The sequence below is a fragment of the Canis aureus genome, chromosome 12 (genome assembly GCF_053574225.1).
Source record: "Canis aureus isolate CA01 chromosome 12, VMU_Caureus_v.1.0, whole genome shotgun sequence".
NCBI lineage: Eukaryota > Metazoa > Chordata > Mammalia > Carnivora > Canidae > Canis > Canis aureus.
In genome coordinates this window covers 36,693,098-36,765,186 of record NC_135622.1, presented here as the reverse complement: position 1 = coordinate 36,765,186, position 72,089 = coordinate 36,693,098, and the positions used below count along the sequence as shown (strand labels likewise).

General features: G+C 35.4%; 1 long non-coding RNA gene across 1 annotated transcript; it reads left to right on the top strand.

The window, feature by feature from the left end:
* Positions 1–26,665: 26,665 nt before the first annotated feature.
* Positions 26,666–58,918, top strand: LOC144324675 (uncharacterized). The gene is made up of 4 exons (XR_013390100.1): positions 26,666–26,725; positions 34,446–34,543; positions 48,714–48,793; positions 58,371–58,918. It is a non-coding gene; the product is annotated as an uncharacterized LOC144324675 (long non-coding RNA).
* The last annotated feature ends 13,171 nt before the right edge of the window (positions 58,919–72,089 follow it).

Genomic DNA, 72,089 nt, shown 5'->3' with positions numbered 1-72,089 from the left:
TAGAGTAAGGGGGAAACCAAAAAGAAATGACAGTCACTTAAACACTAACACAAACAAAGAGATGTTACCTACCACCCCGAGTGTGAAGGCAGGAGAGTAGTTACTGGAACCCAAAGACAGAGTGGTAGCTGTAAGACAGTGCTGCATAAAAGGAGAGAACAGAACAGCTCTCCCTGTTTGCAGTTCTCACCAGGTATTACCTATTTAATAGGTGACTTTATTTCTTCCCGTTGTCCATTCAGCCAAGGGCTGGGGATGGGAAAGGAACTGCTTCTCACTGCTGCTAAACATCTGGGTAACTCATCATCCTTCCTTTTGTTCCCTCCCTCTACTCAGACATCTGTAACTATTCATTTCATAAAAATCTACTCCTGTGAAATGCCTGGGGGTAAATTCTGCAAATAAAATGCATTATTGTGTATTTGAGGATATTTGCACTTATTTTATTTAAAATATTTTTTCATGGCATTTTCCCTCTCGGATATGTGATTGTATATTAGCTTTGTTTTTGCTTAATCTACTTGAGCAAATTTCTTTTCTCCCTCCCCAAAGTTGAGTGTACTCCAGTATGAAAAATGCTTTCAAATAGTCCATGAATATTCATAGCAGCAATTATTTTTTTGAAATCATGACTCCCAAATATTTACCTTCAGATCTTTCACTTGAGTGAGTCTTGAAATGGTTATGATATATGCTCAAAGAATGTCTGTTGGAACACATGAAATCCTAACTTACTACTGTAACTTTAAATATCCTACCCTAATCTTGAATTCAACTTGTGCAAACTTGTATACATATATTTATTATAAGGTGATCACATTTTATTATAATTTGTCTATAGTTATGTATTTGTTTCCTCAATTAAAAAGTAAAGACCTCAAAGCTATTCTAGCTAGTATTTCTATGAATTATAGCTTCTAGCACATAAGTGTTTAACAAATACCTGCTAGATGAACAATTCTTTCTTTCTTGATTTTTGTTTTTAATTTTTTTAGGTGAACAATTCTAAAACTAATCCATTAACTTCCACAGAAGTCATATTCCCCACCAGTTCTCATCTCTATCAAATTCTTCTATGCACTGGAATTTGAAATATTGGAATCATCCAAGATAGTTAACTTAGATCCAATTAGTCTCCAAATCATATTGATGCATTCTTAAATGAGATATATACTTCTTATTTTGTCTTTTCTTGTCATTTCCCTTGATATACTTTTTATCACAAAATATGTGCATTAAAGAAAATATAAGGGGGCCACTGGGTGGCTCAATGGTTGAGAATCTGCCTTTGGCCCAGGGCATGATCCTGGGGTCCTGGGATCAAGTCCCACATTGGGCTCCTATATGGAGCCTGTTTCTCCCTCTACCTGTGTCTCTGCCTTTCTCTCTCTATGTCTCTCAGGAATAAATAAATAAAATATTAAAAAAAGAAAATATACAATTACTGCTTTGATTATAGGCATTTCTTTTCCATTTCCTCCTGTAATCATTTTTGGAACAAACTTTTTTAAATATCATGCATATTAAATCATTCCCAGTCATTGGCTATTCTGTGACAGCTTTGAGTGTTGTGAAAGTTAATGAGAACTATTTTGAACTTCCATAGGTGTTACAAATTGCTTTCTCATTGAAAATTTGGCTAAAAAGTCAGATATGTCCATAACTAACAGGATTCTTCCTAAGCAAAATAATTTACATTATTTATTCCATATTCATCCTCTAACCACATAATGAGATAAGAAGCAAGATTATTCACATTATTTCCAATAATTTTTAAACTACTTGAGTATGCAGGTATTATGCCTCTTATCAGAAATTTTCCTCATTATATGTTATGTTTAAGCTAAATAGTTTGGTATCATTTAGTATGGGTATAAATTTGAATATGTATCACATTAGCAAAGTTATTTAATAAACCCACAAATAATTCAATATGAGACTTTTATTGACTACCTACTCTGTTCTCTGAAGTCACTTTTAGCTTTTAATAATGTAACATTACAGTGTCTGCTCAAGTATATATTATTTTATGATTGAACAGTGTCTCCCTACATACTATAAACCTATTTTAATACTAATGAAAAAGAATATCAAAATCTTTGGTTGTCTAAGATAGAACAAATTATTAATTTAAATATTTTATTATTATAAATTTAAATGTAAGTGGACAGGGCCTGATATATCTCCATACTATTTCTATACTATACTATACAAAATACTGAGTGAATGTGTTAGGAGTAGAAATATGTCTAGCACTTTATTTGCCAAACTGTACTTTGACATAGTTTATATATGCCCAGAGTAAGGTTCATTTTCTAAACTTCTAACTTGAAAGAATCTTTACCCAAACTGACAAAATAAAAAGAGAGAAAACACAAATTACTAATATAAACAAAAGAAAAAGGACGTTACCACAGATCCTACAGACATTGTGAAACTATTATAAAGATATTATGAGCAACTTTATGTCAATATTTTAAAATTAAGATAAGATAGGCAAATTACTTGAAAAACACTAAAAACATACAAAAGGATACAGAAAACTTGAAAAATCCTACACTTATTAAAGAATATTAACTTATATTTAAACAAATTAAATTCTTTCTACTGTGATAATTTCAGACAAAGTTTGCTTCACCAGCAAGTCCTTCAAATACTTTTCATAATATAGGTCCAAAACTTCTTAGTAAACTATTGGCAAAACAAATTCCATGATACACAAAAAATAAGTTTCCAAGATCTATAAAGAACTTATTAAACTCAACACCAAAGAAACAAACAATCCAATCATGAAATGGGCAAAAGACATGAAGAGAAATCTCACAGAGGAAGACATAGACATGGCCAACATGCACATGAGAAAATGCTCGGCATCACTTGCCATCAGGGAAATACAAATCAAAACCACAATGAGATACCACCTCACACCAGTGAGAATGGGGAAAATTAATAAGGCAGGAAAGCACAAATGTTGGAGAGGATGCAGAGAAAAGGCAACCCTCTTACACTGTTGGTGGGAATGTGAACTGGTGCAGCCACTCTGGAAAACTGTGTGGAGGTTCCTCAAACAGTTAAAAATATACCTGCCCTACGACCCAGCAATTGCACTGTTGGGGATTTACCCCAAAGATACAAATGCAATGAAACGCCGGGACACCTGCACCCCGATGTTTATAGCAGCAATGGCCACTATAGCCAAACTGTGGAAGGAGCCTCGGTGTCCATCGAAAGATGAATGGATAAAGAAGACGTGGTCTATGTATACAATGGAATATTACTCAGCTATTAGAAATGACAAATATCCACCATTTGCTTCAACGTGGATGGAACTGGAGGGTATTATGCTGAGTGAAGTAAGTCAGTCGGAGAAGGACAAACATTATATGTTCTCATTCATTTGGGGAATATAAATAATAGCAAAAGGGAATATAAGGGAAGGGGGAAGAAATGTGTGGGAAATATCAGAAAGGGAGACAGAACGTAAAGACTGCTAACTCTGGGAAACGAACTAGGGGTGGTAGAAGGGGAGGAGGGCGGGGGGTGGGAGTGAATGGGTGACGGGCCCTGGGGGTTATTCTGTATGTTAGTAAATTGAACACCAATAAAAAAAAATAAAAAAATAAAAAATAAATAAATAAAATAAATAAATAATGAAGATACATATCTTCCAGTTGAGAATATGGGTTTAACAATTAAAAGTTAAGTAATATAATTCACCAAATTAATATAAAAAAGAAGAAAAGTCATATGATCATTTTAATAGATGCAGAAAAACAATTGAAGAAAGAATAGCAATGTGTCTGATAAAAATTCTTAGTAACCTTTGAATGAAAAAGAATTTCCTGGGGCACCTGGGTGGCTCAGTCAGTAAGGCATCCAACTCTTGGTACCTGCTCAGGAAATGATCTTGTGGGTGAGCAAGGAGTGTACTTGAAGATTCTCTCCCTTTGCCACTCTCTCTACCCTCTGTCTCATGTAAATAAATAAATCTTTAAAAAGAAAATAGAATTTCCTTAATCAGATAAGGAATATCTACAAAAAGCAAGAAAAAAAAACAGAAAACACAGTAAACTTCATATTTATAGTAAATTATTGAAAAATCCCTGAGACTAAGATAATAACAAAAATCTTTGCATCACAGTTATTAAATTTTATTAAATATATACCAATTTTCTCAGTAAACTCAGGAAGAAAAATATAAGATCTAAGGCTTAAAGGGAAAAAATATTTTCAATGAATGCAAAAAAATCAGCATTTATAAATAATTTCAATAAAATTATTATTTGCAATTTTTAACTTAAATTGTAGCTAAAAATCAAAACAATCCATATAAACTACTAGAATCAAGCACATACAGCAAATTATAAGTATACAGGCTAAAAAAAAGCACTATTTCTCTATCTTAAAAACAAATATCTGGAAAATTAAATTAAAAATCAAATCCATATATTGCATCACCAAAAATTTTAATATTAATAATAATGCTAATAAAAGAAATGTATGACCTCTATACAAATAGCTAGAAAGCATTACTGAAAGAAATTAAAGAAGACCTAAATAAATTGGGGAATATATGTGTCTAAGGATTGAAAAATTGAATATAAAAATGACAATTATTTATTGTCAACAAATACAATTGAATTAACAAGATGATTTGAAAATTTATATGGATATGCAAAAGGCCAAGAAAAGTCAAAGGAATCTTGAAGTTAAAGAGCACAGTTAACTGATTTAAAATAACTGGTGTCAAATCTTTTTAAAAGCTACAATAATAAAAGCAGTATGGTATTAGCACAATGATGGGCAAACAAATGACATACACAGAAAATAGATTACATAAATAGACCTAAATATCATGTAATTTATGACAATGTTCATTAAAACATGGTAGAAAGAGAATACTCCTTTTTCAATAAATGATACTAAAACAATTGGTTATCTATGTGGAAAAGGAACTTGGACCTCTCTTCCAGAATATAGACAAAAAATCAATTTCACATTAATTCTAGATATAAACTTTAAAGATAAAAAAATTTAAAAATTAAAAGAACTCATAGGAGACTATCTTCATATCTCTCAGCCTAGGCAAAATGTTTTTTAAACAAGATGCAAAACACATCAAGTGTAAACAAAATTTTTAAAATTCACTTTATCAAAATCAATTCCTGTTTGTCAAAAGACACAATTAAAATGAAGAAAAATGCAACATACATGTAGATTCTGAGGGCATATTTGCAATAGAAATATTCAACAAAAGATTCAGAATATCCAGAATTCCTGTCCTATCTATCTAACCATCCAGAATATATGAAGAACTCTTACAAAACAAGAGAACAGTAGTAACCAATTCTCCTTCCTCAGAAACATATAGTTTTGCTTCTGAGAGAAGAATTAAGTAGGGGATGAGAGCTATGCCGGTTTTTAACCCCTCTTTAAATGCATAATTAAATTCTAACCTAAAAAGTTCAAGAGAAGGAAATTGTAAGGGTAAGCATGTTCATCTTTAATTTTTATATCTTCTGACAGCACTTGAGTTATCCAGGCCAATTTATAGCAGTTTTCTTCTCTATGTAGAACTCTTCAAAAGATGGAACACAATAATTTGGAGAAAAAACAAAAGAGGGAGGAGTAGAGAAGGGGGAAGAGGGGAAGACTGGGGAGGAGGATTCGAGAAGAGAAGAAATCGGCCTAAAGAATTAAGATGATTGATATTTTAAAAGCTCTGTGAAAATCTTAAATGTGAATTTTAGGGGAAAAGAAATGATTATGCTTATGTGAATATACTCTCTTAGCAAACTTGGTCTAGGCTTTATTTTATTTATTTACTTTTAAGATTTTTATTTATTTTATTCATGAGACACAGAGAGAGAGAGAGAGAGAGAGAGGCAGAGACACAGGCAGAGGGAGAAGCAGACTCCACGCAGGGAGCCTGACATCGGACTCTATTTCCCGGGCCTCCAGGATCACGCTCTGGGCCGAAGGCAGGTGCTAAACCACTGAGCCACCCAGGGATCCCTGGGTCTATCTAGGCTTTAAAATCTTGTAATACACTGCACAAAATGACTTCATTACTTTGTATTCTTTTCTGGCAACTCATTCTTACCTGGTTTCTTGTTGGCTACTATTACTAGTTTATGAAGCTGAACCATCAAACATTCTTGCCTAATGTATCTCTAGGGAGATCTCATTGTTTTTCAAATTTACTGTGACACTTTTAACCTCTTGCTCATTATATTCCTTTATTCTAACTTGGTCTTAAATTTAGTTTATCAGGCAACTGTGTCTAATCCTCACCTGTTTTGGATTTATAGTCCCTACGATGCACCTATTAACTACTTGTTATTTCACATTGTTTTTTTTTATACCAAAAATATACCACATCCAATGTCCTACAATTTCAGCGAATTCACAAGACTTTATTATACACTAAATATTTTACCTATGAACCTTAAAAGAATGTATTCATTACACATTAACACTACCATCAAATATTAGCTATCCTTAAATGAATATTCTTTATTCATTTAAATATTCTCTTTTCTGTTTTTCAAGGTTTTAAGTATTTATCATTTAAATTTACCCTCCCCTGACATGTATGGTCTTTCAATAAACTTTATTGTATGTGTATATTAAATATTTTGATTTAAGAGAGCTTAATGAAAACAATAAAATGATATAAAGTTTACTGAAGTTTCTCATGTCACAATAGCACATTTAAAAAATATTCTCAGGGACGCCTGGGTGGCTCAGGGGTTGAGCATCTGCCTTTGGCTTAGGGCGTGATCCTGGGGACCCAGGATACACTGCCACGTCAGGCTCCCTGCATGGAGCCTGCTTCTCCCTCTGCCTGTCTCTGCCTCTCTCTCTCTCTCTCTCTCTCTCTCTGTCTCTCATAAAAAAAATTAATAAAATCTTTTAAAAAAATCAAAACAACTAAAAAAATTCTCAGATAGCAGCATTATTTTACTTGTTTTATTCCACAGCTCAACCCAGAATCATTTTACTTCCTCCACATACATTAATTTGCCTATTCTTAGCTATCATGTCCTCAGGGACCTAAACCTTCATTTTCTCTACTCTCTCCTCACATAATTTTCTCTTTTTAAAGATGAGATATATTTCTATGAACATGTTTCCTCTTGCCTTATTAGTGGATGCAAAATGTCCTTCACATTCTGAACCATTTTTAAGAAGTGCTAACTCTACAAGTTACTATGTTCACCAAGCACCCAATATCAACTATGAAATGAAAAATTCTCATACTCATCCAGTATTTGGTAATTACAAGATAACATATACCCACTTAATTGAATCTGTTAGTTTTCTTCTACATGTATAGCTGACATATTATAAACTTAGATGGCATGGCCATACTATAATTGAAAATGACATCGTATGGATATGTAACACTTTTAGGAAGTTGCCTTTTCAGAGTTTCTAAATAGGAGTATGTTAGGGCAATTACTTAGTCACCAATCCTAAAATGTCTCTTTCCATGTTAAGGGAGCTCATTAAGACATATTTGCCTTTTTTCCATTGCTCTGTGTTTTTTGATCTTGGAGAGATGGAGCTACTTATCTCAATTGTCAATTTGGGGGAAAATTATCTGGGCATGTTCAGCTCAGGTTTGTCTTCTTTCTCAGGAGGTGTGTGTTTTATGAAACATTTCCATGTAGAGAAAGCCTGCTGTGATCCACAGCTACCCCTTGGAGATGCATAGTCTGTACAATTCTGAGGTTTAGTCTATCTAGCTCTCGTATTTTACTACATGCTCAAAATTAGACTTAATCAGTCATAAAAGTAATACTTTACCTCTGTCTATACTCTTTTTTGTTCAGTTTAGAAGACTTGTGGTTTCATTAGTGTTAATAACAAACCACAGTTTTAACTTAGATTGTATGCTTATCTGTGGTCATGTAAATATGTAACTGTTGGGAGAAGAGCTGTATCTATACGTCTGGGAACAGTGGCTGAAGTCTCCAGTTCTAGTACAAAAAATTTGCCCCCCAATTCTATCACTGAAAACAGTCAAAGTGCTCTAATCGCTAATGCCTTTCATGAAAAATCCTAATAGGAGCTTATTGTGAGTTTCTCCATTTTATGTGAGTTTCTCCATTCTATGGAAACAACTGCTACAACTTTTATTAATGACTCATTTAAGCCACAGACAGAGCCAACACTTGTCTTTGGTTGCTGTAGACACATAGATTCCTCAAAATGATGTTTGATGAACTATCCTTCAAATCTTTAGCAGTACTTTCCTATTCTTAAATAGGAAGCCTTCCCTGCTATCCTATTTAAAAGCCAACTCTCCACCCTGCTCTAACAATGAGATCATCCTTCTCACTTTTATTTCCATGGGACTTAACACCTTCTAAAATAGTTAAATTATTTTGTTTGTTTTCTCTTTCTCTTCACTGGAAGATAAGTTAGCACAATGTCTACTAATTAATGTCTTTAATAAGTGTTTGTTTAATAAATTATCCTCAAGTTTACTCATTTTGGATAAAATCCTCTGGGCAAGAAGTTAAAACTTCTGACTTGATGGCTGCATATTGATTCACAGATAAGGTGCATTAGTAATTAAGTCTGGTTGTCATGCCTTGCAAATGATTTGAATAATTTTTCAGAAGGCTTTGAGGTTTTATTAGGTCTCAGAATGCTACAGATCATATAAGAGTAGATAGAAACTCCAGATTACCTCCATGTAATTCAATGTTCATAGTCATCTGATCAGAGATGACTTAGCTATAGTTGAGATCTTAATTAGCTCTTCATGTAGAGTTGAACAAACATGTGGTAGAAAGCAACTTCTTATAATTGCTCTTTCTTTCATACATGGATTTTGAAATAGGGAACAAATTCTATGAATGTTTAGAAACAGGCCCTCCTCAACCTCCAACTTTCACTTTCTTTAGGGTAAGAGAAAACAGTCTGTGGTGAGAACTTAAAAGTCAGCCATGTTAGCAAAATGAAGATTAGCAACTCCTTGAAGATTGCAGAGGGGTGGATTCTTGGCTTTCTGAAAATAAGAATCTTGTTCCCCCACTGAGAACATGCATATCAAACACTGCCACGGTGGCCCAGATAAATCTCCTCACCTAATGATTTTATCATCCATACTTTTGCTTTAAGAGCTAGTAATTTTCACTTTATAAATTTATCCTTGATTTTGGGGTCATTACTTTTATTTTATTGCTTTGTTTAATTCATTCAGCAATATTAGATATGAGAATCAATAGCTTGAAAAATTTCTATAAAGAAAAGTGATTCTCAATAGGAAAATATGGTTTCTAGTTAGAAGTTCACTAAACTCTCATGAGTCATTATTACATAAAATCCCGTTAGCAAATGTGAAGACAATAAAAATGTATTATTTTACTCCTGATTTTGGTCATCAGTTCTATTAAGGGTCTCAATTAATGGCCTTCAGCTTTTAACTATTATGAACTTTTGTGGGATCAGTGACCCAACAGTCTGTCTTCCTTATTCATTCCCACTTTAAGTTGAAATAGAGCTCAAATTCTAGAGGAACAGAAGAAAAAATGTTGTAGGAAACCTGTGGCTAGCAACATATATAAATTATTGAATTATTCAAAATAGCACAAGAAAAAAAAACATATATAACAGATTTAGTGGTCTATAGCAGGAAATGAAAAACTTTTTCTTAAAAACCTAGAGTAAATATTTTAGGGTTTGTCAGCAATATAGCCTTTGTGGCGATTATAACTCTATTGTTATAGCACCGAAATAGTCATAGACAATATTTAAACAAATATGACTCCATTCAAAAAAAGAAAACCCACTTTATTTTAAAAAGCAGGTGGCAGTCTGGTTTTGATCTATTAACCATAGTTTGCTAATACCTTGATTAAAAAATAATTACCCAGAAAGAAAAATTATAGTATAGTGTTAATTCGCCTACCTAAAGTTTATAGCTTTAATTATATGACAATCATATATTATATGTGAATTCCAAGTGCTTTGTAAATATTAGCTCAAAATTGCTCAGTCCCATTTAACACATGTAGAATTGGTTAGATATTCTTCTAGTCCCATTTAACACATGTAGAATTGGTTAGATAGAGAAGTTAGGTAACCTGTCTGTATTAGTTTCTTAGAGTTGCCATGACAGATTATTATAAACTGAGTGGATTAAAATTACAGCAATTTATTCTTTCATAAATTCTGAGGCTAGAATACTGGAATAAAGGAGTTGGCAGTTGCCTTCTCTGAAAGCTTGAGAAGATGATCCCTCCTTGCCTTTTTCTAATTCCTGATAGTTGCCTACAATCCTGATAATTGCCTACATTCACTCCAACTTCTGCTTTTATCACAACATGCAATTATCTCAATGTGTATCCCTTTTTTCCTGTTCTTATAAGGACACCAGCCATACTAGATTAGAGCCCACACTAATCCTATATGGCCTCATCTTAACTTGATTACATCTACAAAGACCCTACTTCCAAAGGTGAAAGTATTGGAGATCAGGATTTCAACATGTCTTTTTTTTTTGGGGGGGGGGCACAATTCAACCCACAGTACTGCCTTGTAATATTTCATATTATCTTAATAGTGTACAGTTACAGGTATACAACATCGATGACAGTTTCAGTAGGAGCACGATTGGAAGAATATTTAATATCTTGTTGTTTTATAAAATATAATTTTTATAATATATCTTTTGGTAACAAATATATTTTATTGAGAAGTAAAGGGCCCATGTGCAGATTTTGAAGTAAATAAATCAATAAATTATTAATGCTAATAGGTAAACTATTTTTTTCAACCAGAGGCAATAGTACCCATTTAGACAACATTTGAGAATATTTGGGAATGATCATCAGGCTGTCTGGGATGCATTGCTGGCATGTAAAGCGCAGGAAGGGCAGGGATGCCCAAAGTTTTGCTATGAAGGAAACAACTATGTCCAACCAAGAATTGTCTTCCTCAAAATTCCAGTAGAAACGATGATAAACTAACTATACTTTCCATTCTAAGGTAAAATTAGTGCCTTATGGAAATAACACATAGCTAAGAGCCTATTGAAATCAAGGAATACTGGTAATTCTCAGAAAATCAGAAGAATTTCAATTATAGGCATAAATGTATATAATAGGAGCATATTAATTGCATAATATGATACTAGACCTCCATCTCATCAAACTCTACTCATAGATGAACTAATATTAATTTGTGCGTACGAACTTGCAGGATCCAAAGCAGGTAGCCCTTGAGCTTAACTTCAAATACACTGAATGGAATCGTACATTATTTATGTATAATAATTCAAGAAAACACTTGAATTCTAAATAAGTAATTCTAAATAACTTCCTGACCTATTAGGAAGGTCCTTCTGGCTCACCATTGAACTCTGAGCTATCACTTGAAAAATTTTAGTCGACTGTTTTAGATTGTTGAAAGTCAAGATCCTATTTTTTAAAAGATTTTATTTATTTGTTCATGAGAGACACAGGCAGAGGGAGAAGCAGGCTCCATGCAAGGAGCCCAACATGGGACTCAATCCCAGGTCTCCAGAATCATGACCTGGAGTGCAGGCAGCACTAAACCCCTAAGCCACCAGGGCTGCCCAAGATCCTGGTTTCTAAGAGCAGGCTTCATTCCTTAACCAAACAGGTTTGAGACATTAAAGAGGTCATGAAGAATTATCAGGCAAGCATGAAACCAAAAGGTGTTTACCTGGGCAGCCCGGGTGGCTCAACAGTTTAGCGCCGCCTTCAGTCCAGGGCGTGATCCTGGAGAACCCGGGATCCAGTCCCGTGTGGGGTTCCCTGCATGGAGCCTGCTTCTCCCTCTGCCTGTGTCTCTGCCTCTCTCTCTGTGTCTCTCATGAATAAATAAATAAAAATCTTAAAAAAAAAAAGTGTTTACCATCACCTCCTACCTCAACCTCACCGATAATATCTAGCAGAGGGGGAAGGAGCAGATAGTCCCTATTCTATATGAGAAAAAAACTTATCAATTCTTTTCTCATCAGACAGCACATAGGAGTTTGTGGGGTAGTAAAAGGGGGAAATCAGTCACTGGTCTCCTATGGGTTCCTGAGGCACTTTTGTTTGTTTGTTTGTTTGTTTGTTTGTTTTCCTGAGGCACCTTGAGTTTAAGTTTTCTGGTCATGGAAGAACTTCACAGTGTTTGAGGGTTTATAGCAAGTTAATAGCAGTGATATATCATAGCATACCATGCCAAAGCACATGTTCTAGTTTGTAAGGCTTCCCTGAAAAGAAAATGAATTTGAACCTTTCCTTATGGGTATAACTGGGAATATTCAAGACTGTCATTTAGAGTGCTCAGATACAGTGCCAGCCACAAATACAACAGAAACCCACTAATCTGCTCAAATTGTATCACTGAAAACCAATCACACTCATAATTCAAACAGGGCATTGTATGTGAATTTATATCACTGTGCTAAAATAAAACTGCATATACTTTGTTGTAACTTTGAGCAAGCTGACTTCTTCAAATAATTTATGGGCATAGTCTGTTCACTGGATGAAAATCCCATTAGTAAAAGTAGCATTTGCTAGGAGTGCCAAGGATCCTCAAGAATTATTACAAGGCCCATCATCAAATATCCGAACAATGACTAAAGAGGGTGTTTGATTATCCATCATTTGAGAGATCCTTAAAAAATCAGGTCAAAACCAACTTCTGATCCAATAATACTGTAATCAATATTCCTCTCCCATATACTCACACACACATGTGCTTGTGTGCATGCACACACAGACTCTAAATCAGGGGGAAAAAAACTTAGCTAACAATGAATCAAGCTGTATCTCACATTTATATAGTCTACTCTCTCCAAATCCTCACATCTAGCAAATACAAGGGCTTTAGGGCTTAACTAAAATACCTGGGAGGGGGGGAAATCCTGTCGCACATAGAGCTATCCCATTCATTCTCTAGCACAAGAGAGGACTGTCAGAATGTTTATCAGGCAGAGCAAACATTGTTGAGGATGTGCCACCATCAGTTACTATTGATTAAGAATGATATTCAGTCCCTTACAGACCCTGTGTCCTAGAATAACCTGTTTATCAACCTTAGCGACACTTTCTTCTCTTTTTTCTCATATTCTGTAGCACATATTTTTCAGTTTTTGTTTTTATTTTTATGTTACAGAAGAGCAGAGGGCAAAGAATTTTGCCTATTAATTCAGCGTTAATAAGGAGTGTTATGTGCTTTAACATATCCTCCATGCACACTGATGTTCCTGTTTTCTTTGCTTTCTTCTCCTTAGTGGAAAGCTGTCTTCCTCACTAATTAAAATTCATTACCTGCTCCTAAAATGAAGAAGCTGAGAAGTTACTGGCTGCCTGCCTCCATCATGCTTAATAAACCCCTGGAGAACAAATAATGTCCTTTTGTTTGGGGGAGGGTGTCTTCTTTAGCTTCCAATCTCTTTGGCAACACAGTGGCCTCAGCTATTTTATCTGTTTTGCCATTTGTGGCATCCAGCTATCAACATGAAGTGGTTAGACATTCAGTATTTATAGCAATCACTCATATCCTTAGTAAGCACATGTTTTCAAACATACTTTGTCTGGACGCAACCCCCACATTCTGACATTATCAGTCTCTCAGTGAGTGAAAACTGTTACTGAACTACAGTCTTATTCTCCAAAATTAATAATCCTAAACACAGGTTTTTATACACAAGGTGGAACAACCCACCTGACCTTGCCTCTTTTTTCAGCTGATATAAATTCATTGTTGTGCTTGTTTTTAGTCTTTTTCTTGCTACCTATAGATCTCCAGTGAGCTTTCTTGATCTGTTTGATCTGAATTAACCAGGTTTAAGTGTTAAGTGTGGGCTTGAGGTTTGGAGGAGAGAAATTCCTAATACTCCAAGGTCATTAAACTTTCAGGACAGGAGTTCTATTACTTTTTGCCTGTCTTAATCCACATCATTCTATCTTTCTGGGTTAAATTGTCCACTATTTTAACTTTATCACATTGTTAGTGTTAACTAAGTAAGAATTTGCATGAGATAATAAAGTAGTAAAGTTTAATACCATGGCTTTGAAGTCAGATGAAGTCATTACTTTGCTTCTTACGATGTGTAAAACCTTCGGCAATTTACTTAATTGTCTGGTTCTCAGTTACCTCATCTGCCATGTGGGAAATCATATCTTTTAGTTCAAAGGATTGGTTTAAATTAATTTGAATGATTCATGTAAAGTACTTATTTAGTGGCTAGAATAGTTATAAAATAATCATACTCTCTTTTTGGAAGATTTTATTTATGGGCCACCTGGGTGGCTCAGTTGGTTGGGAATCTGCCTTTGGTGCAGGTCATGATCTCAGGGTCCTAGGATTGAGCCCTGGATTGGACTCCCTGATCAGCAGGGAATCTGTTTCTCCCTCTCCCTCTGCCTCTGCCCCTTCTGACACCCTTGCTCATGCTTGTGCATGAGTACTCTCTCTCTCTCTCTCTCAAATAAAATCTTTAAAAATCTTTTTATCTTTAAAAATCTATCTATCTATCTATCTATCTTTCTTTCTATCTCTCTATCTATCACACAAGTCAGGGGGAGAAGAGAAGAAGAAGGAGAAAGAGAATCTCAAGCAGACTCCACACTGAGCGTGGAGCCTTACTGGGAACTCAATTTCATGACCCTGAGATCATGACCTGCGCTGAAACCAAGAGTCAAACATTTAACCAACTAAACCACCCAGGCACCTGATCATACTCTTCTTAACAATAATTCGTTTTGAGTGACTATCATATTTCTAGGATTCAGTGACTTTTATGTCTTCCATATGCATGAGGAGAAGCAGGTTGTCTGTGGGAAGTTAAAATATATCAGACTTTTCTGAATGTCCCAGGATATGCACAAAAAAAAAAAGGATGTGGCCTGGGCAAATAATAAATGGAGAGGTTTGTGGACCCCATATGGAAAGAGAAAGTCCACAAGTGGGAGCTTATTGCCTTCTTTCTACTTCTCAGAGATATCACTATTAAACTGGCAGTTTTATTTTCCACTATTCTCCCTCATTTCTGTCTCCCAATAAAGCACTTGAAAATTTACTTATTCCCTAAAGTGGATGAGATGTGCCTGCTGAAGAGATACTTCCATAACAACTTGCCCCTGAGTATATTTGGCTATCCTGGTTCAGTGCCTCCAGTAATCTGGCTTTAGTCAAACAATGTGTTAAGGGATTTTGTTAACATAAAACTTAAGAGTAATTTAACAAGACTTCATAACCTATTCCCTTGCATCAACTCTAAACTCAACCCATTTTTGTCATTGTCACTGCTATTTCTTGCTGGTTTTTTCTCAGTCTGTCCTATATGATTATGATTTATATTCCCATAAGATCTATCTTCGTCACACTTGTACAATGTAACAGTGAGTGCCAACTCAGTACCTGACAGCAAACTTAATACTGTCCCTGTGCATGTCCTGGGCTTTGATCAACCCACAGACACACACACACACACACACACACACACACACCTTTGAATCAGGCAAACAGGGTCTCCTGTGCCAGCTGTGGTGGACCTATTTTTGAAAGAACAGGATATTCTGATAGCCACTTTTCCCTACTCCAAATTAAATGGTACTAATAGTACTCTTACAATAATTTTGGCCCTTCTCTCTGCCTGGGACTTTGAGTGTGTGTTGGGATAATGGGGTATCAGGTGCTGCAAAAATAATAGCCCATTTTTGGCGGACACGCCATTATTGTTGGGGTTTTTCTGTTTGCTTTTAGTCAATATCTGGATGGAAATGGATGTGATGCCACAAGAGTAGTTCTCATTCTCTGCTCTCATACTTCTTTGGCCCCAATCTCCTCACTTTTGCAGGTTCTGCCTACTTCCTAAAGGCAAATGCTCTCAACTTCTGCCTCTTCTTATTTCCCAAAGTTTTCCTTGAGCCATTTTATTTACATAACTTCTTCCATCTCATATTTACACTAATGACTTCCACATCCATGCCTCCTCGGGGATTTGAAATGTTAAATCACAACTTTTCCTTTTGAGTTGTGGAAGAAAAATATGAAATATCTCAAGGAATTAGTTAAGGAGCAAACTCTCAGTGGTGTTACTGATACATTTGGAGTATTCAAGCAACTTGGCTGTGAGTTTAAATTGGACTCCCTATGTTTTCTCACCTTGAATTGAATTTACTCACCCATTGCCAGGTGGAACAGTCAAAGATCCCAGGCATCCGCATGAGGCAGGAGACCTCCCCTTATGAATTACCTAATGAAAAAAATAGTAGTGCTAAGTTTAGTGCATGGGGACCAACGTCAAAAGAACAAAAAGAGAGAGAGAGAGAGAGAGAGAGAGAATAAAGACGAAGAGGAAAGGAAGAGCCTGAGGTCTGAACTATACTACTGGGCCCCCATTTCTCCATTCCATCTAGTTGGAGAAATGAGTAGACAGCTGGATGTGCCCTTCTAATATTGTTCCCTCATAAAAAAATAGAAGTCCATTAAAGAATAGAGGACTAGAAGCCAATGGAGAATAAAGGAATACATGTTCTTCGAGAATGTGATCTCAGATCAGTTTTATACATTCCACACACTCCTATATGCAGGTTCTATGGAACATCTGCATCTGATTGTCCCACAGGTAATTCAAACTAAGCATGTCCAGAATTGAAACCATACCTCTCCAAACCTAATTTTCTTTTTTTTTTCCAAACCTAATTTTCTATAAGTGAAGGTTAGGCAACTTGGCAACTTCTTCCTTGCTCTTCTTTATCTATTCAAGTACAAGACAATACTTTCTAGACTACCACTTAAGTACTAATTATTGAAAATGCATTGCTTCCTAGTTATTATGTTACATGTACTATCTTGGTCAATTTTTTTTTACAACTCTGTAGGGTAAGTAACATAATCTATAAGAATGAGAAATCAGAAAACTAGAAAGTTTAAGCATGTTACTGAAGTATAAACTCCTCAAGTACATGATCTTAGAGTGGACAGGCACTCCTCACACCTGGGCCCTTCCCTTTATACATTCTGCCATCCTTTGTTATCTTTTGCCTGGAGACTATTTGCACTAGTCTAGAAAATGGACCCTCTAACTTCAGATTTGACTCCTTACAATCAGCCCCTACATGAGTTGCCTACAGAGTGCAATTTGTAAAATGCAAATCTGATCAAGGAAATTTTCTGGTATAAAAGTTTCATAGACTCCCCGTTATGATGCAGCTGTTGTCTGCCTATCAAATTTAATCTTCTACCCTTGTCCCACACAGATCCTAGACTCTGCTGATGCTGAACTAATTGTCATTCCCAGGAAATGCCAGCCTCATTCTTGGCTCCTAACTTTTATATATGTCATTTCTTTCTTCTCACTAAAATACAATTATCTCACCTACCCTATCCCAGCCTTCGAAAGGCAAACTCTAACTCAACCATGAACTTAAATTTTACCCTTTGGGTGAACCCTTCATTAAGCATACTTCAACACAAACATGTCACACTGAAGGCATTTCATTACATTGCATTGTAACTGCTACCCAGCAGGTCTGTCTGATTATGAAAGCTACCTTGGAGAGTACAGAGAATCTTTATGTTCCTGTCCCTCGTATCTAGCACAGAGACCAACACATAATAGGTACTCCATATACAATGTTTTATTCAGTTGAATAAGGCACTCTATATCTCCAGAACTGTATTTAATATATTTATCTTGGGAAAGGAGTAAGGGAGCACAATATGATGGCATCCTACTTACCAACATTCTACAGACAACACTGTGGTCTTTAAATAATTATTCATTTGAGAATGATGAGTAGAAATTAACAACAAGAAAAAAAAAAGAATTTGACTCTCTTGCTTGAGGCAGGAACCCTCCAAGAGTCACCTTCTGGTGGGGCAAATCTTCCTTGTTCCCACAAAAAGAAGCAAATTGTAAGAAAGCACAAGTATATACAATTATCGAATTTTGCCTATCCAATGAAAAATATAAAAGAAGTGACAAATTGCCAAATTAGAGCTCGAGGAATTGTGGATAGATATTTAGGGGTCCATGAAGAATAAAGTCATTAGGGAGCAAAATCTTTCAAAAAGCTTAGGTGCAGACTGTATGGTATAAGATACTAGGACAGAGAGAGAGAGGAGGTAAAGGAAGCACCAGATTTATGGCACCATAAGAGCTATGTATACCTGGCCACCTTAACCTTCGCAGCATGTTGTGAAGTCAATAGGACATTGGGTTTCAGAGTATTTAAATACCTAAAATCACACAGCTGGAAAGTGTCTTCCAGCCTAACTTGAAATTCTATATTTCTGCCAATTCACTACCTGCTCTTAAACTAGTCCTCTTTGTCTGCAATCAAACCAAAAGCTTTTGTATTTTGTGTTTGAAAGAGGAAGATATGCACTAAAAGCAATCTAAACAAAATGTCAAACTATAACTTCCCTAAATACACATACCACAAATAGTTAACAAATGACCCTCATCACTCACTGATTCATGCCTTAGGGCATTCAAGTCAGATCAATAAATGCCAAAATCACTCTAGCTGAATAAACTGGAATTCAGAAACAGGCACAGATGAGACTGACCTGGGATTTGCAGTTCCTCACTATTTCAGTCTAATGTTCTTGGTTCACCTTTGTTTCTTCATTAAAATCAGAAAATGTTTTCAGTTAAAGATCTTAAGGAATAAATTCAATTTCATTATTTAATGGTCATGATAAATCAAAAATCAACTAACAAAAGCTGTTAGACTTGCTAGACTATGTGAAAATATATTTGTGTTAATTGTGGAGCAATTTATAACATAACTCACTAAAAAATATACCATACCATACAAGTGTTTTATGAGGTCATTCGATCCCTGACTTTTTTAGTCAGATGTTAATAATTAGAAAATGAATCAGAATCCCTAACATTAAAATGTAATTCAAAATGTTGTAGTGGGACCTTGGTAATAACAAAAAAAATGAGCAGAAATTACTACTATTACTACTTTTTATCATCCCCCAAATTCTCCTTACATATACAAAATACCTATACAGACAAATCTTCATTCAAATATCTCACTCCAATTTCAATATAGCTTTATTTACAAACATATACCCAGACAGATAAAAATGATGTTTGTAATCTGGAGAAAATAACTAAAAGTTATTTGATTATCCTCTATCACTTTAGTAGCAGGGATGAATAAAAATGAAAGCTTTCCATTTATTTCTCTGTTCATTTCCCAGTTTTGTTGATCTTGAACCCAATTTGTGATGATGCTTTGTCATTGTTTCTATTCATGATCTTCCTTTCTATCCATTGGATAGATATTATTACTAGGTGTCTTAGCATTCATCAGTAAAGGCTGTGGTCTAGGCCAAGCCCACCCATCCTCACTATTTAGAACCAGTTCATAAAACATATAACTCTAACACCTTAGGTCAAAGTAGTGTTTTTGTTTTTGTTTTTGTTTTTTCCTGGTCATGTCTCTGATAGGCAAGCGAATAGGTAGGCGCAAAGCCACAAAAGAGGCCATAATTTATAGAACAACAACTTCCCTGAAATCATTTGTAACACATCAGCAAAACTTCCAAGAAAAGAGCAGTTCTCAAGGGAAAATCCCTTCTTCTAGGGATTGCCTACATAATATCATAAGAGGGATAAAGGGGAAAAAAGGGAAAAAATTTACTCAGTTATACTAATAAGGCAGTATTAAAAGATTCAGTATAACATTTTTTTCTTTTGCCAACTAAGTGTTTTTGTGGACTATCCTAACATATTAACCATGATTAGTAGCATTATAGAAAATATATTCTAAGTTCTAAGAAGTTAATATATAGAACAACTTTCAGAAGTCAATTTTGATGTTAAAATGTCTTTATTTGGCTTGTTAGAGTTTCTAAACAACTCTCTGACTTCCAAATTTATTACATGTAAACTGGTGCTTTTATAAAGGTTAGTTTTTCTAAGGTACAATGGGAATTTTTTTCTTTCTAATAATTTAGAATTTTGATTTTGTGCATGATTGGCAGGATTTATTGTGAAAAAATTAATGTGGTCTCATAAATATTTTAAAATTTTACCTTATAAACAATAGCTGTGACTTGTAGGATTTTTTGGGAGGTGAAGAGGAGTCATTTCCATTTTAATATCAGTTGTTTTGGTGTCAAATATCCACTTGAATCCTAAAAATGAAGTTTCTGTTCATCAATAATTTTGTAAACAGATTCCTCAAAAATCTGTATTTTATTAACTCAAGGATATTTTTTGTCTTCTCCCAGGGTTGAGGCCTTTATTTATTTATTTTAAAGATTTATTTATTTATTTATGATAGACATAGAGAGAGAGAGAGAGGCAGAGACACAGGAAGAGGGAAAAGCAGTCTCCACACTGGGAACCTGATGTGGGACTCGATCCCGGGACTCCAGGATAGTGCCCTGGGCCAAAGGCAGACGCCAAACCACTAGGCCACCCAGGGATCCCCGGATTGAGGTCTTTAAATGTCATTATCTTGACTGATTATTTCACTCTGAAAATTTCTTTATTTTCTCTACTCTCAACTTTCTTCATCTTTATCATTTTCCTTGTTTTTACTTCCAACATTATTAAATTCTCTTTACAAGCTGTTGGGCAGTGATTAGAGTAAGGGCAGTCATGATAGAAAATTATTCAGGGATCCTTGGATGGCCCTGCTGTGCCTGGATGGCTCCGCGGTTAAGCTCTGCTTTTGGCTGGGGGCATGATCCTGGAATTCAGGGATCCATTCCCACATTAGGCTCCCTGAGGGTGAAGCCTGCTTCTCCCTCTGCCTATGTCTCTGCCTCTCTCTCACTCTGTGTCTCTCATGAATAAATAAATAAAATCTTGTTTAAAAAAGAAGAAAAGCATTCAAAATTTTAAGTGCCTTAAGAAATGGCCAGTGAAACTGCACTAATATATTCATGGAGCAATCATGCACTTATTGGATGTATGAGTTACACTTCTTGCTGGTCCAAGATGGTAAAATGGAAAAACAAGTTGAAGTAGAAAAAAAAAAAGGAAAAAGAAGGATGGATATAGCAAACACCACAATTAATGGGGAATGATCATGAAACAGAAAAGTCTGAAAAAAAAAGTGATATTAGAAGTTCTAATGTATATGGAATTTAGTCATGCATTCATTCATTCTACTATCATTGATCAACTATCCACTGAACGTGTACTCAGAACACTGTGGTAGAAACACTACAAATGTTAGAGTGAGCAAAATAGATGCAACCTCTGCCTTCATGAAACTTAACATCAAATCTTAGAACACTGACAGAAAGCAGTCAATTACCAAGTTAGTAAGCTGTAGAGGCAGAGATCATGTTCATAACACTCTTGTCAATATACCCATGACCATCCCCTCTCTCTTATCCCTCAAAAAGCTATCTAACCTTAATTCTTATCCAAAGATTGGAATCAAATATACCGTCTAGGGGCAACCCGGGTGGCTCAGTGGTTTAGCGCCGCCTTCAGCCAGGGCGTGATCCTGGAGACCCGGGATGAGTCCCACATCAGGCTCCCTGCATGGAGCCTGCTTCTCCCTCTGCCTGTGTCTCTGCCTCTCTGTCTCTGTCTCTGTCTCTTTCTGTCTGTCTGTCTCTCTCTCTGTGTGTGTCTCATGAATAAACTGAGTGAAGTAAGTCAGTCGGAGAAGGACAAACATTATATGTTCTCATTCATTTGGGGAATATAAATAATAGTGAAAGGGAAAATAAGGGAAGGGAGAAGAAATGTGTGGGAAATATCAGAAAGGGAGACAGAACATAAAGACTGCAAACTCTGGGAAACGAACTAGGGGTGGTAGAAGGGGAGGAGGGCGGGGGGTGGGAGTGAATGGGTGACGGGCACTGGGTGTTATTCTGTATGTTAGTAAATTGAACACCAATAAAAAAATTAAAAAAAAAAAATTTTAAAAAATCTAAACAAAACAAAACAAAACAAAAAACATACCGTCTCTATGACATTTTTCCTAATTATTCTCCCACGTAGAATTGATTGCTCTACCTTCTAAGACCCGACTGTACTCTAAAGTGATTAATACATATTAATGTATTAACTCTAAAGTGCATGGTCTACATTCTACTGCATTCTACTGCATTTACTTTTTTTCCATATCTACCTCTTATTAAGCTATAAGCTTTATCCTCCAATACTAACAAGGTCAAGTTCAGTATTCACCTTTGACTCTTCAGTGTATAATATAAAGCCTAACCAAAGGAAACAATTAATAAGTCATCATTGAATGAATTAAGGAACAAAACATTTTTCAGAGCCCACGCTAGAGTTTGCACAGTGTTCATCTGAGTCCGGAATATAGGCAAATAGGAATCAGAATTTAGATAATAGTCTTTGTTGTAGCTGAGTCACAGACTACAGTACCCATATGCACTATTGTGAAATGTGAAATGTGTTTAAGATTCAGTGGAAAAATGAAGATGTTTTTAATATTCTCCAGTAGTGCTTTGTCCAAAGCAGAGACAGTTCAGCCATTAGTAGAGCTTATTATTGGCCATGGGGATAGAAAAATAAGTAACTTGTGGATAATTCAGCTCAGTTGCTGAGCAATAATTGCAAGATACAAATAAGTAAACAGTTACACATCTTAATAACAGGCAAGTAGAAATTAGTACCTGGACTAGAATAATAATTTAGAAAGTTCCTTACATTAAACAGCATTTGTTTTACCATTTCCAAGGATTTGTAAGTTTTCTAATTTTTATTTTTCATTTAAAAAGTTTCTATCAATATTTTATTTCACAGGAAAATGTTAACTTGTTTTCTTATTGGAATAAGGCTCTTTATAAGTAGCATGGGACAGACCTGATCAGGGAAACTATAGTAAGTAAACTACTTCAGGAAACCAGAAAGTACTATTACTTATTAAAGATTATACCTTATAAAATGAAAATATGTAGGCTGTAACTCCTGTCTGAGTATTGGGAAGTCTGTCAATCACTTATTGTGGCTGTGAGAGATTCTTCCAGATGGCAGAATAAATTCTCCAGGGACAAAACAAAGACCAAAATGCCTTAATTATTTAATGTTTTTGGTGATAAATGCCTGTTTTTTTTTTAATGATCTGCTTTCCACTCAGTCAAGGAAGAAAAATGGAGTCACCTCTTGACCATCTCTCTCACTTCCCGTATTCATTCAATCTAAAATAAAAACCACAAGACTCTCCAACCTCTTGCTTCCTTAAGATGATTTCTCCTTTATTCTCAGGTAAGGGCAGAAATCTCATTAACATTACCAGGCCAACATTTCAATACCTTCACAACCTCCTCTCTACGGGAAAAAGAGGTGGCTTACTCAATTGGTGAGGTGAGCAGAATCCTAGGCTATAGTATTCTATTGGATGGGTTAATATGTTGAAAAACACTGCTTACACATGGTCCTACCTCATAATGCTTGCTCTTTCTTTCACTTTTCTTGACCTCTTGGGTCTAACTGCACCCAGCTGTGATACTCATTCTCTTCAAGCTTTTCTCTTCAAGAAAAGCCTAGTTCTAGAAGATCTGGTTAAGATTTTTATCTCTTAGTTCTAGCTTCCCTAAATCTGGTTAAATAAGCCATGACAATTCTTATCTATGTCACTGAATGCTTTTATTTAGAGTGAAAAAAAATCAATAATTATCATTTCAACCTCTGATCCTTGTCTAGTCCTCTTATTTTACTTCTTATTGAGTCTTATATTTCATGTAGTAAATCAGATATCTCATTTTGAGCTTCCTATGTTTCTTCATGATTGCCCTTTCTTAGTTAAGAATCAAGGAGGAGGAGGAAGTGGGGGTTATTAGACTATATCAAGCCTCCAAAAATATTAGTCCTACTAACTCTGTGTTTTTAAACATTATCTATCCTTTATTTATTGCCTCCCTTTGAATAATCAGCGTCCCTAGTTTGAAAAAGTATAATAATATTCTCATCAGTCTCCAGCCTTTTCTATCATCCTTCCCTATAGGCATCATATTCTTTATAATATATACCTTCATAGGTCAGCTTCATTAGTCAACATGCCCTGCACTTAAAAAGGCCCTTCACTTGGTTTAAAAATGTTACTGGTCTCTTGAAATTCTTAATTTTATCTCTAAATTTGTATTTTGTAAATGAAGCTTAGGTACAGAAAAAAAATGCATGCTTACTGCAAATATGCAGAACTATAGAGTCCAACCAAATATTATAAAATATACTACATAAGACTAATATGGTTTAATTTATTGTATTTGAATATAATTTTTATAGGAAATTCTTGGTATCTTTTTCATGTGTTTCTGCATCTAATAGTTATTAAGCTCATTATAAGTGGTTGGCTAACACAAGGAAGAAAATGCTACTGAAAAAAGATATGATAAAACTCCTTGGTCATTTGTGTTTCGTAGAACTCCATTAATGACCTTCAGTATGTACTCTAAGCTAAGTATGTATTCAATTCTAACTTGTGGTTCAAAAGAAAGCCTGTTCTCTTGGGGCCTTCACTTACTCACTTACTCAGTTATAGAATTAATATACTTACTTTAAACTCACTTTGAATCTCACGGAATTCCTATGCATCATGGATCTGCTGGTAATTTGTATTCATGGGCATCAGTGACAAGGAATATAAATAAAGCAGCAAGGGACAGAGGGCACATATATTGCATGTGTCTTTTCTGCTTCCATGGATGATCTAAGGATTTAGCTTAAGTTAAGAAACTTATATAAGTTGAGGCACTTGGGTGGCTCAGTTGGTTAAGTGTCAGACACATTTTGGCTCGGGTCATGATCTCATGGGTTGTGAGATCAAGTTCTTCACTCAGCTCCCTGCTCAGCTGAGTATCCACTTGAGATTCTCTCCATCTTCCTCTGCCCCTCCCCCTACTTGCAGTCTTTCTCCCCAAAGTAAATAAATACATCTTTAAAAGAAAAAAGAAACTCATATAAGTCATGTTTAAACTAAAGACATGAACCAATAGGAGACATGTATTTTATATATAAGAGATTTATTGCAAGAGATTGGTGTACACACTCATGGTGGTAGGATAGATAAGCCTGAAATCCATAGGGCAGAACAGCAGGAACCATGTTATGTAGGTACTCTTGGGCATAAATTGAAGATCCTACTCCTATCTTGAAAGAAGTCTCAGTCCTTCTCTTAATGGTTTTGAACTAATTGAATCATGCGCCCACCTGGATTGTCTAGAATAAACTTCCTCACAGAAAGAAAACTAATTATACACTTCAATCATGTTTACAAAATATATTCATAAGATCAGTGTTTGATTAACTGGGGACTGTAGACTAGGTAAACTTACACATAAAACTTTCTTCATTTTTTTTTTCACTGTTTTACTTTTTGCTCCTCTGACTAGATAATTTCCAAAGATCTCTCTTGGAGTGTGCTCATTCTTTCTCCAGCCTGATCAAGTCTGTTTTTGAAATCCTCTAATGAATTTTTCGATCATGTTATTGTATTGTTCAGCTCCAAAACTTCTGTTTGGTTCTTTTATGTTTTTTCTTTATTTTTGTTGATATTGTCATTTTTTTCTTTTTATGTACCATTTTCCTGAGCTATTGAGCATGTTTGTGATGATTATTTTGAATTCTTTGTCAGATGATTCATATAATTCCATTTCTATGGGGTTGGTTTCTGGAGATTAAATTTGTTCCTTTGATTAGGTCATCTTTTCTTCTCTGTTCATGTGCTTTGTCACTTTTGTGTTGGGGTCAGCAAATCTATCAGTTTTTATGAATTGGCTTCACATAGGGAAAGGCTTTCACTAATCAGTACAATTAGAAGTCCTTCAGGCCTCTTGAATTTTTCCTGTTAATGCATTTTCTCTGGACTAGTGCCTATAAATTCCCAGTTAGTAGGCTTTGCTGGGTTCTTTCCTCAGGAGCTCATAATCTCTTGCTCCCTCTTGTGTCTGTATGCAGTTCTGCAGGTTCTCTCAAGCTGCCAGAGACCACCCAGCTGTCTATTGTTCTCAATAGTATTCAGACCTCAAGATATCCTGGGTCCAATCAGTGCATCCAGTCAAGAGAGACAAAAATTCATCCCTCAAGCAGCATCCCTTGTAAATCTAGATTGTTGGTCAGATGCTCCACTTTTCTCTTTCTACCCGGAGGGGGATGCCACTTGGCTGTACCACAAGTCCTCTGGAGCACTAGCAAGCTACCCAGATTTTTTTGTTCTCAATTGCACCCTGGGCATCTAGAGTATGCAGGACCTTTCAGTGCTCCCATAAAGGTGAGAAAAAAACCAATTTTTTGGGTAGAAAATGTAGGATGCAGTCAAGAGTTTGGGATTTTCTCCCACTCATTTCTACTGCCCTGGGGAGAGGAACTACGGCAAGTAACGGTGTATTATAACCAGTCACCACCTTTGTTCTCAGTTACCTCCAACTCAGCATTTTTTTAGGGGGGGGGTGCAGTTCTTGGACTCATGGTCCATGTAGTATGGTTGGACTGGTGTCTTCATGGGAAGAAGTGGTCTGGGGCTTATTACTCTGCCATCTTGCTGTGTCACCCTCCTATCACTAATTTTTAAAGAGATTTTATTTATTTATTTGAGAGAGAGAGAGAGAGAGAGAGAGCACAAGCAGGGAGGGCATCAGAGGGACAGGGAGAAACAGAATGCCTGCCAAACAGGAAGCCCGACATGGAGCTCGATCTTAGAACCCTGAGATCGTGACATGATCTGAAGGCAGATACAACCAACTGAACCACCCAGGCGCCTCTCCTATTAGTAATTTTAAGGTAAATTTTTAGAACATCCTCTCTAAATCTGGAATAAGGAAGATAAGGATAAGATTTTCATGGCTTTTCATCAACATTTTATTTGATTAGAAAGAATAAGAATAATTTATTATTTGGAGATGAAAGAATTGTCTATGTAGAACCCCCCCCCCCCATATATAAACACAAAATATTGGAAGTTTGGAAAAGTGGGCATATATACAATTAATACATGAGAATTATTTTTATTTCAATATATGATCAACCACTGTTAGAACACATAAACAAATTAGATATTTAGGCTGCCTAACAATCCTAAAATTTAGTGGCACAAAACAACAACAATCATTTTTTTGTTGTTGTTTATAAATCTAGTTTGGGCAGAATTTTCTGGAGAGAGCTTGTATTTTCTCCAAGTGGCATCTGTTGGGACAACTTCATTGGGAGATGGAGGCTTCACTTTAAAGGTGACCAATTGGTGCTGACTGTTCAAGCTACATTATATAATGTGAATCTAATTTCCTCTAATACATGGCCCACTCTGGAAGGCCTGCTTGGAGTTCTTCATGACATGATGGCTGGCCTCTGAAGAGGGAGCATCCAAAGAACACAAGGAAGAGAAGAATTGCATTTTGTGAAAACTTCATATGTTATTTAGCATCATTTTGTCAAACTTTATGGTTTAAGGCAGCCATCTCTGTTTCAAAGACAAGGGATGTGGCATTTCTATACACTAACAATGAGACCGAAAAAAGAGAAATTAAGGAGTCAATCCCATTTACAATCTCATCCAAAAGCATAAGATACTGTAGAAACTACAGAACACTTCTGAAAGAAATTGAGGAAGATGGAAAAAATATTCAAAGAGAATAGAAAAGAGATGGAAAGATGTTCCATGCTCATGGGTTGGAAAAATTAATATTGTGAAAATATCTATGCTACCCAAGGCAATTTATACATTTAATGCAATCCCTATCGAAATACCATGGACTTTCTTCAGAGAGTTGGAACAAATCATCTTAAGATTTGTGTGGAATCAGAAAAGACCCCGAATACCCAGGGGAATATTGAAAAAGAAAGCCAGAGCCGGGGGCAGCACAATGCCAGATTTCAGGTTGTACTACAAAACTGTGATCGTCAAGACAGTGTGGTACTGGCACAAAAACAGACACATAAATCAACGGAACATAACAGAGAATCCAGAAATGGGCCCTCAACTCTATGGTCAACTTATATTAGACAAAGCGAGAGAGACTATCCACTGGAAAAAGGACAGTCTCTTCAATGAATGGTGCTGGGAAAATTGGACATCTGCATGCAGAAGAATGAAACTGGAGCATTCTCTTATACCATACACAAAGATAAACTCAAAATGGATGAGAGATCTAAATGTAGGACAAGAATCCATCAAAATCCTAGAGGAGAACACAAGCAACACCCTTTTTGAACTTGGCCACAGCAACTTCTTGCAAGATACATCTATGAAGGCAAGAGAAACAAAAGCAAAAATGAACTATTGGGACTTCATCAAGATAAAAAGCTTCTGCACAGCAAAAGAAACAGTCAACAAAACTAAAAGACAACCTACAGAATGGGAGAAGATATTTGCAAATGACCTATCAGATAAAGGGCTAGTATCCAAGATCTATAAAGAACTTATTAAAGTCAACAGCAAAGAAACAAGCAATCCAATCATGAAACGGGCAAAAGACATGAACAGAAACTTCACAGAGGAAGACATAGACATGGCCAACACACACATGAGAAAATGTTCCTCATCACTTGCCACCAGGGAAATACAAATCAAACCCACAATGAGATACCACCTCCTACAAGTGAGAATGGGGAAATTAACAAGACAGGAAACAACAAATGTTGGAGAGGATGTGGAGAGAGGGGAACCCTCTTGCACTGTTGGAGGGAATGTGAACTGGTGCAGCCACTCTGGAAGACTGTGTAGAGGTTCCTCAAAGAGTTAAAAATAGAGCAACCCTCTGACCCAGCAATTGCACTGCTGGGGATTTACCCCAAAGATACAGATGCAGTGAAACGGCAAGACACCTGCACCTCAATGTTTATAGCAGCAATGTCCATGGTGGCCAAACTGCAGAAGAAGAAGAAGAAGAAGATGTGATATATATAGACTCCTAATTCTGGGAATCGAACAAAGGGTAGTGGAACGGGATTTGGGCAGGGGGTAGGGTGACTGGGTATGGGCACTGATGGGATGAGCACTGGGTCTTCTACTATATGTGGGCAAATTGAATTCCAATAAAAAATATACAAAAAAAAACCCAATATGCATACCAAATTATGTATGTTTAAACAAACCAATTGAAGAAATTTTAAGAAAAGGAAAGTAGTTTTTAGTGCAGGGAAAATGGATACTTTTATGATGTTTAATCTCCTTATTTATAAGCATGGTGTATACCTTTTCATTTTTGTTCCTATTTACAATGATATCTTTTATTAGGCAGACTTTCCTTTCCAAAAATGACCACTTCATTTTCTTACAATGTTATACTACTCCTTTGACACTCTCTCCAGCATGATATGGATTTACACCTCTTGTCTTTTTGGTTTTGTTTTTTTTTTTTTTTTTTTGTATTTTTTTAATTAAAAAAAAACCTTGTTCGTTTCCCAGAATTAGGGGTTTCTCATGTTCTGTCACCCTCTCTGATAATTCCCACTCATTTTCTCTCCTTTCCCCTATAATCCCTTTCACTATTTTTTATATTCCCCATATGAATGAAACCATATAATGTTTGTCTTTCTCTGATTGACTTACTTCACTCACATAATACCCTCCAGTTCTATCCATGTCAAAGCAAACGGTGGGTATTCATCGTTTCTAATGGCTGAGTAGCATTCCATTGTGTGAGTGTATGTATGTGTATACATATATAAGTATGTGTGTGTATATATATATATATATATATACACAAATGCACATCTTCTTTATCCATTCATCTTTCGATGGACCCCAAGGCTCCTTCCACAGTTTGGCCCCAATAGACATTGCTGCTATAAACATTGAGGTGCAGGTGTCTTGCCGTTTCACTGCATCTGTATCTTTGGGGTAAATCCCCAGCAGTGCAATTGCTGGGTCAGAGGGTTGCTCTATTTTTAACTCTTTGAGGAACCTCTACACAGTCTTCCAGAGTGGCTGCACCAGTTCACATTCCCTCCAACAGTGCAAGAGGGTTCCCCTCTCTCCACATCCTCTCCAACATTTGTTGTTTCCTGTCTTGTTAATTTCCCCATTCTCACTTGTAGGAGGTGGTATCTCATTGTGGGTTTGATTTGTATTTCCCTGGTGGCAAGTGATGAGGAACATTTTCTCATGTGTGTGTTGGCCATGTCTATGTCTTCCTCTGTGAAGTTTCTGTTCATGTCTTTTGCCCGTTTCATGATTGGATTGCTTGTTTCTTTGCTGTTGACTTTAATAAGTTCTTTATAGATCTTGGATACTAGCCCTTTATCTGATAGGTCATTTGCAAATATCTTCTCCCATTCTGTAGGTTGTCTTTTAGTTTTGTTGACTGTTTCTTTTGCTGTGCAGAAGCTTTTTATCTTGATGAAGTCCCAATAGTTCATTTTTGCTTTTGTTTCTCTTGCCTTCATAGATGTATCTTGCAAGAAGTTGCTGTGGCCAAGTTCAAAAAGGGTGTTGCTTGTGTTCTCCTCTAGGATTTTGATGGATTCTTGTCCTACATTTAGATCTCTCATCCATTTTGAGTTTATCTTTGTGTATGGTATAAGAGAATGCTCCAGTTTCATTCTTCTGCATGCAGATGTCCAATTTTCCCAGCACCATTCATTGAAGAGACTGTCCTTTTTCCAGTGGATAGTCTCTCTCGCTTTGTCTAATATAAGTTGACCATAGAGTTGAGGGCCCATTTCTGGATTCTCTGTTATGTTCCGTTGATTTATGTGTCTGTTTTTGTGCCAGTACCACACTGTCTTGACGATCACAGTTTTGTAGTACAACCTGAAATCTGGCATTGTGCTGCCCCCGGCTCTGGCTTTCTTTTTCAATATTCCCCTGGGTATTCGGGGTCTTTTCTGATTCCACACAAATCTTAAGATGATTTGTTCCAACTCTCTGAAGAAAGTCCATGGTATTTCGATAGGGATTGCATTAAATGTATAAATTGCCTTGGGTAGCATAGATATTTTCACAATATTAATTTTTCCAACCCATGAGCATGGAACATCTTTCCATCTCTTTTCTATTCTCTTTGAATATTTTTTCCATCTTCCTCAATTTCTTTCAGAAGTGTTCTGTAGTTTCTACAGTATCTTATGCTTTTGGATGAGATTGTAAATGGGATTGACTCCTTAATTTCTCTTTTTTCGGTCTCATTGTTAGTGTATAGAAATGCCACTGATTTCTGGGCAGGATACAGTGATTTTTGTATCCTGCCACACTGCCAAATTGCTGTATGAGTCCTAGCAATCTTGGGGTGGAGTCTTTTGGGTTTTCTAGGTAGAGTATCATGTCATCTGCAAAGAGGGAGAGTTTGACTTCTTCTTTCCAATTTGAATGCCTTTTGTTTCTTTGTGTTGTCTGATTGCTGAGGCTAGGCCTTCCAGTACTATGTTGAATAGCAGTGGTGAGAGTGGACATCCCTGTCTTGTTCCTGATCTTAGGGGAAAGGCTCCCAGTGCTTCCCCATTGAGAATGATATTTCCTGTGGGCTTTTCGTAGATGGCTTTTAAGATGCTGAGGAATGTTCCCTCTATTCCTATGCTTTGAAGAGTTTTGATCAGGAACGGATGCTGTATTTTGTCAAATGCTTTCTCTGCATCTATTGAGAGGATCATATGGTTCTTGTTTTTTCTCTTGTTGATATAATCTATAACGTTGTTTTATGAGTGTTGAACCAGCATGCCGGGGAAAAATCCCACTTGGTCATGGTGAATAATCTTCTTATGTACTGTTGGATCCTATTGGCTAGTATTTTGTTGAGAATTTTTGCATTTGTGTTCATCAGGGATGTTGGTCTATAATTCTCCTTTTTGGTTGGGTGTTTGGTTTTGGTATTAAGGTGATGCTGGCCTCATAAAACGAGTTTGGAAGTATTCTGTCCCTTTCTATTTTTCAGGACAGCTTTAGTAGAGTAGGTACTGTTTCTCCTTTAAACATTTGATAGAATTCCCCTGGGAAGCAATCTGGCCCTGGACCTTTGTGTCTTGGGAGGTTTTGGATGACTGCTTCAATTTCCTCTTGGTTATTGGCCTTGTTCAAGTTTTCTATTTCTTCCTGTTCCAGTTTTGGTAGTTTGTGGTTTTCCAGAAATGCATCCATTTCTTCTAAATTGCCTAATTTATTGGCATATAGCTGCTCATAATATGTTTTTAAAATAATTTGCATTTCCTTGGTATTGGTTGATCTCTCCTTTTTCATTCATGATTTTATTAATTTTAGTCTTTTCTCTTTTCTGTAATGTTATATATCTTATTAATTCTTTCAAAGAACTAACTCCTGGTTTTGTTGATCTTTTCTACAGTTTCTCTGGTCTCTATCCCATTGAATTCTGCTCAAATCTTTATTAACTCTCTTCTTCTGCTGGTTGCAGGTTTTATTTGCTGTTCTTTCTCCAGTTCTTTTGGTGTGAGGTTAGCTTGTGTATTTGAATTTTTTCCAGTTTTTAAAGGGATGCCTTTTTTTGGGTGTATTTTCCTCTTAGGTCTGATTTTATTGTATCCCAAAGATTTTGAATGGTTGTATCTTCATTTTCATTTGTTTCCATAAATCTTTTTAATTCTTCTCTAATTTCCTGATTGACCTATTCACATTTTGTAGGATGCTCTTTAATCTCCACGTGTTTGAGTTTCTTCCAAGTTTCTTCTAGTGATTCAGTTGTAGTTTTAAGCATTGTTATCTGAAAATATGCAATGGACAATCCCAATCTTTTGGTATTGGTTGATATATGATTTGTGACCCAGTATGTCATCTACTCTGGAGAAAGTTCCATGTGCACTTGAGCAGAATGTGTATTCAGTTGCATTCAAGTGAAAAGTTCTGTATATATCTGTGAAATCCATCTGATCCAGTGTATCATTTAAAGCCCTTGTTTCTTTTTTTTCTTAGAATATCTGTCATTTGCAGATAGTACCATGTTTAATTCTCCTACTATTAGTGTATTACTATCTAAGAATGTCTTTACTTTGGTTTTTAATTGATTGATATACTTGGCCACTTCCACATTAGGGACATAAATTTTCATGATTCTTAGGTCTTCTTGTTGGATAGACACTTTATGCATGATGTAATGTCCTCATCTCTTACTACAGTCTTTGGGGTAATCTTTAATTTACTTGATATGAGGATTGCTACTTCAGCTTTTTTTAGAGGCCCATTTGAATGGTAAATGATTCTCCAACATTTCATTTTCAGGCTGTAGGTGTTCTTAGGCCTAAAATGAGTCTCTTGTTGGCAACACATAGATGGGTCTTGCTTTTTGATCCAGTCTGAAACCCTGCGTCTTTTGATGGGATCATTTAGCCCATTCTAATTCAGAGTCAGTATTGAAAGATATGAATTTAGTGTCATCGCAATATTTATTGAGTCCCTGTTTTTGTGGATTATTTTTTGGGCTTCCTCTTTCTTTTACAGGGCACCCCTTAATATTTCTTGCAGAGCTGTTTTGGTGGTCACATATTCTTTTAGTTTCTGCATATCTTGGAAGCTCTTTATCTCTCCTTTATTCTGAGTGAAAGCCTTGCTGAATAAAATATTCTTGGCTGCAGTTTCTTTTCATTCAGGACCCTGAATGTATCCTGCCAGCCCTTTCTGGCCTGCCAGGTCTCTGTGGAGAGGTCTGCTGTTAATCTAATATGTCTCCCCATAAAAGTTAAGAATCTTTTGTCTTTCACTGCTTTAAGGATTTTCTCTTTATCTTTGGAATTTCCAAGTTTCTCTATTAAATGTTGAGGTGCTGAATGGTTTTTATTGATTTAGGGGAGACACTTCTCTATCTCCTGGATCTGAATCCTTTCTCCCTCCACAAATTAGGGAAGTTATCAGCTGTGATTTGTTCAAATATGCTTTCTATCCCTCTATCCCTCTTGGCACTTTCTGGAACCCCTATGATACATAGATTCTTCCTTCTGGGGCTATCATTATTTCTCTTAACCTTTCCCTGTTGTCTTTTAATTGTTTTCTCTTTTTTCCTCAGCTTCTTTCCTTGCCATCAACTTGTCTTCTATGTTGCTCACTTTTTCTTCTACCTCATTAACCCCCGTTGTTCATGAATAGAACTGGAGGGTATTATGCTGAGTGAAGTAAATCAATCAGAGAAGGACAAACATTATATGGTTTCATTCATGTATCTACATTCAATGAATGTAGAAATATGAAAGTCAAAATGGAATATAAAAAATAGTGAAAGGGGAAAGGAGAGAAATGAGTGGGAAATATCAGAGAAGGTGACAGAACAAGAGAGACTCCTAACTCTGTGAAATGAACAAGGGGTAGTGGAAGGGGTGGTGGGCGGGGGGACGGGGTGCCTGGGTCACAGGCACTGAGTGGGGCACTTGACCGGATGAGACCTGGGTGTTATACTATATGTTGGCAAATTGAACTCCAATTAAAAAAAAAAAAAAAAAAACCCGCCCTCGTTGTTAGGACCTCCAGTTTGTATTGTAGCTCATTTAATCTATTTTTAATTTCAGCCTGATTAGATCTAAATTCTGCAGTCATAAAGTCTTTTGAATCCTTTATGCTTTTTTCCAGAGTCACCAGTAGCTTCTGAATTGCCTTTTTGACATCGAATTATAATCCAAATTCTGTAACTCTGTGGCAGAGTACTGTTTCTGATTCTGTCTTTTGTGGTGAGTTCTTATTTCTAGTCATTTTGCTCAGTGCAGAGTAGCTGTATGAGTGGGCTGAGTCAAGAATATCAACCACGACCTAAGTAAATTTCACCCTAGATGATTCTGCCGAGATCAGAGACCAGAAATTGAAAACAAAGATCAGAACGAAATAAAACAGGACCACTAAAGTGAAAAATAAATTTTAAAACAAAGTAGTAAAAAATAAAAGGCCAAGAATCCCAAAGAAGAAGAGAACAAAGAAAAAAGAAAAAAAAAAGGAGAATAAAAAAAAGGTGGGGTACTGGGAGATGGTGGTGGTGAGGAAGTTGTAGCAGAGGGAGAATGTCGTCTACCTGAGGGGTTCTAGAGGATGATCTTCTTGGTTCTCAGTGTATTAAGTTCTATATACTGGAAGATGCTCAGTCCCAAATTTATATAAACCAGCAATACTTGTAGAAAGCCCCACCAATGACCACCAAAACATAAATGAGATAAGAGGGGGGCAGAATGGGAATGAAGAGAGAACATAATCTCAGAATGAACCAGCACGGTATACTACTTGGTTCTGGGTGCACTCTGGTCATGTTTTATAAGGTATTAACTTCCACCATTGTAGCACAAGATGAGGGAGAGAAAACACAAAACACAAAACAAAAAATATATCTCGTATATGTCCCAAAATTGAATTGTATGATGAAGGGAATCTAGAAGTGGAAAATACATCTAAGACATGTAATTGTAGAAATATGAAAGTCAAAAAGGAAAAAAACTTAAAAATGAAGAGCTGTCAGAATATTGTAGTTAAGGTGGGAAAAGAGAAAAAATATTGGAAAGTTTTAGTCTGCTATAAAAATGAGTTGTACTGAAAAACGGGGGAAAAAAGGGAGAGGTACCCTTTTTTGGTCAAGAGTAAATCCCTTGACTTCCCATGGAGCTTTCTAGTGCTGCTTGGTCAAGAACTTGCCCTTCCCCTGTTCTTCCAGCTGGTCTTCTGAGGGAGGGGGCTGCTGCGCTGATTCTCAGGTGTCTATGCCTGCGAGGAGATGCCCTGCCCCATGCCAGGTGCCGGGCTCAGTGGGAGCCATTTATCCTGTGAAGCCTTTGTTCCCTGGCAGGAGAACAAAGATTCTTGAATTTAATAGATAGACAAATACATAATTAAATGCAGAAATAAGAGAAATCCTAGAAGACTACCTTCAGTGTGACATCATATATATATATATATATATATATATATATATATATATCACAAAACAATGAAAGCTCAACTGTGTGTTCTTTAGAGATAAATTGACAAACTTAGGTAAGCTCAATTTTTAAAAGTATGTGAATGATACATAAAAATGCAAAACAATAATTACTTCTGTAATGAGGTGGTATGTTGATATTGGGAAGAAGTATGCAAGTGGCTTCCCCAAATTGACAATATTTTTTAAATGATCTGTATAATTGGTTTACAAACATATTACATAGAGTATATGTATGTGTGTGTGTGTTTCTGTAACAAAAATTCTAGATTTTTGGAATTCTTCCAAACATTTGAATAGATAAATAAAACTTCCTAGTTCTCCTATACTGTATGCATGACTTCATATCTGACAAGACTTATGGAAGCATGTAGCTAAGTAGAAGTGAATTACTTGGTTTACTGTGAACTTTTATGCATTTGATCATATTCACAGAGGTATAGGAGTCAAGAGACCACACAGGGCCTAATGGCCCAGAAACTGAATTTCTTAATAGCCTAGCTTTATAATAACAATCTTATCCTGTTTTATAGACAAAATGCACAGTTCCCATACATTGAACAGAGTATTTTATTCATTATTGAAAAACTTCTAATGAAATAAAAGAGCATTTGTCCGGGGCGTGATCCTGGAGTACCAGGATGGAGTCCCACGTCAGGCTCCCTGCATGGAGCCTGCTTCTCTCTCTCCCTCTCCCTCTCCCTCTCCCTCTGCCTGTGCAGTGTGTCTGTCTCTGTCTCTGTCTCTGTCTCTCTCTCTCTCTCTTATTCTGTCTCTCGTGAATAGATAAATAAAATCTTAAAAAAAAAAAGCTTTTGTCCTCAGATAACTTACAGTTAGTTCAAATGAAGATACATACTCTCCCAGGTATCTACCCTATTACTGGAGCTAAGTGCAGAATCAGCAGGGGACATCTTTTTACTTCAGGATTTTCTGCAATTTTCAAAGCCAATCAACCCTTTCAGAAAAACATAGTGTGTGCCCAAGGGCAAGATTCTAGAACAATATGAAAGTTGTTAATTATTGGAGTGCTTTTTGTTGTTTTTGTGCTTCTTAGGTTTCTGCATGAATATGCTGCTGGAAATTGAGTAGAGTTCACAATACAGTTCTTCACAGTAATAAAATTCTACGTTGGGATCCATAATTCTTTAAGTCTCATAAATCAGACAAGATCAAATTTACACAAATATTTGAAAATTACTCCAAAGCAATATAGTAACAGCTTAGGTAAGATACTAGTAAAAAATAAGAGTAATATTTTATCCAAAATGTAAGTAGGATCCCAGAAAAGGTTGTGACTAGTGTGGAGTAGAATTAATTTTCATATTTTTCTGCAGTGTAGTGTATACCTAATGAGAATAACTACTATTTGCAAGTTACTTAAGAAGATTCAAGGCAAATTAAACACGAATGCTGACTTCCAGAATCTTATGCCTTGGTAAATGTGATGAGGCACCAACATTATCATACAAGAAGTGCTATAGAAGACAATGCCCCACTATGACTATTTCTGTGCCCTAATACTCCAGCCCAACTCATGGGTTTTTAATAGCCAGTCCCCATGATCTTTATTGCAGGACTTCTCTCCAGCCACTAGAGTGACTTGATCCAGAATGATGGAACTCCATGTTCTGTGGGACCAATGCCTGGGATCTCATTGTCACTTGGCATTCATTTCTCGCTACCTACTCTTCCCACCCTTGGTTCCCACTGGAAGCACTCCTTAATAAATTACTTACACAAGAATCTTCAATTCAGGATATGATCCCAGTAACTCAATCTAAATTGAATATAGGATAAATCTGTAGATCCTGAGAGGGGATCTCACTGAGAAAAAACCCTGCTGTCTAGTTTGTGTGTGTGTGTGTTTTTTTAAGATTTATTTATTATTTATTTATTTATTAGAGACAGAGAGAGAGAAAGAGAGAGCAGCAGAGACACAGGCAGAGGGAGAAGCAGGCTCCATGCAGGGAGCCTGACGTGGGACTCCATCCTGGGCCTCCAGGATCACACCCTGGGCTGAAGGCGGCGCTAAACTGCTGAGCCACCCAGGCTGCCCCCTGCTGTCTAGTTTTTGTGTGTCATGTGGAGCAACATCATCTAGAATTTCTTGTAATGATTTCACTGTGAGATCTCAGTATTGGTTATTAGTTTACATTACAGAGAGCATATGGTCAATATACCTAATTTTAATTTTTCTAAGATTTTATTTATTTATTTGAGAGGGAGAGAGAGAGAGAGAGAGAAAGGGAGGGCAGAGGGAGAGGGACAAAAAAAAAAAAAAAACACTCTACTCTGATCCCGGAGCCCAACACGGGGCTCAATCCAACAACCAGATCATGTCCTGAACTGAAATCAAGAGTCAGACGCTCAACTGACTGAGCCACCCAGGCACCCCTCAATGTACCTAATTTTAAACATTTTTTTCCTTTCCTTAAATGCAGTACAATCTCAAATCTATTATAGTTATTATATTCAATTACTAGAGGAATGAATCAAATGGACCAAATGTTTCACATTCACAAAAAAATTGCCATTTTTTTCTACAATGATTATTTAGCTTCTCCATGTAAAATGCAATTCAGGAGTCTTCCAACATTTTGTTACTTTAATTATGGTTTACAAAGTCAAGCTTGATTCACTAATACTAAATTCATGTAAACAACAATGTTAGGTTTGCTACGCTGACAATAAATTTCCACTTATCGAAAAAGGAAATTCATTCTGTCCATTGGAAGGAAGAGGTTTTTTTTTTTCTTTTTCCTTTTTCCTCTCTCAAAAAGTATCAATTGACTTAACTCTTAAACACAGTTCAAGAAATTATATCACATGTTTAAATATTTTAAAGACTACAAGAAAAAACTAGTTACCTTCACTTAGGAAATATAAAATTGTTATATTTAAAATCGATGATAGAGTGTTTTTTCTTTTTGTTTTGCTTTTTATGTTTTTGTTGTTATTGTTATTGTTTTAAATGATAAAGGAGAATTTAAGTGAGAACTGGATGAATGTACTCTGTTAGCACAAATTAGCTAGGGGATCTGAAATACGGTTAAAGAGGATAGAGTACACATATTGGGACCAGAAGATCAGTAATAAATCCTTTGAAAAGAACTGTATATCCACTATTCACAAGAATAGCCGATGGCTCCATGAGAAGCTGATTGATCTTCAACTCTGTACTGAAGCTACAACTAAAAACTAGTAATTAAATCTGGGGTGTATATGTTGATAAAGTTTCTGAGAGAGTTAGGCACGTCATTTTTGGCTGCCTACAGCCAAGCTAAATCAGATTAATCAGACGGAAATTTAAAGAATGAAATATGGTTAATCGACCTGATCCACACAAATCAGAATGAAGTCAAGTGGATTAAGTGAATTGCAGCAGATCAGGCCAACGGGGATGTTTCTAGATTACATTCCCAGAACTGAAGTGTTTTATGAGGGGAAAGCTGATCCTTTTTAACTTAATAAAACCCTATTGGTAAGCCAAAGTATTGATACATTTCAAAAGGTTTTATATTTAATATCCCACACAGTAAGAAGTTTCTAGTTGCTTTGGATTTGCATTTTATTGTATAACAGAAAGCCTTCCAGTTGTCTCACCAGGGCAAAAGAAGCATGAGGAGAGACATCAGGGTACAATGGGATGATGTGACTTAATGCTGGGTGGGGGTGGGGAAAAATAAGGCTTGTCTCTTTCTTTCTTTCTTTCTTTCTTTCTTTCTTTCTTTCTTTCTTTCTTTTTTCTTTCTTTCTTTCTCTCTCTCTCTCTCTCTTTCTCTCTCTCTCCTTTATTTTCATCTTTAAAAAATAGGAAAGTGTACTGAGAAGGAACCAACCCATAAATGGCAGAAGAGGATGATATAAAGCAGTAGAAGTGAAGTGGATAGTATAGAGGAAATATAAAACTAGTAGCCAAGTGTTGGCCAAGACACTAATGGTTTCCTAACTGTGTTTAGGAAATCTCAAACTTTTAATAAATTCAGCATCAAACTTGGTCTTTGCCAGATTCCCACAAATATCACAGAAACCTTTTTAATTCAACCACTTATTTATTTATTCACTCAAAAGGCATCTATCTTCTATGTGCAAAGTTAGCTGTCAGGTGTGTGAGATGTGGGCAAGCAAGACAAAATACATATCTATATGTATTAGATATGATCCTAGTTTTCCAGATACCTATAACCATAGCACAATGCATAGAGGCAATAATTATTTCAAAAAATCAGAATGACAGACATCTATGGATTTGAGTTATCAGTAAAATCTCTACAGTAAGAACTGGCAATCAACTGGATTTCTGAAAGACAGAAATAACTTCTTAAATTAGAAAAACTGTGAATAATTCCTGAGCTCTGAAGACAATAATATTGAGCAACCCTGGTAGAAAAGTTGAGGAGGGAGAAACCAACTTGCCAGGCAATACCAGCACAATAATTCTTTTAAAAAAAATGATAGTAGAAGAATCCATTATTCATATCTGAAAGCCATCTAATTTATAGTAAGTAACCAATAGTTGCATTAGTCACCTCTAACCATTTCCCTAAGAGTGTCTCTTAATTATGTGTTAAATTGAATGCATACTTCTGATGACAGAATAGCATTATTTGGAGCTACTGGATTCATATGTCTTTACTATTGCAAAAGCTTTTGGTTATACTTTTTAATCCTGTGTTTCTGAAGCCCACTTTGTTTGAGAAGAATCCTTCTGTGGGTGGGTCTTTGGAAAGATATTTTGATAAGGTCTCCAGGTGGTTTGATGTCTTTTTCCAATTGAGAGCCATTGTTATAGAGGGAGCCTTCCAGTTCTTGCTTTAGAGTGTAAACACATTTTATCCACCCCATAAGTTTGTTCTTTTTATTTCTCCATTCAGTCTACTTGATTTTTCATCCACAAAATAGCAACAATAACCCTTAAAGTTAACGTGGCATAGCATCTTACCATCATAGGTTTCCATGAAGATGGATTTTCTCTAAGAATAACATTGGTTTCTTTTCACTTCATCATTCATTCTGCTTATATAGAGTAGAGTGTCTTGGAGAGCCGATTTGGACATGTATGGCAACACTTTGTTCTTCCTTCACTGGGGAAGATGTCTCCCAAAGAGACTACTTCATAGACTACGTTTTACCAGGACAGGCTCATTATATGATATATAATAAAATCTGACATATGATACTAATAGCTCATAATATTATCACTTATATGTATTCGTTAGTACATTGTTGTTTGAATTGGCCATGTATAAACTGACCAAAGTAAGTTGCCATTTCTCTCTCATACCTCTATAAGGAGCCTACTATCCTATCCACAGGATGTGTGCATTTTCAATTTCTCATTGAGGTATCTAAGTTTTTTTCTCCTTAACAGTCATTATAAGAAAGGAAGAGAACTGGTCATGGGAATGATAAACAAATAAATGATTTGTCCACACTAGAGCAAGTTCACATAATTTGAATCAGTCACAAACTGTATTTAGGAAAATAAAAATTATCTATGCTGCTTTTAATAAAGAGCTTTTGGGGAGGAAAGTCATTTCTCACAGCAGAGGGGTTTTTTGTTTGTTTGTTTGTTTTTGTTTTTTCTTAATACCACATAATAAAGCAATGTTAGCAATATACATGACCAGAGCCCTCTAAAATTTATGCTGGGGCTCCAAATTAAAAATTGCTCCAGTGAAGGTACATGGTATTACCCAGTGTCCTGTTCTTCTGGGAAAAAGCAAGTTTGATAGACATATGGTGTAAAGGCTATTAGATACTGATAAATCCATTTAACAAGAGGAAGAGACATAAGAAAGCCTGATGCAGGAGGGATGCTACGGGGAAACAAATTAGATGGAACCAGTTGCTAGGAAACAGGGCAAGTAAATGCACTGGAGTGGTTAGATAGGGTAACTGAAGGACTAACAGTACTACATATCCAGGCAAAGGCTAAAGCAGGCCAGGTTTGCAGCCTTTGTCAGAGAATAACACAAGCTGTGAAGTTGGGCCTTGTAGGTATAGAGAAAATCTCAGTATAGAGAAAATCTCATTATACACACCTAAACCCAAAAAAATTAAAAAATAAAAAACCTTATTATCCCACATCTATAGTATACTACCAAAGTAGATTTGAATGTGGTCCAACTTTATTTCAAAGTAATATATTTTCTCACAAGCTCCTTATAAACAGATTAATGTGTAGGAATACCTTATACCGAGAGCATGAATAGAAGGAAACCTGAATCATGGTTTAAGGGATAGGAAGTATTTTGGGGTCATGAACTAATATACTGAATTTTCAGTTTTTATAGGAGATTGTCTAGAAAAAAAAATCTATGCCTCCTCCTTGGATTTCATCTTTAGTGTCTCTTCCTCATTAGTGCTGAGCATTCTCATGTTCTGTTAAATGCATTTTGGGCATGTAATTAAAATACGACCTTGTGGAGAGAGGCAAACCAAGAAATAGACTCTTAAACTATAGACAACAAACTGATGGTTACTAGAGGGGAAGTCGGCAAAGGGATGAGTTAAATAAGTGATGGAGATTAAGGAGTGAACACCAGTTTTAGTATGGAACTGTTGAACCACTAAATGGTACAACCTAAAACTAATATTACACTATATATTAACTAACTGAATTCTGAACAAAAACTTTAAAAAATATAAAACAAAATAAAATATGAGCTCCTAAAGGTCAGTTTCCTCTTCATTTACTTATGTGCATGACATCCAGATTGGACCGTGGGTGACAGTAACTGCCCAATAAATATTTGTTCAATATTTGAAAGAATAACTGAATATCTATTTTATCATTCGTGCTTTCTTTCATTTCTTTATATATATGTTCTGACTTCCTGAAAATATTTGAGCCCTTTAAGTATACATAATATTATTTATCTCCTCCAATCAAAGAAATAGGTCAATATGAAAAAAATAGATATTCAAAGGGTATTTATTATATTAAGCTAAGTATCTATAGTCAGGTGATTCATTTGGAGGAAAGGTAGAGCTATGCTAGCAGGACATGAAATAGATTTTGAGAACAGTTTAAATTTGTTATAGATTATTATGATTCAAAATAGTGACAGCTACAATAACAAAAACAAGCATAGTAATAATAAATATTCATTAACTACCTGGGCAACATTCTAAGGATGACCAGGAATATAGAAATAAACAAAACATACAAGAACCTCTGCCTTCATTGAGTTTACAAGCTAGTCAGGGGAGGTAGACAATAAATAATCAAATATATGGTGTTGGGTGATGATAATTGCTCTAGAGAAAAATAAAGCAGAAAGAGGGAATAGAGAGCATTGGGATGTTGCAATCATCAATAGCATAATCAGGTGAGATGGTAACATTTCAGTAGAGACCTACACTAGATAAGGAAGGGAAGAATTAGGCAGAGGAACCAATGATGTCCTGAAATAGATTGTAGCTTCTGTTTGAGAAGCAGCAAGGAGGACAATATGGCTCTTACTGAGTGAACCAAAGGAGAACTAATATGAGAATTAACAAGAGACAGTTGTCCTATGGAGCGTTGATTATCAAAGTAATGCTTTTGGCTTTTTCTTTCAGTGAGGTGGTGAGTAATAGAAAGGTATTGAGAACAATCATGTAATGCAGTGACTTCATTTTAATAGAATAACTCTGGCTCTTACAAAAAAAAAACAAAAACAAAAAAACAACAACAACAACAAAAAAACAAGCCCTAAAGGACGACAAGGACAGTAGCAGCTAGACCAATAAAGGGGCTGCAGCAAGAACCTGGATCTCACTTGGATCAGAGTGTCATCATGGAACAGATGGGAAGTGGTTAGATCCTGGATATATTCTATAGGTAGAAAAACTTGATTTTTTGATGGTGTGACTGTAGGAATGATGGCATCATCTTTGACTGAGAAAGGGCCTTGTTGTACATGTTTAGTGGTGGAGCTGTTGGAGCTCCTTGAGGGAAGAATTGGGATGTTGGCTGTGGATACTTAAAGACTGCAAGTTTATTAGACAAGTTAATGGACATGCTCAGTAGGCAGTTGTATATGCAGGTCTGAAGTTTTAGGAAGAGGTCTTGGCTCTAGATATAAATTTGAGAAAAAGAAAAGAATCGATGGAATTATGTCCTTGTTTATGTAAGAGGTGATGAGATCTATTAAGTAAGTGAAATTGTTTGCCTTTATTAACTGCACAGGGAATTTATGTTATTAAGTGAAGAAAAGTCAGGGTATATGGGAACAGACTTATTTAAGTGGACAGATATGGTAAACTGATTTTGTGGAAGTTCTCTTTTATCTACTTTTATTTTCTCAATGAAATAGGAATAAAGTTAATAACTAAGAGTGATGATGAAGGATGGAGCTAGGGTTGTTAGATGTCTTCTATATACCGAACACGTCCCTAATCCATGAGACATAGAGTTGTTAGATGTCCTGTATTGACTTCGTTAGGGTATCCTAAATGTCCTACAGCCAGGTTTTTTTCAATAAATAACAAAAGTTTGGCTGTTAGAGCTATTTTTCTACCATCCTAATTGGCAGTTTACAACACTTACATGACAATGCTAGCTGAAAGTCAAACCTACACAAAGAAAAATCTGGATAATGCCTATGGTCCTCCATGCAGGTTTGGCTGAGAGAAGGCCAAAAGAGACAACTGAGAATTAAAAGTACTTATTTTTCATATTCAGGAAAGGACAAGATTGTTCTTTGGACAAAGTTCCAACTTGTGAATAAGTAAACACCATTAGAGATAACTTCAGATTTTTGAAAGTCAGCGGATCAACAGCATCCCTACTCAAGTAATTATGACTTCTGAAAGTCAGCCAATCAATAATAAAACTCCAGTCTTGAAAGGCAGCCAATCAGTAACAATTCTACACTTCTAAACATTAGCTAATCAGAAAGTGCCTCAGTCACTTTCTGAGTTTCTGAAAGGCAACAGGTCAATATCAGCCTTATTACAGTGATCACACGAACACTATTGAAAGTCCTATTATCCTCTAAACATAGAGACTTAAGACCTGTTTATGGTTACTTCTAAGTTGAGACTTGTGGATGGTGAAAGCAATAAGACTGCTGTGAGATTATCAAATTCAATTTTTTCCATTTTTTGTGGTGATTTCTAGTATGTACTTTTCAAATGTAGCCTCAAAATGTCAAATCACAGATCTAATAATAGTGAAAAATTTTCTTAATAGTGAGTATTCACTAAATAAGTAAATAGTCCTTTTAGAGGTCTTTGTGTACAATGCAATTATTCATTAAATATTTGAAGTGGTGGAAAGTCAGGTATGAACAAGCATATTGACATAAGAGATGTATGATTTTCTCAACTAGTACCAAAATAATGATAAAATAACAAAATTTTTGTTTTAAGTGAAATTCATATGAAGAAAAAATAATTGTAGTAGTTATTATAATGGCCTTCCACATCAAATATCATCAGCCAGCTCAAATGTCTTTTGAATGTACAGCTACCAAAAGTATTTTATGATTTTAAAATTGTGACCAAATTTTCAAGTTCCAGAACTAAATCTACCACAAGTTTTAAAATGGCTATATCCACTATTACAAAGATTATCAAAGACCTAATTGCTTCATCATATTACATAATAACCATGGTGTAAATAATCACAATGCAGAAAAAAATTCTTTTTTAATATTTTATTTATTTATTCATGGTAGAGACAGAGAGAGAGGCAGAGACACAAGAAGAGAGAGAAGCAGACTCCATGCAAGGAGCCTGATGTGGGACTCGATCCCAGGACTTCAGGATCATGCCCCGGGCTAAAGGCAGGCGCTCAACCACTGAGCCACCCAGGCAACCCCACAGAAAATAATTTCTTTTGCTTATGTAATACTTTTCTTATAAAGATGTCTTCCTTATATGAGGCTCTGGAGAACAAAATTCATTTGAGACTTCAAAAACTATAAATTTTTGCAGAGACTCTCTTTTTGAGTTACAGCGTAATGAGAAAAAATGTACTTCTCTTGATAGAATAAAAATACAAATTTTGGTAAATGTCTTTGTAAAGTGCAAATGATATTTATTCAAAGTTGAAGCCAAGCACAAATAATTCTTTGGAAAGTGTGAACTCTTCTGCCCATGTACTACACGGTGTTGCTCAAAGAGCATGCCATATCCTTTATGATAACAATAAAGTGGTTCCATAAAATTATTCTCTAATTTCAGTATTCCCTGTAAAACTGAGTGAGTAAAGGATTTTTAAAATTTTGTTGCAATTCAGTATCCTTCAGTTCTCCTACATTCAAAAGCCCATTGACTTTCTTTAACAAATACAGTTGAGATCTCCAATTTATTTGAAGCACTGAAATTAAACTTTAATTCTATAGAAGAGGCCCCCAAAATTCTTGTTGACTTTTTAAATAACCCATTGAGTGGTTTCTACTTATTTCTTGTTCATCATTTTCAATATATCTTTAGCAATAGGATTATACAAATTGAAAGAAGAGCAAATAGGGTTATTGGACTACTTCATTACTTAAAGAAAACTGTGGAATGTGTTAAAGAGAGAACTAATGAAAAATTTATCCCTGTGTGTCAATCTGTTTTTTAAAAGGAGAATATTACCATGAATGGAACAGGAACTCCATCTTTAAATGTATACTTATGATGGCATGTTCCATTATTACCTTTTGAAATGTACTTCATACCTTGAAGAATTTGATTCTTTTACATGAATATTACATGGGAAAAAGTGAAAACATATGCAGTGTTGAAAAATAAGAGGATGAAAATTGAAGAAATACTCTTTCTATTTAGGGTCCAGGATTTGAAAAGTCATTCATCAAGAGATACTACTTAATCCTAAAGAATGGTTAAGCAAGTCATGCCAGGAAAGATGGTACTATGTATTCCAATAAATCAAATTTGAAGGGCAATTCTGAGACTTGGTAACTTTATGCCAGTACATGATTGTATACTGGCTTATATTGCTAATGATGAATGTATTTTTTCATGAATATGTTTTCAGTGAACAAAAAGACAAAATAAGTTGGATGGGATCACTGTAGAAGCTATTTTACAATGTAAATGGAATATGGACTGCAAGGGATTTTATAAACAAATTCTGTGAGCAAAGAACTGTTTAGAAGAGCCAAATCATCAGGAAAAATATTCTTTAAAAGCAGAGTTATATTTCAGATAAGCAACAAGTAATTCTCTAGTAAAACTATGACCAAGGCAGCCCGGGTGGCTCAGTGGTTTAGCACTGCCTTCCACCCAGAGTGTGATCCTGGAGACCCGGGATGGAGTCCCACGTCGGGCTCCCTGCATGGAGCCTGCTTCTCCCTCTGCCTGTGTTTCTGCCTCTCTCTCTCTCTCTTTTTCTCTCTCTCTCTCTCTCTCATGAATAAATAAATAAAATATTAAAAAAAAAAAAACTGTGACCAGTGCTTCTATTATCTCAAAGTACATTTGGATAGTGCTGAGAAATTATTCAAATTTACCTGGGCATCTTGTTCCATTTGTTAAATCAGGCAAGCTTAATAGAGATGGAGATTTTGAGGAGAGATGGAAAGACATGAATCACCTTGGGCAGTGCCTGAATGAATGAGCCAGGAAAATGTAGTGTGACAATCATGCAGCATTTTAGGATGCAAAGAAGTTTAGTCACAATTTCTAAGTAAGTAGTCAGAATGGGTATGTGTTTATTTCCAATCACCTTCAGCTGTGTAAGCATAGACAGCGAATGGATGGAGAGATGTATTTAATTAGAGTTATAATTTTATGTATAACATTATTCTAATAAAAGTATTTCCATTAAAAATCATTGCTATGTGATTCTAGTCTTTACTCTTGACCATTAGGCTAAACTTCCTCTCAGGGAGAAGTGATTACTTAAGATTAAAATCTTGTTTCCCTATAAAATCTGAAATAAAAAACAAAGAAAAGGGCAGCCTGGGTGGCTCAGCGGTTTAGCACTGCCTTCAGCCAACAGTGTGATCTTGGAGACCCGGGTTCGAGTCCCATGTCGGGCTCCCTGCATGGAGTGTGTCTCTGCCTCTCTCTCTCTCTCTCTCTCTCTCTGTCTGTCTCTCATGAATAAATAAATAAAATTTAAAAAAAGAAAAGTTAAATTGTATTTAAATAAAACAATTAGTAAACCAAGTATATGTAAATTATAATCTCCAACATTGAAAGATGGCTCTCACCTCTTAGTCTGCTTCTAGCTTTGCTCTTGCTATCTTCTAAAGAATGTAAGGAAGGTCACACTTGTTAGGATATAGCAAAGAACAAGAAAACTGAATGATCTTCACAAAAGTCAGAAATGCCATATAGCTTGAAGTAAATATTTAGAAAATATAGGCGTTAATTTTGATCCATTCACCAAATCAATACCACAGACATATTTCTGTGACCTCAACTGCAACTGTGGTATCATTCTCCGAATAATATACCAATGCCAAAGAGATACATTCAATCTTACCTAACACACTTTGAACTTTTCTGAAGATGAAACAAAGCACCTACAAGTAGAAAGAATCATTGGGCCAAAAGTGTTCCCCCAGCACACTATCTAGGATTGTCCCTTTTTTAATTCTTACATTAATAAGGTTGGAAGCTTTTGCTATTCTTTATTTTTTTTCTTATATATTTGAGTTTGTATTTCCCAAAGGATTTTGACTATAAGCAATATATATTTCCCATCTAAAATGCCTCTGTTGTATTGCAGAGACAGAAAATATTCTCTATTTTTCTACTCGTCCCGTAACACAAATGCTTTTAGACATTCAATGATCTATTTCTTTAGTAAGTCTCTTTCTATTTCAGAGTTTATGCATGAGATTGATCTAATGCCCAGAAGAGAAATATCATCGTCAGCTTTTACAACATTTTCAGAAAGGCACATATGCATTTTGCTTCTGTTTTATGAAGCTCTTTTTACTGCTTTCTCTTAAGAACATATTATGAAAAATCCAATTTCCCTGCAGATATGTCGGACCGTGCTGTTTCTTGAAAGCTGGAACAAAATCTGCTTTCCAGATGACTTATGCAATTTGGAACCAAATAGGTGGGTGTTCAGCTTGAGAAATTTTCATAGAATTATCATTTGCAATATTTCCACAGTCTGGAACAGGAACTCATTGATTGTTTTTAATCTGATGTACATCCAGTAATGAGGAGCCAGGCACCACTCTGAGCATAGATTTGAATAATCTCATGAATTGTTTTGTACTAACTGGCTCAGTGAGCCAAAGAGAAATCTGAAGTAAATATGGCTCTAGAATGCAGATGTGGAAGAGGAAGGAAGAAGAGGATAGTCAAGGAGTAAAGGGAAGTTTCCAAAGAAAAAACAACTGCCATCTTTCTCCTCAACTACCATTTGTTTGTATGGTTGTATATTTACTTGTTTTTAATGTAATAGTATTTGATATGTGGAAAAGAATTAATGTAACATAACTGTGAAAACTAAAACACAATCATAAAGTGAAACTCCATGAACCCACTATCCAACTTAAGAAGTAAAGTCTTACAACACCATGCTACCTGTGTGCTCCTCCTTACCCACTCCTGCACAAAAGTGACTACAATATAAGTGTTACTTATACCCTTCTTAGTGTATCTTTACATTTTTCACTACTTATGTATTGATTCAGAAACACTATCAGCTTCCTTTCTTTCAGACCTTTGTAAACATAACATCATACTGTAAGTAGATTTCTTAGATTGCTTATTTATGCATATTGTGACATATAGGTTTATTTCATCCATTTCCATTTGCAAAATATCTGAGTAGGTGAATAAATCATTCTATTTATCTATTTTTCTGTATATTTGAAGTCTTTCTTTCTTCCTCTTTCCCTTCATCTGTCTTTTCTTTCTTTTCTACCTCTCTCCCCCATCCTTCCATTCTTACAATCCCCTTCTCTTTACTTTCTCCTACCCTTACTTTCTTCCCCATCTCCTCCTTCCTTCCTTCCTTCTTTCCTTCTTCCTTTCATTTTCTTATTTTCTATTACATTAGTTTTGCCAGAGATGTTTTAAGAATTTATTTTTTAAAGCAGTTTTGGTTTTACAGCAGAATTGAGAGGAAAGTACAGAGATTTCCCTATATACTCCCTTCCCCTACACATGCATACCTTCCCCTAGTATCAACATCTCCCACCTCAGGGTACATTTGTTACCATCAGAGAACCTACACTGACATATCATATTACCCAAAGTCCACAGTTTACATTAGGGTTCATTCTTGGTGTTATACATTCTATGAATTTGGACACATGTATAATGATACGTAACTTTCATTATGGTATTCTGCAGAGTGTTTTTACTGACTGAAAAATCCTCCATGTTCTGCCAATTCATCTCACCCCACACCCCCTCAATCACATTTCCATAGCTATCTCTTGGCACTTGACCAAAGAAAGCATCTAACATGTTTACATGGAAGTGAAATTGTTAGATCATAGCTTACGGAAATGTTCAACCTCTTAAAATAATGTTAGCGTGTGCCTTATATTTATACTTATACCAGAAATTGGTTGATTCATTTCCTCTCTAATACCCAGATTTGTCTGACTTCTTAATTGTTGTGAGAATTAATATCTATGGGAATAAAATCATGTCAATGGGTTTAAAATGGTAATTTGTATTTCCCTTATTGCTAATGAGGTTAAACATTTTTTCATGTGTTTGTTCTCTCATCATGTTTCGTCCTCTCTGAGATGCCTGTTTGTGTCTTTTACCTAATTTTCTATTGAGTTTTGTCCTTTTCTAATTGATTTGGAAGTGTTAATCCCTTGTAAATTGCATGTACTGTAAACATTTCTCAGTTTGTGTCTTGCCTTTTCACTATCTCTAGGCTGTCTTTTGTTGAAGTTTTCAATTAACAAACAGTGGAATTTATACATTTCTTAATGTTTAGTCTGTATCTTAATTTAAGGTACCTTTCCCTAGATCAAATTTGGAACAAAAATAAATATTATTCCTTATTTTCTTCTAAGGCCTCAGAGATTCTCCTTGAATTTTTAAGTCCTCGGCTCATCTGGAATTGACTTTTGTGTATGGTGGAAAGTAAGAATTCAATTTAAGGATCCGATTTTTTTTGTGGGCAATTAATTGCTCAATCACTTTTATTGATAGTCCCTCCATCCCACAATGATCTTCAATCCCACTTTTGTAATATATCAAGTTGTAAAATACAAGTCTATTTCCCAGATCTTCATTTTGTTCCTTTAGTCAATATTTTTCAATTCCTGTGCCAGTTTCATATTGACTTTATCATTATAGCCTTATGATATGCCTTGATATCTGGCAGGGCTGGCAGGGCACATGCACATCCCTTACTCTTCTTCCTCAGAAATGTTTTAGCCTTTTTTTTTTTTTTTTTTTTTTTTGCCTCTTCACATATATTTTAGAATTAGTTTGTCAAGATTCATGAAAAGGCCCATTGGGATTTTGGTTGAAATTGCACTGAATTCAGATAAATTGCAGGAAAATTGATATTTATACATGATTTTGAGCTTCCTATCTGTAAGAATAATATCACTCTTCATTTATTTAAGTCTTTCAGAAAAAGTTGATTGGACGTGGAGTTTCATCTTCTCTCTCAATTTTGCAGCTTAGCAAAATGCTGGCTTAGCTGGTCTGAATTTGACGAAGTTCCAGATCAGCACTAAATTCTCCAATAGATATGTAATGCAAGCCACACGTGTAACTTAAAATTTTCTAGTAGCTTCATTAAAAAAAAAAAACAGTAAAAAGACACAGGTGAAGTTAATTTTAATATATATTTAAGATATTATCTTTTTGACATGAAAGCAATATGAAAGTTGGTAATATTTTACACTTTTTCTCCTGTCTTCAAAATCTAGTGTATATTTTATCTCCAAAACACAACTCAGTCAGGACTAACCTCATTTTAAGTGCTCAATAGCCATATGTGACTAGTGTCTACTGTACTGGACACCGTGGCTGTAGTTACCCCATTTCTTTGATCAGGAAGTGTTATTGAATACATAATTACATAGACATTTCTTGGCCCTTCTTTTAGCTACAAATACATAAAGCAGCAGTAGGAAAGAGTCTTCCACCAACACCTTTTTCCTGAAGTACTCACTCCAGTGATGTCTGTGCTTGAAAGAATGTTCATTTTCCAATTGTTGGATGTCGAGATCTACATATGTTTATTTAATCAAGCTTATTAATTACATTGTTCATAATACATATATTTATGAATATTGTATCTGCCTGATCTATTAATAATTGGGAGAAATGAGCTAAAATATTAACACTATGATAGGTAAGCTATCCTGAAAGAGTTTCAGGATTTTTGTGCTGCTATAAGCATTTTCCTACAGAACCACCCTATTTGTTCATTTTGTCTCAATTCAAAGCATTCAACATCAGTTTCAATCCTTTCTTGTTTTTATTTTTGTTTTACCTTTTTAGGAAATTTATTGGTATAGGAAATGGGGTATTCTGTGTTTGAGATTTCCCTTATTTCAGCAACCCAGTTGGTACTCTATTAAAACAATGCTTTATTCCTGCTACAAAACAAATAGCAGGAGTTTCCTTGAGTGTTAGATACCTTTCCAGGAGTAAAACCCCTTTATTGGTATTTATAAAAGCATTTTTCCTTACATTAATTTTTATACTACCTAAAAATCCTGTAGGAAATTAATGTCTGTATATTAATATAAAAATTATTTTCCACATTGTCTTTTGAATTTTTTAATTGATATTTTTCTGTGTTTTACAAAAGTTTTAAATGTTTAGGTTTTCAAAGCTACTTGCTATAACTTCGTGTTTTCTGGCTTTTTATTTTTTAAAGATTTTATTTATTTATTCATGATGGACAGAAACAGAGAGAGAGACAGAGACAAATGCAGAGGGAGAAACAGGCTCCCCACAGGGAGTCCTATGTGGGACTGGATCCCAGGACTCCAGGATCATGCCCTGAGCCAAATGCAGAGGCTCAACCCCTGAGCCACCCAGGAATCCCATGTTTTCTGACTTTGTTTCCATATTTACAAATATCTACTCCAATAAAGATTCCATAAATAATTATCAATATTCTTCTAATATGTTCATAGCTTTTTATTAATACTGCCTTTCGTTTATCTAAAGTTTATTTTAGAGAAAAGATTGTGTAGGAATCTCATCTAACTTTTACTTCACTGATTATCCAATTTTCCTGGAATCATTAATGAATATAATCCATTCTTTTTATGATTACTTGAAATGCTACTTTTATCATAGAGTAGATTATCTTCATTTCTTGAACATTTTCCTGGTTCTGCTATTCCAATAATCTATCTAATAGGTTTAAGTGTTTTAATTTTAATTAATACTGGTTTATAGCAAAGCATAACGTGTATTATCATAAATACGTCTTTATTGCTTTATTTGTGGATTTTTTCACATATTTATTATTTTCTGTTTTAAACTTTAAACATTTAATACTTTAAACATCCTTGGATGAAAAGACTTGCTAAGATTATAATTGTTACATCCTTTTTTAAAAAGATTTTTTACTTATTTATTTGAGAGTGAGAACATGAGCATGAGGGAAAGCATTAACATGGTGGGCAGAAAGAGAAGGAGAAGCAGGCTCCCCACTGAGCAGGGAGCCCAATGCTGGGCTTCATCCCAAAACCCTAAGATCATGACTTAAGCCAAAGGCAGACTCTTAAATGACTGAGCCACCCAGGCGCCCTTATAATTGTTAAATCTTTTATATTAATTTTCAGATATTTTTTATTAACATTCTCATTCTAGCAAAGTTGTTTTTATTTCTCAATTTATTCAACTTGTTAGTGTCCATTACTGGAATTCTAAACTTCTCTTCACCTGGGTCCTATAAAAGCTTATTTCTAGGGATCCCTGGGTGGCAGAGCGGTTTGGCACCCGCCTTTGGCCCAGAGCGCGATCCTGGAGACCCGGGATTGAATCCCACGTCGGGCTCCCGGTGCATGGAGCCTGCTTCTCCTTCTGCCTGTGTCTCTCCCTCTCTCACTCTCTCTCTCTGTGACTATCATAAATAAATAAAAATTAAAAAAAATTAAAAAAGCTTATTTCTAAGACAAGTAATTTTTTTTCTAAAACTTTTTTTATTAGAAAAAACAGCAAACATAATCAAAAGTAGAGAGAATAGTAAAATGAATGCCTGTTTATTTATTACCTGGAATCAGCAGTTATCAACTAATGGCTACTTTTGTTTCATTTGTGCCCTCATCTAGGTCCAAATCACCCATTTTATTTTGAAGCAAATTCCAGAAATCATATTATTTTATATATGCCAATATTTTGGTATTAGTAAAAGGACTCATTGTTTTACATAATCACATTACTATTATCACAGCTCAAAAATTAAATATAATTCCAAATAAATAATTCCAACTAAACCTTATATGTTGCAATTTCCTCGTCTGGAAAATGGAGGAAATAGTACTATATCGTAAGTAAAAAACAAAACAAAACTAATGTTATTATTAATAATTTAAAAGATCATATTCATTTTTCTTTTGGTCTACTCTGTGACATTTATTGAGGTATTTTTTATGTTGAGTTGTCATGCATTTCTAGAATGAAGGCTCTTTGGTACTTATATATTGATATTTTAGTATATTTTTAGAATTGAGTGCTGAGCATCTTACTTTGTAATTTTGCATCTATCTTGAAATATTACTTTTTAGACTTTAATTAATTTTTTTCTGCTGTTTGAAACTTGTTTATGGAAGCATTTGGTCTTGATATTTAGGGAGGTCATTCTTTTTCAGTTTCTTTACCTGGCTTTATCCTTTATCTTTCTTAAAGTCTGAGTCTAGGTTGCATAGCCCTTTTCTAATCTCCTAAAGAATATTATTATATTGTACTTGTTTTATAATTTTTCTGCATAGTCTTTCTCTCCCATAGAGTGTGAGCCTTTCAATGGTAAGAACCATTCCTAAGGGACACCTGGGTGGCTCAGCGGTTGAGTGTCTGCCTTTGGCTCAGGGCGTGATCCTGGTCATGGGATCGAGTCCCACATTGGGCTCCCTGTGAAGAGCCTACTTCTCCCTCTGTCGGTGTCTCTGCCTCTCTCTCTCTGTCTCTCATGAATAAATAAATAAAAATCTTAAAAAAAAATAAAAGAACCATTCTTGATAATAGATACTCAACAACTGTTGGCCAAATAAATGAGTGAATTAATTAATATATTTGTATAGCACTGAATACACTGATTGACATAGACATCAGTTGCTCTTTTTCATTTAGCAAAAATTTAAAAAATAATAATCATGGATTGGGGGGAATGAAGATGATAATCCCATTATGTTCTAAAAATCACTCCGTCCTTTTGAAGCCTTTATGTAAAATAATGGGTATTGAGGCAACTACTCTTCCGAAAGTGCCCAGGATACATGAATTGCTCATCTTTGGTTTTCTTTTTTCACAACCTCCACTCCCTGTTCAATGCTTCCTAAGAAATCTAAATGGATGAAGAATACCATGTGCTGAGAATAAAAGAGACAAAATATCTGAAAGGATAAGTGAGAAACAAACTTTCTCAAAATCATAAATTATATGGTAATGCCATCAAGTATTCTTCACGCAGATAGAAAAAGGATAAACTCAGCAGGTGATGATGATAAAGGCTGTAAACATTCATTTTTGGTCTGCAGGAGACTTGCTGTCATCCCTTAGGGAAACCGTTTAATATGTGTGAGGTTCAGTGTTTTTATCTCTTACAATGATAACTTGTTTTACAGGAATTTAACCCAAGAACTTAATAATAATTAAAACTCCAAAAGGAAAATGAAAAACAATTAAGAATCATTAAAATAATTGTAGATATTAGATAACAATAATGTGAGAAATTTAAATAATCTAAAAGCTATGTTTAAAAGAAAGTATTTAGAGTTGATCATGAAATAATGGAATGTTTCAGATTTGTTTTAAATCTGAAAATGAATTTGTATACACCAGGAGTTTTGTCAGCTTTATTGTTCTGTGTAAAAGTTAATCTTGGACAGAAAGGGCTGTTCCTCAATTTCGACTGTCCCGGAAAGGAAACAAGTCATTTTTTTACAATGAATTATACACATTTTGCTTCCAATCAATGTCAAATGCTAGTTCATATCCTATACATTTGAAACATGCACTTGCTTCGATTATGTTCTGGGTATTTCTCTCATATTTTGTTAGGTTTCATTGTGTTTAATGTTTTTGTTTGGCTTTTCACAAAATATATATTTTGAAATTTTGTGCTTTAATGGATTTTGTTGTTGTTTTTTTTTCCTGTCCCAATTTTGAGGGAGTTGGTAGAAAGGCTGTAGCCTGTCATGTATATGGAACAACTATTATAATATTTCAGAAAAAAATAGAAGTTTCCAGGCACTTACTGAAAGCTGTTTTATTTTTAATGAAGATTCTAAATTGTATGTTTAATTTGTCCCATTCACTTTTTCAGGAGGCTTTCTGTCTTTAAACAGCAGTCCCTCCCTGCTCTCACACTCCCACCCATCCACACATACAATGTGCATATATGAATCTAACACCTTTTGACCTTTTGGACATGTTAGAGAGATCCCTGGGAGCCTGATTGCAGAGATTCAGTTCAGCTCATCAAACTGTAATCATCTACTGTGCACATCTGTTCATGTCAATATAATAGATACTCTGCAGAACAAATAAAACAAAATCTACTCTGCTCACGGTAGTGCTAGAGAACAGTGGGACTCTAACATAGCAACCAGTATCATATCTCCATTAGACTAGTTTTGTATTTCACTATGAAAGTTTGATAACACAAAACCCTCTTCCGCATCACCCGATTCATCCATTTTAACCCCCTCCATTTCATTTTTTTCCTTCACAAAGCATTTACATCTTGAGCCTAATAATGCAAAATATAACACTATATTTTTATAATGCTAATTTCCACAAATCCTGCCTTCATCCATGCACAGCACTGTGAGGTGTGGATGTCCCTCCTTTATGGGGATAAACAGTTTTCGTCTTGCCAGTTCCCAACAGTTTTCCTGATTTAAAATATAAATACACAGTTGGAGTTTCTTTGGTTACCTCCTAGGGAAGGAGAGATAAAGCTAAAGCAGATACCATATATGTCTAAACTAGGATTTTTAAAAGGAACTTCTCACTTATAATTAGCCTCTTTTCCATTATTGTTATTCCATCAGTAGTCCTTGCTTTGAGATTTTTTAGTATCAGGAGATATTTAATTTATAAAACTAGTTGTTGATTCACAGATAGAACCAGAACTGGACAAGCTCACTTTTGATAGAATTATTAGCATAACTGAAAATGTGTCTGAAGATCTCAATATAGTTATTCCTCTTTTAAAATCATATTTGACTTCACCAATAAGATTATAGTATTATCAAAATTGCCCAAAGATCAATTACAAGATTCAATAGTTAAATACCATAATTATAAAGGAATTAACTATTGAAAGCATGTTAATCCTTAATACTAATTTTGCAGGGCCATTATTAACTTTTGAGGAAAGATCAGCATTCTCAACTAAATCTCTAAAGTCTAGTGTTTTTAGATATCAGAACATAATAGCTCTGCATGTGTGTGTGTATGTATGTATAATCTATGTTGCCATCTAAGAGCTATTGAAAGAAGCATGTGTAATGACACATCAGGGGAGTATTTGTTTATTTGTTTTTGTTTTTGTTTTTCCAAAACCTCTATAAAATAAGTTTTTTTTAAAAACCTCCAACTGAACAATCTATCACAATACTCCCACTTGGGTACACCCAGAAAGAGTCACATCTGGAAATCAGTGAGGAAATTATCAGTAAACCAGACAAGAAAAAAATAATGACTTGAATTAAGGAAATAGTAATAAGGGATGAAGAAAAGGGAAAATTAAGAGAAATTAAGGTGTTAAAATTGAAAGGGTCGGACATTTTTAAAGATCTGGAGCGTTTGGGGCAGCCCAGGTGATTCAGCGGTTTAGCATCGCCTTCAACCCAGGGTCTGATCCTGGAGACCTGGGATCGAGTCCCACGTTGGGCTCCCTGCATGGAACCTGCTTCTCCCTCTGCCTGTGTCTCTGCCTTTATCTCTCTGTGTCTCTCTCATGAATAAATAAATAAAATCTTAAAAATAAATAAATAAATAAATAAATAAATAAATAAATAAACAACAAATAAAAGATCTGGAGTGTGTTGTGAGGAAGAAACCGATATCCACAATGACGCCCATGATTCTGTCTTGAGCAGTAGAGAAATATGCTTGAATATATCATTATAGCCTTTGCAACAGAAGTTCTAGTATGAAAGAATGGAAAAATGTTATTAAAACACTATTATAAAAGGACAATCAAATTTCATGCAATTTCTGGGATCACAACAGAAGGGAATTCCAAATTGTAATTGGGCAATTTAGAATATTCCAGGGACCTAGATCAGTGATGCCAAGCCCAAATACTGTTTGAATGCTGGAGTAGTCACATGTTATCTAATGAGTTTCAATATAGTTAAATTTGGCAAAATATCCTTTTTGCTTCCATGGTCTGCAGGGTCTTCCTAGTTTGAGGACTCCTTAAAGGATTAGCTAAGGCCTTTGCTGTGACTACATTGTATTTCAATTTCATCCTCTGCCCAATCCTTTTTCCTTCTCTCTCCCCACAGGTGTTAATTCTGAAAGCACTCCATAATAAAGTTCCTTCAGACAAATCTGCATCTCAAAGTCTTCTTCCTGGAGAAACCAACCTGTATAGAATTTCAGCAAGTCCTAATTTTCCATCCTTTCAATTTGAGATACAGGCAATATTTTTCAAGCATATATTTATGGTTATATAGGTATATAGATTTCATATATATGACATATATAATATAAAATAAGTCGATCATAGCAAGATTTCAAGAATACAGTAAGATACTTTGCCAGAAGGTTCATTGTTGTACCAACTACCATTATGAACCAGACACAAGCCACAGTACAAAGGATCCTGAGGCATATGTCATTTCAGGGATGTGAATCATTGAACGCAGTATCACTCATAGTCACTGCTAGAACTTAGAACAATCTTAAGTTGACTGATCTTAAATTGGTGGAGATACTTTCTTTGACTCTGTTACAAAAATCCAGGGGGGAAAGAGTCCAAAATAGAAAGGTATACTAGAATTCTATAGCTAAATCTAGAATTGTCTAGCATGTAGTGATTCTACAACCTACGCCAGATTATTTCTCTACCCTTATTTCCCTCCTTGGTGTTCCATCTGCAATGTGTTTTCTGATGTCGAGTATCTACCAATGCAGAGAATAAAGCCCTTTTTTTTTTTTCCTTTTGATAGAGTATTGCTAAATTCTTTCCACTCAGAGGTCAAATTATTTTATTCTATCAGGTTTTTTTTAATATTTCAAGTTTTTGCTTAAATTTTAGTAAGCAGCATATAGTATAATATGAGTTTTAGAGGTAGAATTTGGTGATTCCTCACTTACATACAACACCCGATGCTCATCACAAGTGCCTTCCTTAATATCCATCACTCATTTAGCCCATCTCTCTGCTTGCCTCCCCTCCAACCACCCTCAGTTTGTTCTCTGCAGTTAAGAGTCTCTTATGACTTGCCTCCTTCCTTTTTTTTTTCACTTTCCTTATGTTCATCTGTTCTGTTTCTTAAATTTCATATATGAGTGCAATTATATGGTATTTGTCTTTCTCTGACTGGCTTATTTTGCTTACCATAATATATTGTGGCTCCATCTACATCATGCAAATGGCCAAATTTCATACTTTGTTATGGGTGAGTACCTATCAGTTTAGAAATACAATGGTTTTCTTAATACATCCCACCTAGATTAAAATAAAACTGAAATTGTTTATCAGGAGGTATCTAGAAGTACTGACTTCTAATATATTCTCTATCACTAAAAATGATGATACGAATGATGCAGTTTATTTTCATTATGTGTGCTGTTATAGTTTCCATGCTTAGCAATTTTGAGTAATCCTCAAAAATCATAACCCTGTAATGTATATTACTATGTCCAATTTATTGATGAGGAACTCAAGTACAGCAAGTCTGGGCAGCTTAACCATAGCCACTCAGCTGGAAAGTAGTGAAGGCCAAATATGAATCTGGGCAACATAGCTCTAAAATAAGGGCTCTGAACTTTGACACTCCGCTGCCTCCTGCTAAAAGTACCGCCATCCTCCTAGATCTTTAAATATAAAACAGTGGATTACAATAAATTAGGCCAAAACCCTACCTCTAAACCAAACCTTAAGCCAAACACTAATCCTCATTCTTGATATAAATGTTTCCTTTTCAAACAAATCTGCCAGCAGCTCTTAACATTTCTCTTTTAAATCACCAGGAACAATCTATTCCTACCCTTGCCATTTCGCCTGAGGGCACCAGTCGCTATACATCCACATGTTAACATCTACACAAATGAATGTCTGACAACATGCCAACCTTGGTCTCCATGGCATTTGTTTCCACAATTTTTTAAAACACCTCTCATGCAGGTTCAGCAGCATGTTCAGCATCATTTAAACCACAAAGCAGAAAAACTTATGCAAATGCACACAGCCAATATGAAAAGTCCATTGATTTCCTGGGGTTAAATATAATGAATTCTCATAAATTTTGTGTTTATGAACTAATGGAAAAGGACTAATAGTAGTAACCAGGGGGAGAGACTATACTTGGGAGAATTGTATACAGAAGGTTATATCACACACCACAATAATGCAATCAAGGAACCACAATCATTCATTCAATGTATTGCTTTAAAATAGCACTTAGGGGCTGCGCCTGGACGGCTCAGTTGGTTAAGCATCTGCCTTTAGCTCAGGTCCTGATCCCAGGATCCTGGGATGGAGCCCCCCCCCCCCCAGTCGGCTTTCTGCTCAGCGGGGAGCCAGATTTTCCCCCTCCTTCTTGCTTATGCTCTCTCTCACTATTTCTATCTCTCATAAATAAATAAATAAATAAATAAATAAATAAAATCTTTAAAAATATAAATAAATAAAACAGCACAGTCTAGATCATATATGCTTGGAAGGAAAATGAACTTTATGCCTATTATTCTACAAAAAACATATGAATAGGAAAAGGAGACTGGGCATTAAGAAAGCATAACTCAGAAAGTAAACAAGATTTTAAAATTATTAGTAAAATTGATTACTGTCCTGTTCTGGTGTCCAGTTTCATCAAATGGAAATGTGGCAAGAAGTGTGGGGAAAGTATTCAATCACAGTATGGGCAGGAGTATATGATTATTATCCAGAAAATCTCAGTTTGATTTCCAGCTACTTCATTGCTGCATGTAAAACTTTAATCAAGTTGTAGAAATGCTCTATATGTCGGTAGTCAGAGAAACATGTTACTTATGTATTTATATTGTCTAATATGTTAGATAATCTAAACAGAAGTACTTAATTCCAGAACAAGAAAGTAGGAAACTTTAGGTCAGTGCTAACTGAATGTGACCTCCTTTGGTTCTTAAGGGCATTGGAAAAAAGTCATTCTATAATAAAAAAAATAAATTTAACACATCTTATATATTTGTAGAGCCCTCACTATTAATTGTATTTTCTATTCAAGATAATTAAAGTATGGGAGATGTTATGGAGTGGAAATGTGCTTAAATACCATAGTGTTCAGGGTCAAATCAGGAGACAGAAACTGTAGAGTAATTTGAACAATGAATGCTTAATACAAATGATTATTAACTTGTAACAAGGGACTAGCTACCAAGGGGATAAAGAGAAATTGAAAGAACACAGGAGCAGAAGATATAGAGATGAGGGAGAGCACCAAAGAAGGAGCAACTTGAGAGAAAGACCCTCACTTCCAAAGGTATGATTCAGACCTCATGATAGAGGGAATGGCTGTAGCCTACAGGTCTATAATGTAGTTCACTAAAGTGCCATAGGCTAAGATTTGCACACAGGAAACTAACCACTACAGTGCTGAAAACCCTCACCTGTCAGCTGCCCGAGGAAATGCTATTGAACTTGACTACTGTACTGTCTACTAACACCAGAAGTATTCATTAGGAAGCTGCCTACATAAAGACCCTCAGCTGGGATATTAGCTGGAGTGTCCGTGGAACTCCCCAGGAAGTTGTTCATGGTGAAAATACTGAAACACTTGGGGAGTAAGTACCACTAAATGTCTGTCACTATGTGTCCCACATGCCAACCAAATGCTGAAATAGGGAGAAGAAACAAAGAAACACCAGGACAAGGAAGAGAAGCCCCTTACTCCTACAGTGTACCTCAATGCCCTGTACCGACAAAAATGAACATAATTAAATAAAGGAGAAATGTTTACAAGGTCTAGTTTAAGTATCACAAGCAGAGTAATAAAGGGTAGAGTTGGAACTGAGAGGCACTAATTGTACACATATGCATACTCATCTCTACAATGTACACATATCCATCCCTTGGGAAAATATTATTTACTGTGTGTTAGCTCTTTTAATTCAGTATCAGAAGGCTGATATTCATTTAGGAAACAGAATACCACTATCTATCCTTAGACATCAAGTCATTTATTATTTAGAGAATAGGAACAGTTGTCCAGCTACTACCACTTTGCCTTCAGAAGCAATTCCAGAGAGCATTGCCGGAGACTACTGTTTCCTTTCTATAAGGCAAATCTGTAGTGAGTGGTTAGCTTTTGCCAAATGTGTTTGTCTCTATGTAGATGAAGGGCTATAAATCCCCAAGAGTGGAGGGAGAGAAATACAATGGCATTCATCTGGTTTCCAGAGGAGTGAATGACAGAACAGAAGGAGACTGGGAACTAACACATGAACCTGTTTCTTTGGTCAAAAAGTGTTGTCAGTGATGTGGATCAGGGAAACTCTTTCATCCTCTAGGTGGATGCCTAGCCAATTTGAAGACCAACTAAAAATATATGGCAAAAATGAAGATGTATACATCCTATTGTTGGTTTAAATCTCAAAGAAAATTTTACGTTTTTTAAAAGATAAAGTACATGAAAGTACATAAAAGCATTGTTATAGCAAAAACAAAATTGGTAACAATATCAATGTTTATCAGTAGAAAAATGGATAATTTGCTGTATTCTCATACAGTGAAAGACTCCAGAGCAGCAGGAACAAATTAACTAGAGCTATTCATGTCAGTGTAGATGAATGTCATAATTATCTTTAAACAAAAACTGCAAGTTGTAAAATAATGCATATAATATTTATATAAAGTTCAAAGTAAAAATATATACACACATATATAGTTTAGGACTACATGAATTGGTAATAAATATATAATAACACATAAATGATACACACAAATTTCAACATAATGGTTGCCTCTGGGAGTGAATAGAGAGGAATGGTATCAAGAAAGGATTCACAGGGAGCGTTAACTATTCATGTAGTATTTTATGTCCTAAGGTAGGGGTAAAAATGATTCTTTTACTGATGTGATGTCTTTGAAAATTTTAATACTATATTTTCTTATTGGAGAAAGGTTTGACACAAGTGTATGGCCATACTGATATTGACTACTAGAGATGATTTAGAAGATCATGATGGAAGAACCCTTTTATTCATAGCTTCTAAGATAAAGTCCTTGGAAACCACTTACATAGGGAGGAAGGTAAGGTGTTAGAGCTTGAGGAAGTAAGTAATTCCTATTTCAGAATAGAGAAAAAATTTTCCTATGACACATAAAAAAAATGGGATCACAAATAAAAAGGGAGTATAGAACCTAATTCCCAGTGAACAAAAAAAAGCACTTTAGAAATTAGACTAATAGTCCACCACTTATATTCTTCCAGATCTCTTTCATAGCACAATGGTAAGTTCTCAGTACTCTCATTGAAGGAATTTAATGAACAAGCAGATTTTATTACAATGAATTACATCAGTTGAGGAATTCTAGGTAGATCTTACAATATCTTTAGTCATGAGTCTGATACTCAGCAACTGTAAACTCAAAAATTTCATGAATATATGTATAGACAGATGAGTGGATGGTTTGGCATGTGAATGAAAATGTGACATTAGATATGATGTAGCTCAGAATCTTGAGAGAGAGTAAATCTTATATATAATTAATTTTCTTATAGTTTAGTTATTAAACACTAAGGTGCAAGCTTCAGAAAATATATCCTCTTAAAACTGTTATTTCACTTACTCTTTGCTTTGAAACATCTGTGTAGGACTGCAAATATTTTACTCATCTGATCTGACAAAGTACCATTTAGCCTGCCAAATCTGTATTTGCTTACTAACATTATGAATGCCAAATGTGGCTGGTGAGCATTACAAACTCCCTTCACTGCTTCCCCAATGGCCAGGATTAGTATATAAGAATCTATTTAGAAAGCTAGAACTGGAAGCCATGTTCTGATATTAATTTCCATGAAATTCAAAGCTACACATGATAATGGTTAGGATACTGACATATTCTTTTCTTTGGACTTTTAAAAATATATTTACTATTATATATGTACTACTTAGGGATCCCTGGGTGGCGCAGCGGTTTAGCGCCGGCCTTTGGCCCAGGGCGCGATCCTGGAGACCCAAGATCGAATCCCACGTCGGGCTCCCGGTGCACAGGAGCCTGCTTCTCCCTCTGCCTCTCTCTCTCTCTCTCTCTCTCTCTCTCTGTGACTATCATAAATAAGTTAAAAAAATTTTTTTTCAGTCTTCTTTTTTCCCTACTTATAACTAAATTTAAGTTTTGAGTACCTACTTAGTAAATCAAAACACTTGTGGTCAATCAAGAAGTAAAATTGTTAGTAAGCAAGACAAACCTAGTTATATACAAGGTATATAACACACCAAAATAAAAATCATTATCCTCTGTCCATACAAGGTATATAACACACCAAATAAAATCATTATCCTCTGTCCAAGATTCATGCAAACTTGACTTTAGAGCAGAAAGAGAATTCATTCCCGAAATGAATGTTGTACCCTTAAGATATTAAATTCATGGCCTAGAGATAAAATACAACAATTCTATTTCTGTGTACTCAGAGGAAGAAAGAAAATCTTGGGCCACTTTCCTAATGGTACCAAGAGTGGGGAAAAAAAGCACAAAGGAAGCTGGGAGGACTATATCCATTATATAGGGACACTCAAGGGCTTCAGCTACCAATCTCCCCCTCCTCCTTTCTTCCCACCCCCTTTTAGCCTTATGATCAAGTAGTTAAGCAAGGTGAAGAGAAGAAATTCTGTGCCAGTGGGTAGCAGATTTGGGTGGGACAAGTGTTGGGCATGTTGCTGGCAAAACAAATTTGTTATTCCCATTACATGTGATATTAGCATATTACTTTTGAACAAATTGAATTCTAAATATTCTCTACTAATTCAATATTTATTGAGCTACAAAGGCTCATGTTATTCATTCTTCAAACTACTTACTAAGACATATGCAAATGTACTGAGCATTATGGAGGAGTCTGTTTTTACTAGTGGCCTCTAACAATACGTGGAAGTTTGGAACAAACTGCTATAAATGAAATATGTCAATGAAGATAACTTAAACTTTGAAAACAACAATTGCAATCAAGATACTTTAGCCAAGTTTCCATTTTATGGGTTCTTGTCTCACCTCTCTCCTTTGCCCTGAATTTTTCATTCCATCCATTACCTCTCACTAATCTTTCCTACACAATAAAAAAGTAGAGGTTGCATTAAAAAACATTGGTTATTGTGCAAAACATTCAAAGATTTGGAAGATTTTTGGTAATCACTAAACCATTGACCTTGTCTAAGAAATAAAGTACACAACCCAAGAAGGAAAGGGATGTGAGTTATTCAGAAGGCAGTAGAGGAGGGATAACAAATAATACCCTGAGGTTCAGTGAACTGAATGGGAGACGAGGACTATTAGGATAAATAACCTGTTCATGGGTTTGTACACCAACCTAATCAATTACCAGCAAAACTCACACATTTGAACTTTTAGAACTAAATCATTTCTGCAGTCTCTATTATACTAAATCAATTCAGCTACCCTCAATTTCCTTAATAATTTGAAAATGGAGCTATTGGTGCCCAGTTATTATAAATGATTATAATAGAAATATTATCCTACTCTCACTTAAAAAAATTTTAATAACTAAAAATTTTACAAATCTTTATGTTAGAATATCAAAAATCCACATGCTTGCTTCAAATTCTATTATGGCTTTGAATGAGACATCCAGTTTCAAATCTTCCAAGAATAAATTGTTTCTCTAAAATTATCTGTGACTGTGGTGCCTACAGTATAGACGTGTGTTGAGCAATACATTTGATCAATACATATATGACTATTAGCATCTATCAGTGGCCAGTCTAAATTGAGACATGCTACAAGTATAAAATAAATTTCAAAAAAGTAGTATGAAAAGAAATTTCACTTTAATAAATCTCTATGTGATTATATGTTGAAATAATATTTTGGATATATTGGGTTCAATAAAATATATTATTACAATGAATTTTACTTCCTTTAACACAGCTACCAGAAAACACAAAATCACATATATGGCTCATATTTGTGGCTTGCATTATTTCTCTATTGGACAGCTTCAGAACTGAGAACTGTAAAGATCATAGGATAGGCATTTTCTTTTGTTTCGTTCATTGTTGTGTCCCATGCAAACATAACTGTGTCTGTTACATAGAATGCATTAAACAGTTGTAGAATGAATGACAAGAGTGGGGCTGTTTTGCGCCACCCCCTCCCCAACTATTTGACCTTGTAAAGATTTTAAATGCACTACCGAGAATGTTGGTAAAGAATTAAGTTAATCTAATGGATATTATTGCAGAAAATACTTAACAAAAAAGGGTAGTTATGTTCTGTTTACTTCAAATTTTCATATACACAAAATTCCTCCATATCAAAATACTATGGCCAAAAAAACTCTGTGATCAGAAAAGTAACCCATAATATTTTGTATTTCAACACTATGATTATTTTAACAATGAATATTTCATTCAACTGTTAAATTATGCTTAGATTAACAAATAAAACATATACTGACTTCTGAGATTTAATTGAAAACACATCAGAAATCTAAAAACTAGAACTTATCTGATACATTTAAAATGAATACAAAAATAACTTGATTTCTGATGGCAAAAGAAAATAAACAGATCACACTTTGTATAGTCTGGAATAAGATTCTGTAGTATCAAAGGGCAGATCTGTCATAATAAAATAGTTTATCTCAAATTATGCATAGTTTAAAATTCTTTTCTAAATGATGTATTATAAAAATTATTATGAAAAAGTTTAACCAAATACTAGACAATGCCAAATTTCTTTGCTATGTAATAATATAATGTAATTAAGGTTCATTTTCTATTAGATTCACATTTTTTTTAATATAGCAGGCAAAGACTTGCAGGTTCAAGCATTAAGTATTTATGTGCTTATAAAACACACACACACTGTGAGGTCTAAGTGAAAAAAATAACATAATGCAGCACTCAAACGCTTATAGCAGGCATCAAACAAAGGTAAATATTCAGCTTAAGTGCTACTTTGTGCATTATGTTTATTGACACAGAAAAACACAGAAAATCTAGAATTGTCCCCTGAATAGAGATTTAAGAATTGAAAGAATACATTAAGTGCCCTCTCTCTTCAAAAAGTGGGCATGAAAAACACACAAGAAAAATATGGCATATGGACACAGAAGTCAATGGAAAGAGTTACCAAGTGGCCAAAACTGGAATAATTTGAGCAATGAAATAAATTTAGTATGGGATTATAAACCAAAGTCTGAAATACATTTCATGAGTCCACACTAATATAAGCACGTGATTAAAGGAGGGAGGGAGGGAGGGAGGAAGGAAGGAAGGAAGGAAGGAAGGAAGGAAGGAAGGAAGGAAGGAAGAGGGTGGGAGGGAAGATAGAACAAATCCCTATTTGTGTATTTACTCCCTGAAAGGAGATAGAGCATAATCTCAACTTCTTAACTGCAGACTACACATGGTGACTTAATTCCAAAATGTATAGCAAGGAAAGTAGGAAAAAGAGTAGCTTTAGAGAAGAGAAGTCTGACAAAAACTACCTTAGCGAAGTGATCAAAGCCCACATGAACAGTGATAAATCATGTTGACAGTATATACCCTTGATATCATGTAGTGAGAATGGCACTTTACCTCTTTGATATTCTTTCCAAAAATCCATAACCCCAGTATAATCTGAAAAAAAAAATCAACAAAACTCAAAAGACATTCTACAAGCTACAAAATACCTGACAAGTATCACCTGAACACTTGTCAAGGTCACAAAAAATAAAGACTGAGAAACTATCATAGTTTAGAAGAGTCTAAGAAAATATGCTGACTAAATGTAATATGTAATCTTGCATGAGATCCTAAAACATAAAAGGAATATTAGGAAAAAATTAAAGAAATCTGAATAATCAATGAAATAATGCATCAATATGATTCATTAAATATGACAATTGTCCTACAGTAACATCGGGTGTTAACAGTAAAGGAAACTGGATGTGGGATATATGAGAAGTTTCTATGCTATCTTCACAACTTTTCTGTAAACCTAAAATCAGTCTAAAATTAAAAATCTACTTTTAGAAATGAGAATATGGTTGCCTATCCTTCATCATCACTTGGCAAGTAGTGAAAGCAGGAAGTAAAAGAAACAACCTGAGTGTTAAGTTTGTGTACACATCAATTATTACTTGAGTGCATTTGTAAAATGACTTTCTTCATAGGTCTGTAAAACTGAATTATTTGGTTTGGTTAAAACCAAACATGTTTTTCACACCATGGTTAAAAGACCAAAAATTGCCATTATATAGAATGGGTTCAAAATTGTTACTACCAATATTAGTAGTAATAGTAGTAGTAGTAGTAGTATTACCACTTTTCCACAAGAACCAAAAAAAGAAAACTGGCATTTGCTACAATACCCAAAGTAAATTTTGTATAAGAATATAATATTAGAATCATGGCTTATCAGCTGATAACAAAATGAAGGGCTTCTGAGCAAAGGTAGAAGGCTCTTTAAAGTCTGAGGTAGATGGGTTTAGTAGAAGACACGATTATCTGATTAAAGGGCATTTGAAACTTAAAAATAAGGTAAAGATAGAGGAAAATATATGTAAAACTATAAAACTCTGAACTTCACAGCATATGAAACATAAGGAAATGACAGAGTTCAATTCAATGTAGTAATCATTTGTTGAGCTTATTGAGTCCCCAATATATTCCTCCAAACTCTGAAGGATACCTAAAGCTGATTGTGAAGACATGGTCATCCCACAAAGAGACTGCTGCTGCTGCTGCTTTGGTAATCCATGATCTCAACTGTCCAGCATTATAAAATTCAAAAAACATATAATATCTAACACCTCTGGTCAATTATATACCTTTGGAAAACTAAAGGATTAGAAAATTCTGTTTCCAGGGCAGCCCAGGTGGCTCAGTGGTTTAGCGCCTTTAGCCTGGGGTGTGATCCTGGAGACCAGGGATCAAGTCCCACGTCGGGCTCCCTGCATGGAGTCTGCTTCTCCCTCTGCCTCTCTGCCTCTGCTTCTGCCTCTCTCTCTCTCCTCTCTCTCTGCGTGTGTGTCTCTCATGAATAAATGAATAAAATCAAAAAAAAGAGAAAAGAAAATTCTGTTTCTAAGAATTTTAGTTTGAATGACTTATGTTTAGACTTTGTCAATGCAATGTACCTCTGTCCACAGTAAAGTTGTGTGTACCTTAATCTGTTTACCTCTGCATCATTTTTTGTCCTTCTTTTTTTTCTTCCTCATTTTTTTAAAGATGCATTCATTTATTTATTCATGAGAGAGAAAGAGAGAGAGGCAGAGGGAGAAGCAGTAAAATAATCAAGTTTGTAAAGTAAGAAGGGGGAAGGAGGAGTTGATCCCTAATCTTGGAATTTTAGGTCTACAGCTAAATCTCAGATGTATTAAGAAAGAAGAAAGGGCAGCCTGGGTGGCTCAGCGGTTTAGCACCGCCTTCAGCCCCGGGCCTGATCCTGAAGACCTGGGATCGAGTCCCGTGTCTGGCTCCCTGCATGGAGCCTGCTTCTGCCCCTTATTTTTTTATTTTTATTAATTTTTTTACTGAGATACTATTGATATTTAACATTGTGTAGGTTTAAGGCAAACAATGTGTTGATTGGATACTTTTATGTGTTGCAATATGACTACCACTACAGTTTAGCTAACATATACTTCAAAATTGCTAAGAAAGTAGACCTTAAAGATTTATACCACAAAAAAGAAATTATAATTATATGACATGATAGAGGTGTTAACTAATGACCTCTTAACAATCAAACCAACAACTTCTTTTCAGACTATAATCTTCTTGATCTATAATTCAGTTTTTGATTCACTTGATAGCAGACTTCTGATGAAATTTTTCTCCTCCATGATATTTTGATCTCTAATTGTTCTCTAACTCTCTGATCATGACCTGTCTGGCATCTCTCTATTCTCACTTTCTGAACAAGTGCATTCCATTGTCAGCTATCCTCTTCCTTTCACTTTTTGCCCTGAGCAACCTCCCAGACTACATACTTTCACTACCATTCCCCATACAACTTTCAAAATTCAGCATTTGCTGAACCCAAACTAGACTCTCTCCTGAGACATATGCTAAGCCTTTAAATCTCTATTCTCCTACTCTTTGTATTCCTCTTTATTTGCATTCTACAAGCTCACTTCCATTTCACCTTCTCTCCTTATCTAAAACTTTCTCATTATCTTAAGAAGAAATATCTACTTCCTCTGATATTCCACAGTACTTTATCTTCAACTCCATCTTCCATTATTGTAAGCATGTATGCAGTGTATCTACCACAACAACTTGCACATTGTAATACCTCAATTGGACAAAAGTAAAGTTGAATACTCTCATATATACTTCCTTTTCCAAGGAAAAAGGGCTGGAAAGTAATACTAATAATACTAACATCTAAAAGTAGCATTGGACAAGTAGAAAATACCTCCATTGTTTACCAAGATATGAAGGAAGTAACAGGAAGTCCTCCATTTGATAGAATTTTTTAGGGAAATGTATGAAGAGGACAAGGAAGTTGTAATTTGTTGGGAACAGTAGTGAAGATTCAAGGCAAGGAAGGAATAAGACAGTATGATTTGGAAATGGTGGAAACTGCCAGAATGGTAGAAGACTGTTCAATGGGAAACCATGGAATAGAGCTATATGAATGGGAGGAAGCAAAGAATGAAATTATACTGAAAGATGAGAAAGGGGTGCTAAACAGAAATAGAATACTGAGAGAAAAATCCCAAGACAGTGATGAAAATCCCTTGCTCGGTGATGAGGAAGCAGAAGGAAAAGTGAAGAGGATGGTATTTCTAATTAATGATACTATTTCAGTGCTCAAACCAGCTTAGCCAGTTTTCCCTTTTCTTTTCGTGTGGGTTTCAGCTGTTGTTTTCAGCAGTGTTATGCCTCCTCAGGGAAAGTTTCCAGATAAGTTTCTCCTGATGGGCTGCCAATGGGTCAGGCTTACCTTATCTTTAGCAGAACAGATAATACCTTTTGAAAAGTGAAAAATATTTTCCTTTTGCTAAGGGGAGTTGTAGCTTTCCCAGCTGGAGGCATAGCTATGAGCAAGAGCCAGAGAATTCTTGGGTAAAACACAGATCTAAGTCCATGCAGGAAGGAGATGGATGGAACGTGCCCTTGTTTCCATACCTGAAAGGTTTTAATTGCCAGTATCCTTTCACCTATAACCAGAATTGAACTTCATTCCATTATCTGGAATGAGGTACAGCAAATGATAGCTTAAGAAAAAATAGTTCTTTATATAATGAGTAAAAAAATTCTATGATGAACATATTAGACATGTTTATTACTATGAAGCAGAGACAAATATGCAAGTTCCTCTTAGAGTGATGTTTACCATTATCAAAGGGATACCAGAATCATTATATTGTGCCAGTGTACCTCTGTCAGTATATGGTGTGTGGTTGTCAGTGTACCTCTGTCAGTGTGGGTGTGTCAGTCTATGTAGTATTGGTGGGAGATAGTTGTAATTTGACAAGAAATTTCCCCAAAGAGTCTACTATTTATAAACACACTTGAAAACCACCCTCTTAGAGGTATGGATTATTTTCAGAGTCCAGGGAGGACAGCATTTATCTTTGCCCTGTGCCCTACCTGCCCATTTTTGCATTAATAAGAAATAGTTTATTAAATCTTTTTAGAAGGGTTATATTTTACAAATCATGTAAATCCCTCTGAAGAAAATCCTCTTCAAATATCTCTTCTGGGAATACCAGTTCCTTTTGGCCTATTTTTCAAATCTGCTGTATCTGTGAGTCATCAGAACTTCTACTCTATAGAGATCTATTAACTCCATCTTGATATCCCCTTTATGTTCAGAGCAATTTAGTTATCTCTCT